The sequence below is a fragment of the Podarcis pityusensis genome (assembly GCF_964106645.2).
Source record: "Podarcis pityusensis genome assembly, chromosome: 4".
Lineage (NCBI taxonomy): Eukaryota > Metazoa > Chordata > Lepidosauria > Squamata > Lacertidae > Podarcis > Podarcis pityusensis.
Window position 1 is genome coordinate 69,700,066 of NC_138027.1, and position 72,089 is coordinate 69,772,154.

General features: G+C 42.4%; 1 protein-coding gene across 1 annotated transcript; it reads left to right on the forward strand.

The window, feature by feature from the left end:
- Nucleotides 1–6,978: 6,978 nt before the first annotated feature.
- Nucleotides 6,979–24,998, forward strand: PNPLA4 (patatin like domain 4, phospholipase and triacylglycerol lipase; the record flags this gene model as incomplete). Its single annotated transcript, XM_081003916.1, is given in 10 exon segments — nucleotides 6,979–6,983; nucleotides 8,572–8,626; nucleotides 8,630–8,758; nucleotides 18,983–19,059; nucleotides 19,061–19,069; nucleotides 19,267–19,351; nucleotides 19,353–19,464; nucleotides 20,373–20,453; nucleotides 24,875–24,966; nucleotides 24,969–24,998. Coding segments are annotated over 10 exon segments (675 nt in total).
- Nucleotides 24,999–72,089: the final 47,091 nt, after the last annotated feature.

A 72,089-nucleotide genomic window follows, 5' to 3' on the forward strand; every position in this document is an offset into this window, starting at 1 on the left:
AGGCTCTTATCAATGCTTGCCAACTTTTTCTTTTTGCTGTTTCCTAGATGTTCCTTGAAATTGATCACTACGGTATTTGGAAATCCGGGAATGTTGTCCCGATGCTGTTTACTGAACATTTTTCTTCTCAATAGACAATAGCTAGCTTTTTGTGTGTGCTCAAGGTGTTTCAAATACATAATCATCTTGCAATCATAGAATTGTGGAATTGGAAGGTACCTCAAGGGTTATCTAATCCAGCTCCCTGCAATGCAGGAATCTTAACTAAAGCATCCATGACAGATGACCAGTCAACCTCTACTTAAAAACCTTCAAGGACGGAGAGTCCACAAACTTCTGAGGGAGACCGTTCCACTGTCGAACAACTCTGACTGTCAGAAAGTTCTTCCTAATGTTTAGTCCAAATCTCCTGACTAAACATCAGAACAATCCTAAGTAAAGAACAATCTGCCACTTCCAAAACCTTCCTAGTATGGGAGGCCAGGTTCCTCCACCCACACCGCTTACCTTTTAAAGAAAGGTTACATTGGCTTCAGGCTGGCACTCTCAAGGAACCCAGTACAGTTGAGGAGCAAAGGTTTGGTGGATCCAGCAAACTCTAGAACGTTCCAGATTTGGCTGTGCCATGGAAGCACTGGTGGAACTATATTTTTGCCCACAGAGTTTTCATGAGAGTATTTAGGGCCTTCAGAATGACTGCTCCCTGCTGGTGGAGATGTCCCTTTGTTTCTTCATAGCTCCCCTCAGCCGACATTTGGCATGGATAGGATTGCTCTGAAAGAAAATTGTCTTGTTTAGAAATGGTGTTTTGCCAGGCAATATTGCGCTTTTCGCTGCCCTGAGTCACAGTTCAAGAGAAGTTTGCCGTTGTGGTCAAGTGATCTTTGACCTTTCTTACTCAAAAATATTTTGTTTGACTAACTGCTCTGACTGAATACATTGGCAGAAGCTGCACTCTAGACAAGTAAATAAATATCTTTTTGAAGATGGGAATTCTCTCTTTGATGGGTATTGCAAGGAAACAAAATTAGTCCTGATCTTTGTGGTTCTGTTTTTTGTTTCATTTCGTTCATCACCTTTCATTTTGCCATGATTTACTAAGTAAATGTTGCAGTAAATCCATCCTCGTGCATTCCAAGGACAGATGGTGGACATAGTTTCTGGATTTATGATGATTTGTATGATCAAAGTATTTAGCTTCCATTTTCTAAACAAGAGCTTGAGATGCTTACTAGGAAGCAAAGGGTATTCAGATGCTGGACTTGCTGGATTAGATGAAAAACCTTCAGATTCAAATGTTTCAGTTTCTCTTTCAAGTCCAATGTTCTATTTTATGTTGAAGCTGTTCTTTAATTTTATTTAATTTTATTCAATAAATGTGAGCGTACTGCAGTACCGCAGAGTTGTTGTCAGATGTCTACATTAGTTTTCAGTTTTCCTTATTAAAATATTCTGACAGTTTGAATTCCGCCCCCACTGCACCCCCTGTATCAATGAGCTTAAAATTTATATTTCGGTACCTTGTCAAAATATTGAAGATATCCGCCAGGGTACTTCTGGAGTGAATACAGACTGACAGAATGAAATTTTTTTCTTGATTAATCTTTTTAAAAAATTGTTCTTTGCTACATTTTTGCAACAAACTGTGGCCTAGTTCACACATCACACTAAACTGTGATTTAACATTATGAGGACAAGATGGCGGCACTTGGAAACTTTCACTTCCAATTTAGGCTAATAGAGGCTTATTATAACATCTCAAGTGGGGGGTTATATTAGCAAGGGCTGGTGAAAACTAGTCAGCTTCATAAATTATGGTTTGATGCTGGGTTGCTTCCACCAGCAGTAGTTAAGACTAACTGCAGTTTTTCTGGATCTACATATCACAACAAGCTGCAGTTAGTCTAAAACGTAAACAAAAGCTTCCAAGCTCTGCTAGAGTAGAAGACAGTATGGCTGCCTTTGGTTTGCTGTGGCTTGGTCCTGTAATGCTAAACCATGGAATGAATAAGCACACATGTATTGTATTTTGTATACTGTAAATTTGCTGTTACAGTGGTACCTCGGGTTAAGAGCTTAATTCATTCTGGAGGTCCATTCTTAACCTGAAACTGTTCTTAACCTGAGGTACCACTTTAGCTAATGGGGCCTCCCGCTGCAGCAGCACCGCCGCCAGGGCACAATTTCTGTTCTCATCCTGAAGCAAAGTTCTTAACCCGAGGTCCTATTTCTGGGTTAGCGGAGTCTGTAACCTGAAGTGTCTGTAACCCGAGGTGCCACTGTATTTTTATTGATTATAATTTAGTAAGGATTTATTGTAATGCTTGAGAGTGAATTTCTGTTAAATTATTATTTGCTGTTATTTTGGGAGTTAATTTAATTGTGTACTATTATATTCTAATGGACTATCGAATATTATTTTATTTGATATAAGTAGTTTATTTAAGTTTATTATTATTAAATTTATTATTAATTTATTATTATCACTTATCTGTACTGGATTGGATTGTTATAAGATGATCTACCTTCCTTGTATATTCTGTTGCTTCTTCACCTATACACAAATTGTCTTCTGTATAGCATTTTCAATTCTACAGTTCTACGATTCTTTTATTATAGAAAGGTGGTATACAAATTAAAAGTGAAATGAAAATGAAATGAAACTCTGAAACCACTACAATCCTGATTAAGGTTGCTGCTATTGGTTCCTCTTTTCCAGGACACCACAAAGTATTCTCAATATTTCACTTTGCAGCGGAGAGAAAGACTATTGTAGGGAAACGCTTGTATCCAGCAAAGCTACCTTGTTGTTATAGGGACTTTTGCCTGCAGAACTGGGCTTCCTCTCTTTGCATGTCCTTCCCCAATCTCCCCCTGAATTGCTCCAGAGGGTTGAGGGAACCCCAGAACAGATTCTTTTGAGGGGAACAGGGAGGTGCATGAGGAGAGGGAGAGGAGAGGTCAAGGGAGCCTCCTACAGGCAAAAATTATTACGCTAACGGGATGACTCTGTTGGACACAGCTCTATGTCCCCACCATGGTATTTCCCTCAGCTGTAACGTGAGAGAGCCAGAATAGGTTTGTGTTGTCCTGTAAAAGCAGGCAGAAGAATCTGCACTCTCATTCAGGACAGCAGTGGCTTCAGATGTGTGTTTATCCACCCTGAGGCAGGACTGTACAGCTAAAAATATAATGTACAAACTGAACCTTATTGACAGGTTAGCCTTTGGATATTTTTCTTGGTCTTTTTCTAACTATGGTCCGATTTACTCAGTTTGTCCGTTGACAATTCCTTTTATCTTCATAGCTTAATAGGCTGCAGTTTGCATGCAGAGCACATGAAGTTTTAATTTGTTCCCTGTGATATTTCTGCAGTCTTTGTTTTTTTGTTTTAAAATAGGCATTTCCAATTCCTTTTTTTTGGGTCTTCTTTCGTTCCCCCCTTCTGTCCACATAAAATATTCATATTATTCCATTACCTCTCTCTTACATATTGCTTTACTTGCTTGTTACATGGTTAATTTAGTCTGCAGTCTGTCTCAAGAATCATGCCTATTAACTTATAAATTATAATTTCGTAAGTGTTGCTTTTCGCCCTGACTGGATATACTGCTGTTTAACGTGAAGGGGGGTGGGCAGGAGGTGATGGACTCTCTATCATTTCAAACTGCAGGTGGAGGAAATGAATGTTTGCATCTTCCAATTCACCACATTTTCTAAAGAAGTGGTACAGCCCAGCAACAGACACTTTTTTGCATGGGGACTGACTACTTGGCTGGGTTTAATTCTAGATTTCCATAGTGCATTATTGTACAACTCTGTTTAGAAAAGAGCATGCTTCCAAGTAATTGTAACTAATTAATGTCATATAAATATTTCATCTTAATTAAGCTAGGAAAATGGTGGAAACAAGCAGTGGTATTTTCTGCTCCCTGATCTCAACTGTGTTTACATGGAAGAGAGTAATGGTTCATTTCCTTTTGGAAGCTGATCTTTCTTGGGTTTTTATACAAAAAATGATGAGCGATATCAGCATTACTTTTTTCTAAAAAAAATCAACATCTGTGCTTATTTACAATATTTCAAAATTTTTGGAAGGGAATGCTTGCTCATTACTTCAAGATGAAGTGCTTCCTGTGAATTTGGGGCACATTTTATTTTTTGATTGCTTGATTAACATTTATACGCTGCCTTCTTTCTGTAATGGAACCCGAGGCAGAGTACCTGAAGGTGCTTTTGATGGTTGTCAGCCATGCAGACAATGACCAGACCCAGACCCTTAGCTTCAGCTGGGTGTTAGCTTTGTTAGTTTTTGTTTGCCACTGAGCAGCTGCTTAGAGTCACAGGACTCTGTTTACATTCCAGAGGCAGTCCAGGCTGTTGGAAGTCTCATGGGAGAAGGCAGACGGATGTGACGTTAGTGGGTTTCCTGTTCCTTTGTTCCTTTGTTGCTCAGTTGCTCTCGGCTTTCATAGAGAGAGGATGTATATTTCTTTGCTGTCTGCATAGTAAGAAATAAAGCATAGCGATGTAGCCATGAATCTCATCACTTCTGCTGCTTTGAAACTCTGTTGAATGGGGGAACATGCCTGAGGCCTTATCAGAGGCTCAGGTAGTTAATTATTCGTCGGAGGGCGATTCCGAAGGACTCGGCCGGAAGATGAGCTTTATCAGCTTGGCCAAGTGGAGATTCCGACAACCTTCACATACCCTCAGATCCTGATATCATATAGAATGTAATGGATCATGTCAGGATAAAGTCTGTAGGTTGGGACTCTTTGGGCTCCCCCCCTTTAAATGCCTTAGCCCCATCTGTACCCTTTTAACAGAGATGCTGGCAAAGCTTGCCTCTCTTGGGCCTGGACATCAGCTTTGGGGTCTTAGGCCCAAGCATTGCTGAAGTTAAACAGGTCTAGTCTGGTCAATGCCTGGATGAAAGACTGCCTGGGAACCACATAGGCAACACCCACAGGATTCCAGGTTGGAAGAAAGGTAGGCTACAAGATGTACTAAATAAATACATAAATGTACATGCAGAATGGTGTTGAGATTCCCCAACCTGGAGTACTGTGTCTAGTTCTGCACATCACAGCTTAAGAAGGATGTTGACAAGCTTGAACGTATGCCGAGGATGGCGACCAAGATGATAAACAGTCTGGAAACCAAGCCTTATGGGGAATGGTTGAGGGAGTTAGGGATGTTTATGCTGGAGAAGACAAGACTGAAAGCCATCTTCAAATATCTGAAGGGCGGCCACACGGAACAGAGAGCAAGCTTGTTTTCTGCTGCTCCAGAGGGTAGGACCCGAACCAATGTATTCAAATTACAAGAAAGGAGATTCCAACTAAACATTAGGATGGTAAGATGGTAAGAGCTGGATTACCTCGGAAGGTGGTGGAGTCTCCCTCATTGGAGGTTTTTAAACAGAAGTTGGACGGCCATTTCCCAGGGATTCCTACATTCATCACCATTGCCTTTGACTTTATTTATGCTGGTGAGACTTGGAAAGTCATGATGTGGTTGAGCACCCATGCTTGCCTAATGTTGTTAGTGTAATTCCAGACAATTAATCTTGAAAACACAATGCAGCCCAAAATGATTAATTTCTGCATTTGTTTTGTATTACTTTTGGATTGAAAAAAAAATGTGCAGAAGACAGAGCGGTAAGTGGATTACATCGGGAAAATTATATATTTTTAAAAGCTTATTATTCTAGTGGATTTTGGTAATACAAGCAGCAGCTTTCGCTACAGGAAATATAAAGATATACTTAATTAGATTTACATATCTTTTGTAGACTACTATATTCTCTGAGCTAATGGTATCTGGAGACTTAGAGAGAAGCATAAACCAAACGCTGCCTCCCTCTCCCCCTTCCTCCCCTCTCTCATCACAGTTTATATTTTTTGCCTTAATCCAAGTTTCTTTGCTGGTAATTTGAACTCACATGAATTAGAATAGGGAATGCCAACCTTTTCATCCATCTTTTTAATCTAATGAAAAAGTACACCTGCACCAATTTTTTTATATTGTAAGTTTATGTTGAGAAATATCTATGGGAATAGGGCAGTATACAAATTTAATTAATAATTAATTAATAGCAATAGTAATAGTAATAGAAATACAGTGGTACCTCGGGTTACATACACTTCAGGTTACATACGCTTCAGGTTACAGACTCCGTTAACCCAGAAATATTGCTTCAGGTTAAGAACTTTGCTTCAGGATGAGAACAGAAATTGTGCTCCGGCAGCGCGGCAGCAGCAGGAGGCCCCATTAGCTAAAGTGGTGCTTCAGGTTAAGAACAGTTTAAGGTTAAGTACGGAACTCCGGAACGAATTAAGTACTTAACCCGAGGTACCACTGTAGTAAAAGGTAAAGTAAAGGTTCCCCTGCCCGTACGGGCCAGTCGTGACCGACTCTGGGGTTGCGTGCCCATCTCGCTTAAGAGGCCGGGGGCCAGCGCTGTCCGGAGACACTTCCGGGTCACGTGGCCAGCGTGACGAAGCTGCTCTGGCGAGCCTGCACCAGCACAGCACACAGAAATGCCTGTAGTACTGCAAGCAAATATAGATGCTCCAACAACCTAATACTGCATATTCCTAATTCTGGAATATGCAATGACTTTATGGAGACCTACAATACTTTTGCTCAGACATTTCAGGAAATTTTCACATTTTTTTGATGAATGTGTTGTTTTTGAACTTTCTGTTATTTTGAGTTTATCTGACCCTGCCCCCACAAAATACTCCATTTCTAGCTCTTTCTGGCCAGCCATTCAATTTTTGTTCTAAGCTAAGGTAGCAGATCTTGTGCCTTAATGTAGGCCATTCTGTGACTCCTCCTCTTATCCTAATATTTTCTGATGTGAAATGCATGATGCTTTGTCATCGCACAAATGAGTTTTCCCACTGCCACTCCACATAATTTACGGTCCCATCTTGCTGGGTGGGAATTGAAATATGACAGTGTAACATCATGCGGTTTGTATTGGTAATCACTATCAGTAGGAAGAGAGAGGTACTTCTGGTGGCTGCCCAAAGTCTACTTCCAGCCTGTGACTTCATTTTATTTGCTGTGATCCAACTAATGTTGACTATATGTTGGCTGCTTTTCATTCTTATGAATGAACAGCCAGTACCTGCACACAAGGGCATTTCACTATTGACACAGCTGAAAAGATTAGATGTTCCATGCTGCAATGAAAATGTGAATCAAGCCTCAAATCTAGATCAGCCTTCTCAATCTGGAACCATAAAGATAAAATTCTCATCAACCCCAGAGCTAATGGCCACTGCATATGTTGTTGTTGTTTAGTCGTTTAATCGTGTCCGACTCTTCATGACCCCATGGACCAGAGCACGCCAGGCACTCCTGTCTTCTACTGCCTCCCGCAGTTTGGTCAGGCTCATATTTGTAGCTTCGAGAACACTGTCCAACCATCTCGTCCACTGCATATGGAGGGCACCATATTGGGGAAGGCTGATGTAGGTGGTATCTAAAATGCAGAAACCCTAAGCTGCCTTGCAAAGATCAATACATAAAGATAGAAGTGAACCTCATTGTCTTCAGATAAGTCTCACTAAGCTCACTAGGACTTGCTTCTGAGTAAACATGCTTAGTGTCTCACTGCACTGCCAGTTATGCAATATTTAGTAGCAAGTGGGATCAGTTTTAATTGATTCTTCCAACCAACTCAGCATGTTTGATTTCTTTATTAGATGAAGATTCCTGTCTTTCTAGATGGAAGTTGTTAGAAACCCTTATGTTACCATATTATCATTTTGTTGTCATACTGACAGAGACGAGAACTTTTGTGTCTTCCAGTTAATCTAAATAAGAAAACGTTCATTATAATTTTGTACAAGATGCTGATTGTAGCATTTTTTAATTCAAAGAAACATCATGAAAATGGGGCCATGGGTGAAAAGCTACATCTCTCTATAGATGTGACATTCAGCCCCCTAATATGTATCTTTACTTGGTAGTTAAGTCCCATTGCATTCAGTGGGGCTTACTCCCAGAAAATTGTATATGCGATTGCAACTTTAGTTGTTCAATATAAATGCTTAAAAGGAATTGAATGACCAGCTGAATTACTGGAGTAGCTAGGGATTGTAAGCATTTTAGCCAGCACCAATCGTTCCGAAATATTTTGGGTAATGACTGCAAGTATTTACAAATTTTTTTGGTTGAAGACACCTGCTTGAATAAGCAGCTAAGTGGTTGGAGGTATGAGTAAGAACTGGTTTAGTCTTACAGTAGAATATGAAAGTAAATTGTCAGAGTGAATTTTAAAGATAGAAAATAAAGTTACAGTTAGAGAAGTAGAAAAAAAGTAACACTTTGTTAAATTGTATTTCAAAGCACCTCTGACAAGAGCCTCAAAGGTATTAATGCAAGTTTCCAATTATTTTTGGAAGCTGAACTTAATTGTATCTTTTAAAGATGAAAAATGTCCTGATGAGTATAAGCCTTATGTCACACATCAGAGTGGAAAATTCTTTTTTTTTTTGGGGGGGGGGGGTGTTGAAAAATCTTTCACAATTCCTTTCTAAACTTTCTTTCCAGAGCAAAAATGAATCACCTCAGCTTGTTCTTTGCAGCTTGTGGGTTTCTAGAGATATAACACTTGGGGGCAGCATTTGCTCTTTCCAAACATGGCAAGAAATTACTGGAGGTTGTGAAGGCCTTTGCAGGAGCTTCTTCAGGATCTGTGACTGCCACTGTTCTTTTAACGGTGCCCGAAAATATAGAGGTAATTGAAAAAGAACCTGCAAATCTTTAAAAGATAGCTTAAATCTACTCATTTGGGATGCTATCAACTGAAATCATAATAATATGACCAGTATCTTGCGCGCCTACAGTGCAGCTACATGCTTTTGCTAGCATATTCCAAATTAAACATTTTGGAGCAGTAATAGATTTATGAAACATACTCTTATCTTTTACTGTCACCCTTTTGCCTATATTGTGTGTTGCAAGATTATATGTGGGGAAATGGGCAGTGATGGTGAATATATTTTTTTTACCTATACAATTACTTTTCTAATTCTTATTGGGTTACTTTGTAGTATGTATACAGAAGTAAGTATTTGTGACGATCGGTCATGTAGTTACAAACGACAGTCTCCCCCTCCCCCCCGCCGCCTTTTAAAAAATTATTATAGCCTGTTTAATTTTGTGTCAAAGGCAAAATAGGCTGACATAGATAGTGGAATTGGCACTGGCCAATGTAGGCACAATCTGTTTGTAAAAATAATGAAAACATTATTAGTAATTAGTAATTGTAATTGCTTATTCTGGTAATTATTGATTTGTCGTTTTCAGTTTCCCTAATTGGTAGCTAGAGATAACTAAGAAAGCAAAGCTATCTATGACACGTATCTTCTGATGATGATTATATATATTATATGGGACGCGGGTGGTGCTGTGGGTAAAACCTCAGCGCCTAGGACTTGCCGATCGCATGTTCGGCGGTTCGAATCCGGAAGTGTCTGCGGTTCGAATCCGGAAGTGTCTGCGGACAGCGCCTATAGAGTGAGATGAGCGCACAACCCTAGAGTCTGGCAAGACTGGCCCGAACGGGCAGGGGTACCTTTACCTTTATATACATATATATATATGTATATATATGTGTGTATATATATATACATATATATATATGTATATATATGTGTGTATATATATATATATATATATATATATATATATATATAGTATGTATATATATATATACACACATACACATATATACACATAATCATCAAAAGATCTCAAGGTGGATCATAGATCTTCACAGTGGTGTGAAGGTACTCAAAGAAGCCAGGAAGATTAGAAGCAGATTCTTCGTTTCTGCAGATTCTTCTCATTTTCTGCCCCACAACCTTGCATATACAGTGGTACCTCGGGTTAAGAACTTAATTCATTCTGAAGGTCCGTTGTTAACCTGAAACTGTTCTTAACCTGAAGCACCACTTTAGCTAATGGGGCCTCCCGCCACCACTGCTCTGCTGCCGCACGATTTCTGTTCTCATCCTGAAGCAAAGTTCTTAACCCGAGGTACTATTTCTGGGTTAGCAGAGTCTGTTACCTGAAGCGTCTGTAACCTGAAGCGCCTGTAAAGCGTGTTCTCCTTAAAATGAGAGCACGTGTTGCGGTTGGGGAAATACAAGCCACCCTGCTGTTACTGGGCGGTTTTGGAAAGGGGCAGAACCCTTAAAGGGTTAAATGGGTTACTGGGGAGTTTTGCATGTTGCCAATCCTGGAGGAGGAGCAGAGGCTATATATACAGGTCGCTATTGTCGGGGCGTCCTCTTGGCCTCTGCATCGGATCACGGAGCAGATCGTCTGGAGCCGGTTGTATATTGAGCGTAAAGGAATTTTCGCTGCTTAACTGCCGCTGATTTTCTTTGAGCCCTTATTGCCTCCGTTCATTCCTCTTTTGTTTTATTTCCCTCCCTCATTCCCTCCCTCCTCCTCCGTTAATTTGCTGTCCTTTTCGGGTTAATTTAATTTCAACTAGCAGCGGCTTTACTGGGAGTGGGGTTCCCCCATCTCCCCCCCCAGCCCGGGGGAGGCTTTCCTCCCGGCGACGGGGAAGCGCCCGCGCTTTTGCCGGGCCGCGGCCCGCCCCCCCTCCCCCCTCCATAGCTCCGTAGCGCGGAGCGCCTCCGGGGAACCCCCCCACCCCCCCGCCCCTCCTCACAACTCCACGTGGTCGGGCCTACCTGGAATCTGCAGCGGGCGGTTGGATTCAGGCCCTAATTTTTCTGGGGGTCGTTGCCACGTTCGGCGGCCTCCCGTCCTCCGGGGCTGGGTCCGCGCGGCTGCGCTGCGGCGGCGAGGGGCGCGTACCGCCGGGGTTCAGCAGGCCACATTCCTGAGCTCTAAAAGGCCCACCTGCCTCGCGCTAACGCGCGGGGGCCCATACAGGCCCGGTTTTTTGTCGGCGCTGCGGCCTGGGCGCGCTCGAGGCCTGGTAACGATTTTGCTGTGTCATTCCTGATAGCTCCGCCATTTTAGGTAGTGTCTTGCCGACGGAGGCTCCCCCTGGTGGCTCTGAATGGTACTGCGCCTCAGTTGCCTTTGTTGAGGAGCTAGGCCGCACCCCCCTACCCCTCACCCCCTGCTGGCCGCTGGGGTATTGCACTGTCGTTAATTTATTTCATTTGGACCGGTCAAGTATAACTGATTACTGTTTTTTGGTATTATTTCTTCTTTGCCTCTGGGCCGGTTCTGAGGCCTCCTAGGTTGGCTCCAGTGCTCAGGAGCGCTGTGTTTGTTTGATAGATAGATAGATAGATAGATAGATACTTAGATAGTTAGTTACACCTGGCTATCGCCTTGGCCAAGAGTCAGTCTTTATTCCGAGCTTCGGCCTAGACTGCACTTGAAGAGTGCTACCTAGCAGCAGCTGGTGGAAGGCCCAACAGTGCTTATTTGGTTGGAGGTTGCTAGCTTTATTCAGCTGTTGTGATTGGAAATTTAACTGGTTTTGATTTTATTTCCTGCTAGCAGGTATGGCTCCAAAGAAAGCTGCTGCTCGCTCCAGCTCTGCCATCGCTTCAAAGCGGCCTATTAGAGGTCCATCCCAGGCGCTTCGCTCACCCTCTTCCAAGCAACCAGTGGGGCGAGTGCAATCGTTGGTGGCAGGCATGGCTGGTGACCCTGCGGCTCTATCTCGCTTCGCAGCTGACTTGGACCTTTTCCTGCAACATCGTTCCTCTCAACCGTCCACGTCTGGAGGGCCGCCCTCTTCAGCAGTGGTGGCGCCTCCGGCTTCATCGTCATCTAGCGAGGATGAGGGAGAGGGATCGTCATCACAGGGTTTAATTAGGAACCCACAGTTATCCCAGTCTCTTGACTTACCTGTAATACGGAACCAGCCTCGGAGGTCACGCCGCCTCTCCAGGCGGGCCTCTGGTAAAAGTGCCCCATTGGCTGTGTCCACTCGCCGGCGCACGCCTGCTCGGTCTTCACCGGTTGTGGCATCCGGTTCTGGTATCTCACATGTTGTCTCTATGCAGTCTGTTTCAGTTCCGTCCCAGCAGCACCCCGATTCGGAGTCCTCTGTCGAAGACAGTCTCCCGGTCCCTGCCAAGAAGTCCTTGGGAGGAAAGCGTCGCCACAAGAGGGCGTCCCGAAAACGTGCAAAGCGCAGGAAGGATGACTCCTCTTCCTCTCTTTCGGGTACGTCTTCCTCTAGCTCCGATGATGAAGGTACTCATATGGAACTTTATTGGGGTTTTGGCGAATCGGTTTCGGGGCTCCCTAGGTGGGCTTGGGAACGCAGGTCCAACGCTCATCGGGCAAAATATGGAGCTGTTCAGGAATGCAGGGATGGCGTGTTAGTTCCCGACGTTAAAGTCTCAACCAACTCGGCCAGGGACATCATTCCAGGCTCACACTTGTCATCGAAATTGCGGTCCAGGATTTTAAACGGACGTTATGTAGACATTTTCAAATTAGCCCCGCCTTCTGAAGAGCAAGAAAAAGGAAGTGCTTCAACCAAAAAACGCTCAGGGGTCTCTGCGGTGGGCAGGACTTTCGAACATTGGCTTGACTGTTTTCAGGTCTTCGCTGGCATAGTTATGGCAGCTTACCCGCGTAGGTCCCTTCATTTGTTGGTTTATCTATCTATCGTGCGCTCTGCCTTTACCAAGGCTGGAGATAAAGCCGCGATCAAATACGATGAGAATTTTAGGCGCCGCGCAGCCAAGATCCCTTCTGCACGCTGGGATCGCAAAGATCTCGATGTGTGGACTACTTACGTCGCTCCGCTTATCGACAAAAAGGTACCAGAGCAGCAGAAATTGGGTACCTCTGCTTTTAGACCTGGCCGTCGATTGCCATGTTGGGATTTTAACAGGGCCTCATGTCAGCGTTCAACTTGTAGATTTGCGCACACTTGTGAGAAATGCAATGGATTGCATCCGGCTTCTTCTTGTTTTGGTGGGCGGCGGCCCTTTCGTGGAGGAAGGGGGGGCTCTCAGCAACCCCCCAAGTCAGTCCCCCCCACACCCTCAACCTCCGGAACAACGAAGTAAGGTGTTGACTTCCTTGGCCCGGACTCCCGTACGTTTGCCAGCCCTTCAAAAGTGGCTCCGGTATTACCCAGATAGGGAGGCGGCACGTTACTTGAGCGATGGTTTTTCTGTTGGTTTTCGGATTCCAGTAGCCATGCCTCCCGTGGCTCGGAATTCGTCTAATCAGAAATCGGTTCGTGAATTGCCCGAAATTGCCCGGAAAAAGATTACAAAGGAGGTTGCTATGCAACGGATGGCTGGCCCCTTTGGTGCCCCTCCATTTCCTAATTTGCATGTTTCCCCACTGGGCATCGTGCCAAAGAAAGCCCCTGGGGAATTCCGCCTGATTCATAATTTATCACATCCCAGGGGTACTTCAGTTAACGATGTGATTCCTCCGGAGCTTTGCTCAGTTAAGTATGCCTCCCTTGATCATGCCATCAAGATGATTCGGAAATTTGGTCGGGCTGCCTTATTGGCAAAATGCGATATAGAATCAGCATTTCGTTTGCTACCGATTCATCCGGAGGACTTTTGGCTGCTCGGTTTCCAGTTTGAGGGGAAATATTATTTTGACAAGGCCATGCCCATGGGCTGTTCGATAGCGTGTGCTGCTTTCGAGTCTTTCAGCACCTTTTTGGAATGGGCCCTCAAGATGAAAACCGGGCTGGATGGGGTTACTCATTATTTGGATGATTTTTTATTGACTTCTGATTGTAATTCTGACAATTGCTCGGTGTTGTTGCGTGCATTAGCTGACCTTACTGACGAGCTGGGGGTCCCATTAGCGGCAGAAAAGACTGAGGGTCCCTCGACTCAGCTCACGTATTTGGGTATTCTTTTGGATACGGTGTCCCAAACCTCCAGCTTGCCAAAGGTTAAGCTGGTGGCGTTGAAGAAGGTCATAGAGGAATTGCTTCCCTTAAAGAAGGTGTCCCTACTCCAACTCCAATCGCTGTTAGGTCACCTGAATTTTGCCTGTAGAGTGGTGGCCCCAGGTCGCCCCTTTTGCTCCCGTCTGGCTCGCCTCACGGTGGGCTTGAAAGCCCCGCATCATCGTGTTCGTCTATCTAGGGAGGTGAGGGCCGATCTCAGTATTTGGCTTGAATTCTTGGAGGAATTCAATGGGGTATCGTTATGGCAAGACACTTTGAACTTGCATAACGATTTTCAGGTGCATTCGGATGCTGCAGGGTCCCAAGGTTTTGGCCTATATTGGATGGGCAGGTGGTGTGCTAAGCGCTGGCCTCCTGATTGGCAGGGAGCAGCCATTACGCGGGACCTAACTTTTCTTGAGTTCTTTCCCATTGCATTGGCAGTGCATTTGTGGGTCGAAGAGTTCAGGGACCGACGTGTCTGCTTCTGGACTGATAACCAGGCGGTGGTGAACGTGCTGGCCAAGCTGTCGTCCCGCTCTCCTAGGGTGTCGGCCCTTTTGCGGGCCTTTGTTTTACATTGTTTACGTTATAACATAGTGTTTTCCGCTCGTTTCGTTCCTGGGGTGTCTAACGAAATTGCCGATGCTCTGTCCCGTTTTCAGATGGAGCGGTTCAGACTTCTGGTTCCAGAGGCTCGGAAACGTCCGGAATATTTCCCGGATCATCTCTGGAGCCTTGGCAGGAGCTAGTTTTTCAGGGAGTAATGGCTTCTATTTCTCCTTCTACTCTCAGGTCGTACACTAAAGCTTGGACTGATTTTTTGTCCTTTACATGTCAGTCAGATGGGGAGCAAAGGTGGGCTTCCCCCTCTACTTCTCAGGTGCTAAGATACTTGGCGCACCTGTTTCAGTTGGGACGGGCAGCTAAGACACTAAGAATTCAGGCAGCTGCCATTGCCTTTTTCTGCAAAGCTTGTTTTGATAAAGATCCTTGCGCGAAGTTTGCCGTGCGTAAGGCCCTAGAGGGATGGGGTAGGCTTTGTCCTTCCCACCCAGCTACTAGGCACCCTATCTCATATGAATTGCTGTGCAAGATGCGCAAAGAGTTGCGGAAGGTTTGCTGGTCCAGGTATGAGGCTCGCCTTTTTTCCGCGGCCTTTTCTATTGCCTTCTTCGGAGCACTAAGGGTTGGTGAGCTCGTATGGGAGGAGCACAAATATGGCCGTTCTAGGGGATTATTGCTTCGGGATGCACAGTTATCCCCGAATGAGCTGGGACTACTCATTAGGAATTCAAAAACAGATCAGAATGGAAGGGGAGCCCTCATTCGTCTTCCCGCCACTGGGGAGGCGGGACCGTGTCCGGTCAAAGATGTCAGGAGGTACTTGGCCATCCGGGCCCCAGGGGAAGGTCCACTGTTGAAGCATGAAGATGGGTCGCCTCTGTCTAGGCGACAGTTTGCAAGGGTGATGCGGAAGGCCATCGTGGCTAGTGGTGATTCCGCTAGTGGTTTTGCCCCGCACTCTTTCAGGATTGGGGCTGCCACGACGGCAACGCATTGGGGCTTGTCTGCCGGCAGAATAAAGAATTTGGGTCGCTGGAAGTCGGACGCGTTTCGAGGCTATGTTCGCTAACATGATGTTTATGTTTGTTTGTTATACCAGGTTTAGCAGCCGTACGCATATGGATGGTGGGGCACAGTATCGTACACTGGGCCGGCGTTGGAGCCAGGCAGCTCAGATTGGGACCAGGTCTCGGCCTTCCTCCTCACGTGCACGTATCTTGGCTGGCCAGAAGGGGAATGTCATGGACAGAATTTCTGCCACTGATTCGTAGGCAGTTGGCTGAGGAAGGGCCGCCCACAGCCATCGTGGTGCAGTTGGGCGAGAACGACCTGGTTTCTATGGACTGTGCCTCGTTACGTGCAGCTATCCTGGGTGACCTTGAAGTGTTGCGAGCAATGGTGCCGGCAACAAAAATATTCTGGTCGAAGTTTTTGCAAAGGCGCAGTTGGAGGGGCAGTCGTTGCCCAACTGCCACCGAAAGGGCTAGGAAGCGGATCAATTCGGCGGTCTCAAAAAAGGTTTTTGAGTTGGGAGGTGACGTGATCTCACATCCTGAGATTCTGGCCAGGGATGAATCCCTTTTTAGGGATGATGGGGTGCACCTTTCGGCCTTAGGGAATAAGGCGTGGCTGGGTGCTGTGTTGGCTAAGCTAAGGTCTTGGCTGGGTTCGTGAGTGGTCTGGCGGTGAGCGTAAGGCTCCATTGGCGGTTAGGCATTGGTTAAAATCGGTTGGTGGAGGGGTAAGTGCCTACCCCTCCAATGGTGGTGTGGAAAGGGAATTCCGTTAAAGGAATCCAGGGGCTTGCCATTCTTTCGTCCTTGTCCCCGGAGTCGGACTTGGGCCGTGCAAGCCCCACAGGAGCATGAGGGTGAGAGGTGTGGGACTGTTACCCAGCTTCACTTTCTCACCCAATACTTGTTTCCCACGCTGGCTTCCGCTGGAATCCGGAAGGCCAGCTCTGTCCCTGGGCAAGGACAGATAGTCATAACCAATGCCTAAGCAACCACTCACGTATTTGTATTTTAATAAAGTTGTGGCCAAAATCATGCCAAAAACCTTAAACAAAATTGTCGTGTGAAGTGTGAATTATTTGGTGAGGGTGGCTTTGTGGGACTCAACACGCAAAGCGTGTTCTCCTTAAAATGAGAGCACGTGTTGCGGTTGGGGAAATACAAGCCACCCTGCTGTTACTGGGCGGTTTTGGAAAGGGGCAGAACCCTTAAAGGGTTAAATGGGTTACTGGGGAGTTTTGCATGTTGCCAATCCTGGAGGAGGAGCAGAGGCTATATATACAGGTCGCTATTGTCGGGGCGTCCTCTTGGCCTCTGCATCGGATCACCCGCCCACCCTCCCTTTAAAGGAGGGGTTTCTGGTTATTTGACCTTGCTATGCCTGTCATGGGGTCGTCCGCCTTGGTGCGGGGGCCTGGTAGGAATTTACCATTTGGCTAATTGGCTGGTGCCATTTGGGTTTCGCCTACTGCGTAGCAAATAAGTCACAACTTGTAAGGTTGGCGGTTAGGCATTGGTTAAAATCGGTTGGTGGAGGGGTAAGTGCCTACCCCTCCAATGGTGGTGTGGAAAGGGAATTCCGTTAAAGGAATCCAGGGGCTTGCCATTCTTTCGTCCTTGTCCCCGGAGTCGGACTTGGGCCGTGCAAGCCCCACAGGAGCATGAGGGTGAGAGGTGTGGGACTGTTACCCAGCTTCACTTTCTCACCCAATACTTGTTTCCCACGCTGGCTTCCGCTGGAATCCGGAAGGCCAGCTCTGTCCCTGGGCAAGGACAGATAGTTAAAACCAATGCCTAAGCAACCACTCACGTATTTGTATTTTAATAAAGTTGTGGCCAAAATCATGCCAAAAACCTTAAACAAAATTGTCGTGTGAAGTGTGAATTATTTGGTGAGGGTGGCTTTGTGGGACTCAACACGCAACCCGAGGTACCACTGTACTTGGAAGCCAGTAGGGATGGAGAGCCTGTGGCCCATCCAATATTGTTGGATTGTGGCTCCTTTTGGGTCTGATGGGAGATGTGGTCCAACCACATCTTTAGAACCTAAGGTGCCCCACTCCTGCTCTAGTGTGAGCCACCAGCTGGTCCTGCAAACTGATGGAGATGATGGAGAGCAATCAACCTGCAACTGTATGGATGATGCCAGTGATCGTAGCTAGTGAACTGCTTGCTTGCACACTGTGGTGTTCCATTGACCACCACACAATGCTTGTAGTAAGGGCAGACATTTTCCTCCTTGCTCAAATGCTCCGTAGCAAAGCTGCTTAAGAAGCTGCCCCTTGTGTATATCTTTCCCTTAAAGAAATGCGGGAAATTGCGTTTCGGCATGCTAACATGGACTCTGCCTGATAAGCTCAATGGGAACGCACATCTAAAGGAACATTTCAATTCACATCCTGATAATGCGACTTCTCAGTGTAAATCTACCCTAACAATCCACCAACCCCTGCAACAGAATATAAATCTGAATGAATCTGACACGAAGTGGGTTCATGATAATTATCTGCACTAGTGGAACTTCAGTAGCTGCTTCAGAAATCAGAACTGCTAAATACAGCATCTATAATTAGAAATGTATTTTTTAACAACACAGCAATTCAGTGACTCTATGGAACGTGCTGCTTGTAGTACGTGCTAACAATGTTTGTGACTCGGCAGTTCAAGGCAAATGCCATTTTCTTTAAATCACAGTACAACGAAGTTTCTGTTCTTCCCCTTTCAGTTATCTCAATGCTACTGCTGCTGGTTCTCGCTGAAGCCCAACAGCAGTTTATATCTGATCAGGAGTCATCTGTTGAACCTGCCATTTGATCTAAAAAACACACTACCACCCTTGGTTCTCTGTATCATATTTTCCCCAGGCCATTGCCACTACCCTTGGTCACACCCTTTCAAAGGCTTCTGCAAGTGGTGGGAAATCACTGCTGTTTAACTAATTTTCTCTTAAATTTCCACTGCCGTGGGTATTGCCCATATGCTACCTGCAGCTGTTTAAGCTTTTTTGCATTTTAATGAGCATTCATCTTAGTAAATTACAACTCCTAGTCTATGGCATTAAAAATAACTGAAAATTGTCACCCACAGCTTTCTGTGATTTAAATCTGCATGATTCTTTCAGTCTATTCAACGATGTTCGTTGCTTGTGAAGGATCCGATAAGAGTTTCTCATTCAGTACATGGTCTTTTGGCTGACTAGAATTTCAAACAATTTTATTTTAAAATTTTAAAACAAAGGTAGTGATTTGTAGGTAAGCATAAATGAAATTGTGTCTGTTTGCAGATTAATTTGATCATGAGAGTCCTAAGAAATGTGGATTCAATGGTAATAAAAACAAATACAAAAACTGCCTAATCTTCCCCACTCAACTAGCTTATGATGGTACAAATGTTTTTATTTCAGAAATATGTTTTGCTTTGTAGGGTTTGTAAGAAATGAATAGAAAAATAGCATTGTACATAACTATATTTTTTTTTTGGGGGGGGGGGACTTTTTCAGGAGTGTACCAAAAATACCTATGAATTTGCAGAAGATCCTAGAAAACTACACTTTGGACCACTAACACCAAGCTATGACAAAACTTAGGTGGGTATTTCTTTTTACAAATATCCTCTTAAATTTGGTTTCATGTAAAGCCCCAGAGAAATGCTACTGAGAGGATTCTGTGTGGATGGCGTCTTGTAATAACTGTGGAGAAACAGCGCTTTCCATCCTTCTTAAATTATTTAGATGGTGTTTAATTATTAAGGCTGACTAATGTTTATCATTCTATTTTTCTGTAGGGGCTGCATTGATTCAATTCTTCCTCCTAATGCTCATGAGATAGCAGAAAATCGGCTCTTTGTATCAGTCACTAGTGCTAAAAATGGGAAAAAATAATTTGCTTTCAAATTTTGCCTCCAGGGAGGATCTTGTTAAGGTAGGAGAGCTGCAGATCACGTCTATAAATGGAAATGAACGACTGTCTCCAGGGTCTGTGTGTTTGGTTTTTTATTAACTGTGTCCTGAGAACTCGTCATTCAGTTCAGTTGAGTAACTATGTTGCTTCAAGAAGGACTGCTGACCTGTTTAAAGTAAGAACTGCATGATCTAATGCTTCTGCAATGCCCACAATTGGCCCTATTTTATTCCTTTAAAAATAATGATTCCCCCTGTGATAAGAACTGGTTCTTATGTCAGAACAAAATGCTAACAAAAGGCCAAGACAGGGCTTGATAATCATTCCAAGAAAGCAAGAGACATCTACCGTATTTTTCGCTCTATAAGATGCACCAGACCATAAGACGCACCTAGTTTTTGGAGGAGGAAAACAAACAAAAAAAATTTCTGAATCTCAGAAGCCAGAACAAGAGGGATCGCTGCGCAGCGAAAGTAGCGATCCCTCTTGCTGTTCTGGCTTCTGGGATAGCTGCGCAGCCTGCATTCGCTCCATAAGACGCACACACATTTCCCCTTACTTTTTAGGAGGGAAATGTGAGTCTTATAGAGCAAAAAATACGGTATATGTATCACAATGCTCATCCAGCTTGTAGGACATCCCTATTTTCATCAAAGAAATGTTGGAAGGCATGGAATAGGATTTCCTCACTGCTATTTTTCTAGAAAAAGAGATACCATGAACTCACCATGAATGCTTCCCTCTTTCTCTTCGAATGGCAATGGCACCTACCTGAGAGGTGCCAGAACTGAGTTCTGGTGATTTCCCACTGAAAAAAAGCCCTGGATGTCCCTATTTTTGCCTGAGAAATGCTGAAGGGAATAGAATAGCATGTTCCTATCATCACTGGACAAATGTTGGAGGGTATTAAAAAAATTGTCCAGTAGCATCTTAGAGACCAACTAAATTTGTTCTGGGTATAAACTTTCGTGTGCATGCACACTTCTTCAGATACATTGAAACAGAGGTCACCAGATCCTTATATGCGTCAGACCAACATAGCTACCTACCTGAATCTAGAATCGTTGGAGGGTATGTTCTTCTTTAGTTAGGAAAAATATATAGACTACTTAAACAGAAGAGATGCCCCTTTAGCCACAGCATAACTCTTGACACCCCTCTAGCTAACCCGGCCTGCTAATCTTCAGATACGAATGGTATTTTTAAAGTGGGATTTTGTCGCAATGGTCCTCTGCAAGGCTGGAGTGCTCTGCTGAATGATGGTTTAGAGGATGAGAAAGACAGACCTTTATTCATTTACCCATCCGCTTATACTTTGTGTGGTTGATGAAGCAACACCGGGCCCTCTAAAATGAATGAGCGCAGCATAGTTACATAGATTTAGATACCTGAATTTACTTGCAGGTGTATATTCCATTAAGCTTAGTCTTCATGCTTCATGTGCCTCTTTTAAGTGGATTTTAACTACACCCTATTTCACAATATCGCTCCTGCTTGTAATATATGTGTGTGGATTACGAGAAATAATGTCTCAAAATCCAATAGCCTATGAATTATTAAGGAGTGCATTTGAGGGTCTGGTGCAGCAAGAGAAAACAGAGTAAATGTTATTTCTGGGGGGATGAGAGAGCATCTTAAATGGAGAGTTAAGCTATCCCTGCTACTGTTGCAGCCACAGGTAGGGAGTTTTGAAACACCCAAGGCTGCTTTTCCCTTCTTGGGGGGGTCACCCTGTCTAGCTTCAGCCGGATCTCTGCTGGCCCATTAATGCTCACCATCCCTTCCTGAAGACTTTTGAAACTTCTCTTCCTGCAGCTTTGGATCTTTAAACCTGCAGGAGGACTCTTTTCTCATTCCGCTCTGGAAGTTTTGTCCTTGATCATATGGACGTCAAGAAGCCACAGATTGTAAACAAAGAGAAGAGGCATTGGGGAGTTGTTAAGCAATCCTGATGTAGGAGATTCTGCCATTCAGCTTAGCTTACGGTGATGTGTGTGGGATAGACTGTTGCCTCTCTTGCTTATATACTGCTCCACTTAAGGCTATCTATCGAATTTTAAAGTCAAAATAACAATAAAATAAATATAAATACGACCACCATCTCTGGGCTCCGACCTCTGATTTGGACCTGTCTGTCAGTTCTAATTTTTGGCCGCCTAGGAAGTCAGTTATCTTGCTAAACTCATTATGCTTTATTGGCACTGTTGGCAACCAAATCATAAAAGCTCTTGTTACGCTCTGATGGCTTCCAGTGAATCATTCACACAGCTTGCAGCACTCAATCGGTAATAAACACTTTCAGGGGCACCTTAAGAATGGCGTTGAGAGGATGGAGAAGGGAAAGTGGGGTAAAGAAGCAAGGTGTTCTTCACACACAACAAAGGTTCATTTGGAAGTGCAGCAAAATCTTGTATCTGATTAGCATCTCCAAAGGGAAATTTTGAAGTTTAGTAACAGCAGATCCTAGATTCATGTAATTTCAAATAAACAGTTGACTGCATGGCATGCACTTGGATGATAGATCAACAGAAGACAAGCACAAGTAGAATAATGAGACAGAGGTTGATAGAATGTATCTGGATGGTTTTTGTTTCCCACTTCAATCAATCTGGCCCTGCCCCTCTGCTTTTTTGTTTTGTTCTTGGCAGGTGTGCAAGTATTCCTCTGCCTGGAGATGCACATTTCTTTAGAAGATCCTGGAAATGTGCAATAAGGAATGTTATCATTCTCAGTTATCATGCCATGCTTTTTCAGGTGGGGGAGATGGGTAGCATGGAATATCCATTTCAATTATTCCCATTTTTTTCTTTCACATTTTTTTAAAATACTGAGATATTGTGCAAGAGTGATATCTATCTATCTGATTAAGGCTTGCACAAGAGGGATGGAGAGGTCTTCACAAGACCTCTGTATCAAAATACCTTTTGAGCCCCATGCATGTATTTTGATTGGGGTCTTAGGTAATCCTTCACTTCTACTATGTGAAGGTCTTAAGAGCACAGCTCTGCCTAACTGGATTGCTGAAATTAGAACGTGCCTTAGCAAGTTGCCATTGGTGGAAATAGACGTTTGTATTGTTTGGGCTGCAAGAAACAAAATGGCTGCAGGGAGTTTGGGTGGAAGTAGAAGTGTAGTATGAAACACCACCCACTGGAAACATCACTATACAAAGACAATGTGCTAATGGGCTTCCACCCCAACACTGACCTCAGATTTTATAACAGGTTATTTTTACTTACTGAATTTCTGCAATAAGGCAAACCTGGATTTTTTTAATGTTTATGCTGGCATTTTGATGTTGTTGTGGTGTTGTCACTGCAAAAAAACAAGAGGCAGTACCAGTTCTACCTTATTAGTATTGTTTTATTTATTAGATTTGTATACAAAAAAACTTGCATACGTGAGGTAGTACTGATTCTACCGTGAACTTCCATCTGGAAGCCCCTTCAGTCACTCAAATGCTGGCACAAGGAAGATGCAAGGCTTTAGCAAATTGGAGGAAACTTTGTCATGTCTTGGTGTGTGGTGTTCTGAACTGTCTATATACACAGAACTGAAGTGAAATAAATCCAAAGGGTACCTAAGCCATGAGCTGGATCCAAAAAGATCAAGAGTTTGGGCAGAAAACAATGTCTTCATCTTTGAAATATTGTTGCTATATTTGCATTCTGTATGTTCATGGCATTACAAATTTGATGTTAATTTGAAGCCAAGACGTTGCACTCACTCAAAACAACACTAGTAATTAAGGGCTGACTTTGTCTTATTAGGAACAGACTGTTCTGATTAGAAATAACAGTGACAATTAAAAAACCTAAGAGTCTAGTTATATTATAATGAAGGTTTGCCAGTATGGTACCTATGATGCTGCTAATCTTCTGAGTCCCTGCCCACCTCACTGCTCCTTTTGTTATTAGGTGGCAAGGATGGTTAGGATTTTTTTATTCCCCATTTGAAAAGTACATAGAGCTGAAAGAGACACTCAGAAGACTGGTTATGTTTCCTACTTCCTCTTTCAACTCAGTGTGCTTTTCAAGGCTCAGACTGGGACCTGAGCTGTTAAATTGACAGCAGAGAGTGGGGGAGGTGCAATCTGAGATGCTGTAGGAAGGGAAATGGTGTGACTGTGGGGAGGAAGGAAGAGGAAAGAATGACCCCACCAGTCAGGAGAACGAATGGAATACCGGATAGAAAGATAGATGATAGATAGATAGATAGATAGATAGATAGATGATTGATAGATAGATGATAGATGAGAGAGAGAGAGAGAGAGAGAGAGAGAGAGAGAGAGAGAGAGATTAAATCCATTAAAATGTATGGGTTGGCTTTTTTGTTTTTGTTTTTGTTATTGCATCTTTTTGCACAGATTTCACCTGCTCATCCATCATCAAATCACAGATCACATCTGCCCCCATTGACATTACTCTAAAAAGTGTAGAACTGGTGCTTTCTACCTGTGCCATAGTGTAAAGACATGGATGTGAGACATGGATAAATCAGAATTTTTACGTAGGAACTCCTGAAAACAGTCATCAGATTATAGTTCACTTCTGTGTCCACATTTGTATTCTTGGTGGTTTTGTTGTCCTCCTATGTAAAAATCATGATATATGAAGATCAGTGTCATGACACTGGCGGATACTGATCAATTCATTCATGAGCAGGCAAATGAGGCTGTTCTGCTTTGGTGATCACTCATTGTCAGGGATCAGGCTAGGGAGTACTACTCTGATGAGGAGTGGTGGGAACCCCTCTCTCTCCCTGCTCAGAACAAGGATTCTGGGGCTCCACTTGAGCAGGAGAGTAGTACTGACCTGGTCACAGTTCGGAAGACGGGAGTTGGACAGACTCAGGAGGCGAACAACAAGAAGAGACAGAACAGGAGGAGAGTTAGCTGAATCTCCCTCACTGGAAAGTATACAGCCTCTTAGTCCCAGGGCTAGAAGATTGGATAAGGTAACTTCTCAGAAGGCTAATTGTTTGAGAGATCAGGTAAATAGGAGACGGGAAGACGGAAGTGACTAGAGGGAAGTGGGAGGCAGCAGTGGACCATATGCCCTTCCATGAACATGGTCATAATGGTGTGTCCATAAGTGCTTCCAAGCATCTATGGTTGGATGAGGGCAGTTGTAAATTCACAGCCCTTGGTCTTCTAATTTTAGGGTTGCTGGATTTTTTTTTTAATGATAACCAACATCCATAGTATACAATCCTTAAAATTGAAACCACCCTGATCTTTCTGGATGGCCTGATTTTACTGCCATGCTGTTACTATGGTCACCCACTTTACTTTTAGAGGGAAATATGTGATAAAGCCCATTTGCCATGACTTGAGCTACTTGGAAGAAGGACCAGATAAATGATAATAAAACAGTAACTGTTGGATACCGCCCTTCAAGAAAACTTGCTATAGTTAAGGATATGTTACCTCAAAGGAAAACTAGCCCAGACAAAAGAAATGGTCCCAATCCTTCATTTGTCTTTTTCCTTAGAGAACTTCGCAAGACTCCACCAGGCTCTTTTCCCACTGAGCCAGGAGAAGATGGTATCGCTATACCAGGAAGGATATGATGATGCCATACATTTTTTTTACTAAAGGAAAATTGGTTTGAATAGATTATGTGTGTCGGAAATTAACAAAGTCTGATGGCTGTCAGAGCAAAGCTACAAACACTCCAACAGAGCCCAAGGGATTGCTGTCACAATTTCTGTTTATCTAAAATGAATGCCATAGGAATTGCATCTGTCGCTGTCAAACAAGTGTTTATATATAGGTGTATTGGATGGAATTTGTAAACAGGTTTGGATGCAATGGAATTGTGCTTGCATAGTAAGAGAATCTGTTTAATAGGGCAGTAAGAAAGAAAGAAAATCAAAGGGTTTTTATTTTTCTTGCCATGGAAATGCTCAAAAATGATTTGCTGACATTAATTAGATTTTAAATATATGTTCAGTTTGTGGCTGGAAAATATACACTTTCTACACAGAGTTGCAAACTCACGTTCTTTGCAAGTAATCCTGTTTGTGTGCCCATTAATTGACTTAATCATTTTCGTTTTTATTGTTTTTTTCCCTGTGTACTCTGAAGCATGAACTCTAATTATAAAGAGGCAGTGGGATACAAAACAGCTTAATTGCATATCTTTTAATCGTTATGCATATGGATTTTGCTATTAGTACATCTTGTTCTTCAAGTAAACTGCATAACTTTCTACATTTGGATTTGCGTAGCGCAGTGCTTCAAATGACTAATTCTTGCTTTCTGTCACGTATAATTCTTTGCAGAAAAAAGGTGGCAGTTAAATTTATTTATATTTGCTGACAAAGTTCCCCCAAAGGAGGGAATTTGCCCAAATTGAAGTAGGAGTCATGCAGGGCTTAAGTTTCCAGTGGCAGTTGTTCTCCCAGTATAATGTCAGAAGACCCGGCTTCCTGTGGTTAGCAGGGAGGGAGCCAATCAGCCTTCTTGGTTGAGTGAGGCTGCCATTTTGTGACCCAGGTAGTCCTCAGGACCTGTCTCAGTGTGTTCATTGCTTCTGACCATCACATCTTTGGGGCACAACAGGAATGATTTTGCTCAGATTATATAATTTATTGGATTATGAATAAGTTTACGAGCACAATTCAAAGTGCTGGTGCTGACCTTTAAAGCCCTAAACGACCTCGGTCCAGTATACCTGAAGGAGCATCTCAACCCCCATCGTTCAGCCCTGACACTGAGGTCCAGCTCTGAGGGCCTTCTGGTGGTTCCCTTAAAAGGGAAGCTTTTAATGTTTGATGCACTGCTGTATTTTAATATTTTGTTGGCAGCTGCCCAGAGTGGCTGGGGAAACCTAGCCAGATTGTGCTCTGTCAGTCATTCAGTTGTTTCCAATAGCTGGTTTGAACTTAAAGAACTCAATACAAAGATGCTCTGTTTACACACATAGGAGAATAATGTGTACATCCAATGAGTACATCTCTCTCTCTCTCTCTCTCTCTCTCTCTCTCTCTCTCTCTCTCACACACACACACACACACACACACGAGAGAGAGAGAGAGAGAGAGAGAGAGAGAGAGAGAGAGAGAGATTTCTTTTATAAATACGTATGTTAATTTTCCCCACAATCTGGCATTTTGGGACTTTGGGAATATTTCATTCCTTTCATCTCCCTGTTGTTTGCTCTGCTTCTCTTGAATGCTGGTTTAACCAGGAGAATTTCTAAAATTAATTCTAGAATTGATGCATGCATTTTTATTTTTTATTTTTGCTTAAGCTTCACCTCTTTCTTCCTGATCAAAATTCTTTGGGGTAGTGTTTTACTCAAGTGGTCATGTACCGATAAAACACCACACAAAATCTTATCATCAGATTTGGTGCAGTGTTTTAACCATGCATGCAAGGGCACATGCACAAAAAAAATTACTGACGCAATAACCCATAGAAGGATTGATGAAACATTGTAAAACAGCAGTGTGCATTGATGATTAAGAGAAAAGGAGATAGACTAAGCTAGAGCAATTTCTATAGTAAGAGCATTCAGCCCCTTCCCCCTAAAAAAAACACAAGGCAAGTTTTTTGGGGGAGGGATATTTAAAGTTATTGTTGGAAGTGGTGAATAGCCATACGTCTGGAGTTAAGGATTGCATCATTGGAGACTGTCATCTGGAAGCGAGTCTTTGGTTACTGGCTGTCCAGCTGGCATAGGCTTCCCGACCATTACCTTTTTCAGTGCCTCTGGCGGGACGACTTTGTCAATCCGTGGGTAGGAAAAATCCACGCCAAACTTCTGAGCATTGGAATTTCCCCAGCGGACTCCTTAAAGATGAACTTACGCTCAGCCAAAAGACTTATTGAGCAAAGATTAGCAGACATTGAAAATCAACACAACCTCGCCGGGGGTGGGGGTTTCTGCTCCCCCAGGTATCACGGAATAACCCCACCACTTGGCCTTCCATCATACATGTCATCTATTTCATCTGTACCACACCGACTTGCATTTATTCGTGCAAGGTTCAATGTCCTTCCATCGAACCTGCTGAGCCACAGATTTTCCAAGGGTTTGGTGTCTCCGCTATGCGTGTGTGACGGGAAAACTGTTGATTCTCTCCCACATATAATGTTCAACTGTCCCCTACATAGCATAGCCAGGACTAAATTCCTGGGTCCTGCTTTACTGCGCTTGGTTGGCAGGCCTGCTGAGTCACATGCCGCACTACTTTTGCAGGATACAGATCCTTCTGTAACTCTGCAGGTGGCGAGATTCCTGAATGCGGTTATCTCACACACAAAAACCACCAAAAACAACAACATCAAAAACTAATCGGACAGTTTTGAAGAGAGTGCATGTCGGATCTCGTCTTCAGTTTTCCTTTTTCTGGGATCCGTCCCTTGGAGCTCTCCGGGCCCCAAGCTGTTATCTGGCTCTGCTCAATGACCCACCCCTGCATCATGGTGTTCACCTTCTGGTGCCGAATATATCGGTCTTTATGCCTCTGTGCTTTTATGTTTGTACATATTTTATGGGCTAATAGCCGTAAATAAATAAATAAATAAATAAATAAAAGTGGTGAATTGTTTCCATGGTAGCTTTTCCCACTCCCCACACACCATTTTTTTTGTAGTAACTGCAAAACTGACTGCAGGTTTCCCCTGAATGCCACCTTGACCTGGAGTGACACTACATTAAGAAATTGCATCGTTCTTGGGGCAGGAATGCCCCAAACTCTTATCGCTTTGGTTGCCACTTTTTCCTCTGCCTTTTCCAGATCCGTGCTATATATGTTTGAAATGAAACGACCCGTGCTGTATCTTGCATTGTTAAAATGGCTGAAATGAAAATTGGAACGAAGAGAATTTGATTTGATGTAAAGGGCAAATTTACGAAATGGACTTTCTGAGGTGTGGCAGCGGTGATGTATAAAACTATGACAACTTGTGTTGAATAAGCAGTCAATAATGCCTCATGCTGCTTTGTTCTTTCAGATTTCTGTTATGTAGTTGACAGTGCCATAGTTTCTAAAGAATAGTCCTAATGTGGTAGGTCATGACTTCAGTGCAAGACATTCCTTTTAAGCAGCTTGGCTTCCTTTTTAAAAAGGCTGTAAAGACCTTGATTTTGACCTGATCTTCAATAGGCAGATAGCAGTGTAGGAAGATCATTGAGGTCATGCATCCTCAGTGACCCCTATTACTGAAAAGGTGACTACTGCAGTCCAAAAACAATGCTCTTCCAAGACTAGGGCATTCGTTTCAAGATGGACTGCATGGAAACGCTCACACCTGATTATTCACTGTCAAACTGCTGCAGTCTCTCATTGCTGAGAACTGATCTCATCAGGCTTTTTGAGTTTATTACCAAATTCACTTGAAAGAGTAAATAACAGATGGCTATTAACTGATTATTATTTTTTTAAAAAAATAATCCACCAGTGATTTTATACATTTGGTACAATACCTGCTCAGAACAAAGCTTCCTGAATCCCTTCTTCTCTAGGCTGAAAAATTCCAGTTCTTTCAGCCACCTCTTTGAATTGCAGCTGCATTTTAAGTAATCACAAGAAAAGTCCTGCTGGATCAGACCAAATGCCTGTTTTGTCCAGTTTCACACAATAACCAACCAGATGCCCCTTTTCAGGAGCTCACAAGCAGGGTGCTAATTAACTTTGTGCATGCAATTTGTCCATGTTTACCTGAAAGTAACATACCCTCCAACATAAAAATAGGGATGTCCTATTCTATCATCCTCATCCTCATCCTCATCACCATCACCACCATCATATTTATACCCTGCCCAGCTGATTGGGATGCCCCAGCCAATTTGGGTGGCTTCCAGCACATATGAAAACATAATAAAACATTAAACATTTAAAAACTTCCCTATACAGGGCTGGCTTCAGTTGTCTTCCAAAGGTTGTATATTCTCTTATCTCCTTGGCTCCATACGCTTACTGCCTCTTTAGCTGGTAAGGGAGAAGGCATTCACAACTTGTCTATAAATGGAATTGCCCATGACATGCAAAAACCTTTTCATGTAATGAAACCTCTTAGTGTAATGAACCCCATTTTTGGTTCAGTAACTGAACAGAATTTCAGTCCGTTTTACAAAGAAACCATGTTTCTCCACTTAATAACAGTCTTAGAAATGAAAACAAGAGGACGGATTTTCCTGACTACTTCATGAAAAGAATATTGTTTCTCAGCTTGCTGTGGTTCCTAAGAGCTAAGAGGTGGATGGGGGTATTTCTCCACTTCTGAAATAGATGACTTGTTTATTTCATAATCAGAACAATGCAGCCACCTTTTTATATAATAGATTTATTGCATTAGCCGAGTGGCCATAGCATGATATACATTGAAATAACAACATAAAATGGGGGTGGGGAGGTAGAGGTAGATATCGTCCTGGGCGAATACTTAAAGAAAGAAAAAAGAAAACAAAAACTGCTGAGGCTGGAGGAGGACCGTTGAAGGGTCCTTCAGCTCCTCAGATTAGTCCTAACTCGATTGTCCTTGTACAATAAGGCTACTTGGAACTTCGTTCGGTTGTGCGGCGTATCGACTGCAGCTGTGGTGTTAAGGAAGAAGTTAGTGCCGCTTTCCTCTTCATCACACTAAGCAGGAAGTTAGCTGTCATCTCGGTAATCCAACAATCAGAATCCTGCAAAAAGAGGGACACTATCCAAGGCTGGATTGGGAGATGGAACTTATTCACGAGGGGAGTTAATAACCGAGATCTTTCATCTGTCCAGTTGGGACAGAAGAGCATTACATGTTCCATAGTCTCCAGGGCCGTGTCATTACAGGAGCATGTTCTGTTTGCGATGGGAACTCTGGAATAACGACCCGACAGAACTGCTGTAGGAAAACAGTTGAGACGGGCACAGGTAAAGGCCCTTCGCTTAGCCTCTGAAGAAATTGTGAAGCAGTATAGAGGGATCCCTTCAGGGGGTGGAATAGCTAGGGCTAGGCCTGAACACGGTCCTCTTGCACAAGAAGCTGTGTTAGAGAAGTCAAGTTGCTGTAGTTTCTTTTTAATTGGGGGTAGGGCCACCGGGCTGATACACTCTAAGTTAAGAACAGTTTTACAATTCAAATTGAGAAGAGAGCGGAATTTGAGGTTAATTGTAGTTTTCCAAGGGGAATTATGAATATCTCTTAGGATCAGATTGGAAAAGCCACCTCTAATTCGAGCATCCGATGCTAATAGGTGGAAGGTGTAGGAAATGGCTCGACTCCATGCTCGTCTAACAATTGAAGGCTGGGCGAACTCGAGTCGTAGGGCTGCACCTGAGACACATCTCGGGACGCCGGAAAGGGATCTCAGAAACATATGAAGTGGGCGATCCAAGTTACCTGATATTGCTGTAGTCCATACTTCGCATCCATATAATAATTTAGGGACAACTTTGGCATTAAATATTTGAATTGCTGCTGGAAGGTGTTTGCCGCCCTTCTGGTGGTAAAATCGGACAATGGCGTTAGAGGTCGTGGTTGCAGCGAGAAAGGCAGATTGTAGATGGGTGGTCCAGGAGAGATTATAAGTGAATATTAAGCCTAGATATTTAAAGGCTTTTACCTTTTCTAAGTAGCCACCTGTGATCTTAAGCGGCTCCAACTTGAGTTTGCGGGAACGAGTGAAGTGGAGGACTTTCGATTTTTTATAATTAATATTAAGAGCTTCCGCCTTACAATAGGCGATAAATGCATTAACTGCATTTGCTAGGTCCGCAGCTGTTCTGGATAAGATGACGGCATCATCAGCATAGAAAAGGGAAGCAACGGGGTGGCCTGCTAAGTGAGGAGGATACTTAGATGCTAGCTTCAAAGTGGAAATTGCATCATGAAGATAGAGATTAAACAGTAAAGGGGCCAAGAGACAACCTTGTCGGACGCCCTTGGCCGTTGGAAATGGAGTAGTGAGGGAGCCGTTAGGACCAGTTCGGACGCGAGCTGTGGTGTTTGAATAAAGGGAGATAATTAGGGAGAGGAGGTGCGGATCAATTCCCAGATGGGCAAGTTTGGACCATAATCTCTGCCTAGGAATGGAATCAAAGGCGGCCTCCAGGTCCATGAAAGCGGCAAATAGGTGGCCTTGCCTTGGAGCAGTGTATTTACTGGCAAGGTGATAGAGAGTTAGACAGTGGTCCATGGTTGACGCTGACTTTCGGAAACCAATCTGTTCTAGCGGTAGAATGTTCCTCTCCTGGATCCATGAGAGAAGTTCCTCCAGTAAAACAGCGGCAAATATTTTCCCCGGGATGGATAATAAGCTGATGGGGCGATAGTTCCTAGGGATGTTTGGCTGGCCGCCTTTGAAGATCGGAACTATTATAGCTTCTCTCCAGGAGTCGGGGATGTCTAGGGCGGAGGAGATAGCGGTGAATACAGGAGTCAGGTGTTCGCTCCACCAAAGAGGATCAGTCAGGAAAAGGTCCAACGGGACCATGTCTGGGCCGGGGGCCTTATTCCTTCGCATTGACATTATGATGTTGAAAATGCGAGTTGAGGTAAAGTTTATTGAAGAAGTGGGACTAAGAGAGCAGGAACTGAGGTCCGACGGGGATTGAAGGAGATCTGTAAGATGGTTTGGAGAAGCGAAACTGGTTGAATAATAGGCAATCCATTCATCAGCGGAAATCTGGGTAGCTGGATTGAATGGTGCCGAAGGTCTAACTAGGCGCCAGAAGGAGCGGGAGTCATGCCTCTCTACAGCCGAACGAAGAGTGGACCAAGCCTCAAGGATGTGCTGCTGTTTCTTGCAATGAATCATGTTTCTATATGTCCTTTTAATATCTATGAGCTTTGCACGGGTTTGGGGGTCGTTGGAAAATTTGATGATTCTGACCATTTTCCCAATTCGCCTTCTTAGGGCTTTACATTCCTTGTCAAACCAGGGCGATTCAGAGAAGAGGCGTTGGTAAGTAGGCGAGGTGGTGGTTATGTAAATTGTTGAGAAAGCATCAAGTAATTTCCGGTATTGGTCAGCGGGCAGGATTGGATCAGAGGGAACTGCAGACATATCAAATGATTTTTGTACGTCCAGGGCAAGAGAGGAGCTGAGGCTTGTCCATTTCTTTGTTTTGTATACAGGGTGGCTTTGTACCATGGTTCTATAGTTTGAGGGGACTGGAAGTGGCTCTATTAGGTTTAACATTAGAGTCAATGGAAGGTGGTCACCACCAAAATATTCAGCCACTTCCATTTTTGTAGAAATTGAGAATAGCTCCGGCGTCAATAAAATGTAGTCGACAACACTGGTTCCCCGGGAAGTGATGCACGTTAATTGCTGCGAGGACAAGGGAGTAATGTTACCATTTGCGATGCAGAGATCGTTTTCCATGGCCAGTTGGGCCATCAGCCTCCCCGACGCATTTGTTATAGGATCAAGAGAGCATCTGTTTCCCCAGGGGGGCTGCAGGGGATTGTCCAGGAGTGCTGCGGGAGATATTATATCATCGTCGTTGGGACCTATTCTTGCATTAAAGTCGCCTAAGAGGATTTGAGGGAGTCCTGGGTTAGTTGTTTGAAGATCATGGAGCCAAGACGAAAGTTCAGACCACCTTTCATTGCGGTCGAAATCATTAATTGCTGGGGGCAGATATACTGTAGTTATCAACCATGGGCTTTTGGTCTTTGGGAGATGGATCTTTATGGTGAGAAAGTAAGGGGAAGATTTAATTTCCTCGCAAATAGTGAGGGATAAGCTGGTTGAAATAAGACAGGCGAGGCCAACTTGGGGGCGACCCCTGTTGGTTAGTTTATGAGCACTTGGCTAGTTTGCCATGTATGGAGAGCAATGGGCCGGCTCATAAAAAAGTAATCCCTAAAAGCACCTTGGGAAATAATTGACAAAGATCAGACCAGAGACAAACACCAGCCGGCTCCCTATCTCCGCGGAAATCTGACATCATTAGATATGAACAGACTCAACCCTCACTCACAAATCAAGCAAAAGCAGTTGTTTCCTTGAAAGACGCACCCAACCCATCCCAGAGCCTTAAAATTGTCTCCTGGAATGTTAACGGCTGGGCGACAAAGCAAATGGATCCTGAAGCAATGAATTTCATCTCTTCTTTCGACATTGTGTGCCTCCAAGAGACCTGGTCCCAACAAAGTATCGTTCTCCCAAATTATTGCTCCTTCAGCCACCTTTTTCTCATTGAAGCATTTTGAGATATCAGGAAGAACACTTGAAATTCCAGTTTGTTTTGTGACAATAATGAGGAGCAAACAAAATTTCTAAAAATGCATGCAACATATAGAGAAGATGGAGAATTGCAGATGCATTTTCAGAAGAATATCTATGCCCTGTTCCCGGTGACAAATCAGTTGAAATGTGATTGTAAAACATCTGTGAATCAGTTTAAATAACTGATGGAAGCACATTTAAAACCAATGTCTTTCACACATGCACACCAGCCATGAGATTGTGGCTCCACATCTTTCCCCCTTTTCTTCCTAATGTAACACTAATGTCTCAACAAATGAAACTGATCTGTAGAAAATGTAACTTGAAAAAAGAGAGATTGCACATACTTTTGTAAACCAAGAAATCTTTAATAAAAAATATTTAAACAACAACAACAATGCTGTAAGTGGCATGTGTGAGATCAGTCTTGCTCTATTTGATGAGACAGGTCAAAATCCAAAGAGACGACAAGCAAATCTAGTGGCAGCTTGGATGAAACGTTTTGAAATCGTTTAAGATTGGCAGTCAATTGGAGCATCAAATTTAGTTTTTGTACAAAGCAAAATGTTGCATTTATGCATTATTTTGGCAATAAATTAGATTGTTAAACTAAAATACGGCAAGTAATCTCTTCCTCTCGAATTGCAGGCCCTCTAATGTCTATTGTTTGCCAGAGTAGGGAGAATATAGTTATGGAGGTGGAAAAATAGAAAACAAAACATGTTCTTAATTTGTTTCCTCTAGCTGGTTTTGCTGAAATCCTGAAACTTTTACTGGGGAATTAAATTGCATAGATATTTCCCCCCTCAATGTGTAAATAGGCCTGGATCAAATGTATAGAAAGGCCTACTCCCAGAATAAGCAGCCAAATCACAGTCTATTTTTGTAAGACATTCAAATTCCTATAAATGAACAAAGCAGTTGGAGAGATTGATCCATAGGTGCTACTGTTTTAGACAATTAAGTGCCATGTTTGAAAGGATCTGGGTCTGCTGTCCTCCAGCGATTGCCTGCCTACCCTGGTGTGCCCTACAAAGCTTACCAGGAGGTAGACACCAATGAGTGGCAGCAGGAAGCAGTGGAGATTGCCAATAAATTGGCTTACACAATTGCAGCCAATACAACTAAATATCTAAAGGACTGTTACATGGAGGACGGAACAAGTTGCTTTCTCCTGCTCCGGAGGCTACGGCCCAAACCATTGGATTCAAGTTAAACGAAAGGAGATTTTGACTAAACATCAGGAATAACTTTCTGATAGTAAGAGCTGTTTGACAGTGGAATGGACTTCCTCAGTAGGTGGTAGATTCTCCTTTATTGGAGACTTTTCAGCAGAGGTTTGATGGCCATCTCTCATGTATGATCTCCTAATGCATTTCCTGGCTAGTGACCTTCCACTTGCTACTTCAACAGGGACCAGAACAATCTTGGGAACCATGTGCAGTTTCTGAGTCACAGGAAGCTCATAGGTTTTTAAGGAAGATCTGCTTTAAAAATAATAATTAAGCAGGATGAATAAATATTTGATTTTCCATCCCTTTCTTTGATGAGCATTTAAACCCTGTGTGTCACCTTTCATCTTCCAGTCATTAATCAAGGAAGAATGTTACTTGTTGCCAGCATGATTTCTTGGCCTGGAGGAAGATGTATGCTAGCATTTTGCATAAACATATCTGAGTCTGACTCAGCAAGATGTTGGCCTCACATGCAAACAAAATCTTTAAAAAGAAAAGCAAAAACAGTAACGAGGTAAATGACATATACCGGTTATGAGGAGAAGTGTCAGGCAAATTGAAAGCTTTCTGGCCAAGTTTCAGGCCTTGTCACTATCTCCTGTCAGGTTGAACCTTCCTGCTTTGAAGTGCAAAATATATTTTCTGTCACCATTTTCTGTTGTCAGAAGCTTCAGAACTCACAGTAAGGTTCCCTCCCCAAGCTTCCAGAAGGCCTCTTTCATGTAGCATAGTAGGTGACCAGCCATGTTTGTCTTGTCAAATTTGTAGATGAGACACTTGGAATATTAATGAGTGTCTTGCAGAAGAAAATTAACCTCCCTCAGTTTGTAAGTATATAGCTATAAAGCAAAACTGGCAAATAATTTTCCTTCATGCCAGATGTACTTAAGCTATTGTCAGTCAACTGAAGCCAAGCACAAATGATTCACAACCTAGGAACCAACTAGAGAGTTGAGGTCCATTTAAAGTTCAAGGATGGATTTGAATGAAATGCTGCTGAAATTGCTCCAGGCTCAATCTCAATATTTGCTTTGACATGAAACACAACCTTCAGATGGAGTTATTCCTGTGCAAAAGGATAACAGTGTTGTTACTTGTTGCTTTGTATGAAAATTATGTCAGTGCTGCAGATATACACTGTAGCATGAATCTTTAGGGCCTAATGGCTAACCTGCACCTGCAGTAGAAAAATAGGATTTTCCTGGACTGTGTTGTTCAGTCTACAGATGGGGTGGAGGTATAATGTGTCTGAATACTCCTTCACACACACACACACACACACAGAGAGAGAGAGAGAGAGAGAGAGAGAGAGAGAGAGAGAGAGAGAGAGAGAGAGAGATTTACTGCATATACTAGCCTGCTTTGACAGAAAACTCAGAAAGACCAGAGTCTGGTGATGCGGTGCAATGGGATTCCACCAGAGTAGAAGAGGTTGCAAAGTGCTGAGCTGGAAAGCTCGCTCTGATTAGATAGAGCGGGTGGAGACAGCACTTTGGGAGTGAAAAGAAAAGCAGTTGAGAGTCTAGGTTAGGGTTGCCATATTTCCAAAATTGTTGAGCTTTTTAAAGATAAAGTTGTTGAACCATGATTTTTCGATTGACCTGCCTAAGATCCAGGACAAAGCACCGCCTTTCTGAAACCCCCCCCCCCCCGGTCATCAATTCCACCTTTGAAATTCTGGTAATATCCAGGAAAATCTGGACATATGGCAGGTTCTTTGTGTTCAGCTGAATAGGGATATAGCTCCTGAGTGCTGTGTGTAAGATCCACTTTGAGGAAAATATCTGTAGCCAGAGAAGGAAGTCTCTAAGCTTAGTTTGAAAGACAGTGATTAGTGTCTTTTGAGAGTCAGCGCCGTTGCTAGCAGTTCGGGTGCCCTGGGTGGTGCAAATGCCCTGAACCCGGGAGTGGGGCAAGCCACCCACGAGGCAGGGCAAGAGGGGAAGAGCACGCTGTGTGGAACCCCCATGGAGTCTGCAAGCTGTTTTGGGCAGCGCGGAGCCTGCAGGTGCCCAAGCCACCACATCACTCCCCAGGAAAGATGTGTGGCTCGGGCGCACTGCAGGCCAGGCCCTGTGGTCACGCCCCCTCAGTGATGACACCCTGGGTGACCCACACCCAGCGCACCCCCCATTTGTATGCCACCATGGGGAGTACAGTGCTACCTTGGTTTAAGAACAGCTTAGTTTATGAACAACTTGGATTAAGAACTCTGCAAACCCGGAAGTAGGTGTTTTGGTTTGTGAACTTTGCCTTGGAAGCAGAACATGTTCCGCTTCCTGTTGAGTGTGTTCCATTCGTACATTGAGTCCCCTGCTGCTATGGGAAAGCACACCTTGGTTTAAGAACACTTTGGTTTAAGAACGGACTTCCAGAACGGATTAAGTTCATAAACCAAGCTACCACTGTATACAGACAAGAGAAAAACTGCAGAGCTAAACTGGGGACAGGAGAAGTAGAGTTCTTTGGTAACACTCTACTTGGGTCTCAGTTCAACAAGGAGGGGATAGAACAAAAAGAAGAATCCCAAACTAGTTGGAGGGGTGTGGTGATCCCCTGGTCTGATATCTGTAACATCCACTAAATTGTGTGTGTATACATATTATTTACACACACACACACACACACACACACACACACAAACAAACACACAGTTTATTGCAAGTTTTCAATCTCCTGACACATCTTTTGTTTTACCAACTTAGTTCTGTAAATTAAAACCTTTTTTTCCTGTTTAACTTCCTTAAGTCTCCAAGTAACAGAGCTTTCTTTAGAAAAAGAAAAAAGAAAAACAAAAGTCAGTAGTTATGAGGAGGCACTGTCTCACCTCCATATAGTAGCCAGAGAGCTATATAGCCTAGAATCCTTCTCCCCAAGATGCTAGTATGACTGCTTTGTTTAAGTGTGTCTTGAAAGTGAAAGATTTGTGCAAAGGTGAGGAGTAGGGCTAGTAAATAGCCACCTCAACTGAAGCAACAAGATCAGTTTTAAAGCAGCAGTAACATTTAAAATGACAGTAGCAGATGTAAAGTAATAGCAATCTAATTAGTAGGGTGATGCAGAGGATCTCCGATCTCATCTCAGGTCCAATTCATCTCTCCCTGCATTAAAGTCCTTAGGAAAACCTCATTGTTTGCATCCTTCATAAATTGTTCTGTATTTGTGGAAGCATAAGATTAATTAATATACAGCAAGAAATGAAAAAAATCAAGTGTTTGATTTCTCTGTGCCTCTCTCTCTCTCTCTCTCTCTCTCTCTCTCTCTCTCTCTCTGTGTGTGTGTGTGTGTGTGTGTGTTTGTCCATCACTCTGCACAGAGTTAGAGAAAATTGGAAAAATATTTCTAAATATGCAGCTGTAACTTATCTTGAATAACTTAACACAGGCTTATCAAGCTGGATAATTTATCATATGAATTTTGAATTGCCCAATAAAGGAGACAGAATAACAGTCAACATCATTTTCCCCTCATCTTGGAGATTTCTCTTTCCTATCCCTTATGAAAATAACCATATTTCTCTGTTAGCCTAAGGCTTCTTCTCGTATACACAGACCATTTCTCTTTTTACCACCGGCAAGCTGATGAAGAACATCTTCATTCTTTCTATTAAAAGAGGAACAGATGAAACATTTAAAAAAATAAATAAATACAAATTAAATTGCATCTTAAAAACCCTTATGTGTGTCTCCAAGGCTCTATATTTCTTTCAATCAACATAACATTTCAAGTACTGGCCCAGTTTCTAAAAATTGTTACAATAACTTGTGACTGATTCATAAACAGAAATAGTGATTCACTTCATGAAAAGTGGGGGAAAGGGATGAGACTTAGAAGGAGGACTCTTGGTGTTTTAAATAGGGTTCTTTCCCTGCTCCTGCCATGCCTGGGGGAAATGGAGGGGGCATAGCTTTAGTGGTGTTAACCTATCACCTTTCTTCTGCACTAAATTCAGTTTAAAATAAATGAAGCCTTGAAAACTAGTATCATCCTTTCATGCATTCAACTCTATAAATATGTCCTCAGCTACAAAATCACAGATGTTCAGGAGTACCAATTGAATATCTAGTTTCTCTCTGTGTAAGGAAGCCAAGAGGAAGCTAAGAAACAGATGGTCCAGAAGCGAATGTAATTCAGATTCTTTAACATGTGTGTCAGAGTTAAGTAAATTGCAAATAGCTTGGCTCTCTCTTTTTCCTTGAGTGTATATAAGCCCATGTAAACAGCAAACTTGTTGCAATTGTTTAGTCACAGGAGTAATGCATTGGTTCTCTCGCCGTCACTAAATTAATTCTGTTTCAAGCGCACCAGACTCATGTGAATTTGTTACCAGAGTCCTTCAGCGATGCAAAAGCTGAGCTGGATTGCATGAGAGTGTGGTTTTAAATGTTTAAATGCAAATGAAACCTACACCACTAACAAAGGAGTATTTATTGCAGCAATTCAAGGTTTAAAATTATCTCCAACGACTGCTTCAGAACTGCAGTGACCCAGAACTGGATTCAAATAATCGCCTGAGCAGAATTCAAAGATGCAGTGGAGGAAGGTGTAATCCTACGGTGGGTAATGTGTGATTCATCCTGTTATTTTGTGCAGGTACGATATATTGTCAGCTGAATCCATGATGCCGCCCAGGTGCAGCCATGGAAATCTGGACCTCTTATGGGTACGCCTGCTCTTAAGGAGCTGTTCATGACCAAGCAAATGAATATCAACCTATACTCTTACTTTGCTTCAAACTTTCACTTCCCTGATATCACAATTCCTTTTGTTTATCTTTTACGGATACTGTTACTTTATCTACTATCTCCTCTTCACACATATTTTATATTGTAGTGCTGTGTGGCAGAGACACTTTTGTGTTGTCATTCCTCAAAGGATTCCCATTGCAGCATCAAAAGATGGACATGTCAGAGTAATACGTTGGCCAAGTGACTACAGTGGTACCTCGGGTTAAGAACTTAATTCGTTCTGGAGGTCTGTTCTTAACCTGAAACTGTTCTTAACCTGAAGCACCACTTTAGCTAATGGGGCCTCCCACTGCTGCTGCTGCGCCACCGCTGCACAATTTCTGTTCTCATCCTGAAGCAAAGTTCTTAACCCGAGGTAATATTTCTGGGTTAGCGGAGTCTGTAACCTGAAGCGTATGTAACCTGAAGTGTATGTAACCCGAGGTACCACTGTATTTGGTACTTTATTTAACCCCAAGGGAATTATTTTCATTGACAAACCAGTGGTCTTTGTTTTGCATCATAGGATAAGTTGTTTTCTGAGAAAACAGAGGTTTTTAATGTATATTTTATAATAAAATACCTCTTTAATAATCTAATCCAAAGGACCACCTTAGACTTCTACACAGGTGTAGCTTTTTTGTTTTCTCAGTTCTGGTTTCTGTAAGTATCTTCAGACTACATGTCTTAATGTGGCAACAGATGACTTGAACATACATTAAGCAGTATAGAGATTTATTCCTCCCCCCCCCCCTTCTACCTTTAGAAAAGTCTTCGATTTCTTGAGTTAATGAGGAGTAGCCTGGTGAAATGCAAGGTCTTTGCAATAGTGAATGAAAAGGAGATTTCCATTCATTGCACCCAAAATGATGCACCTGACCAGTGATGACACCTGGCATAATGATGCATCAGCAGTTTAATACTCCCAAGTGGATATCCCAAACGGGTGGCAGATGGTGCCTAAACTAGCTGTCAGATTCCAGTAAATAGAGGTCAGAACAACATCTGCCTTGGCTACTATGCTCTCGTTGACACACAATGAAGATCATTTAAGTTTTCTGTTCATTCTGTAAGATGCTGTCTTATGATGCAGATCAAAATCATTCATTGCGAGTGACTACTTCCTCGCCCAAATTGTGATTGTCATTGAGCATATGGCTTTTAAATGATAGGGTTGTAAATGCTGTTGGGATGTGCCGTGTCAGATAATCCAGTGCTTTCCTGTTGGTTTTCCTTAGCATCACTAGGGCTTTTGTTCCAGGGGTATCTCATAGGAACTCAGTTCTGGCACCTCTCAGGTGGGCACCATTATAAGACAACAAGGGTGACATCCATGGTGAGTTCCGGCACTCCTTCTTCTAGAAAACTAGCACTGAGCATCGCAAAGGAAATTCCAAAAGGGTGTTAATAACCAATGGAATTTTTTCTTATGTATAGAAGAGCCAAGATATCCAGTAGATGTGTCAGCCAATGAAAACTTTTACAAATCATTATATAATTACTATTATAATCCAGCACAGATACAAAGAGTGTAGGGACATAGAAAGCTATATTATATTGCGTCAGAATGGAGATCCATCTTGCTTCCCTAATTAACAGCAGCTTTCCAGGATTTCTCTCAGGAGTCTTTTCCGGCCCTGCCTGGAGATACTGGGGCTTAACATGGGACCTTTAGCATTTAAATCATGTGCAGTAGCACTAAATATATGTAACTGGACAAATCTGTGGTCCTTGTTGGAATTAAGACTGGGCTAAGACATTTTGCTCACTGGAAGGACAGATCCTGAAGCTGAGGCTCCAATACTTTGGTCACCTTATGAGAAGAGAAGCCTCTCTGGAAAAAACCTCTGGTGTTTGGTAAGATTGAGGGCATAAGGAGAAGGGGGTGATAGAGGACAAGATGGTTGGACTGTGTTATAGAAGTGATCAGCATGAATTTGATGAAACTCCGGGAGGCAGTGGAAGACAGGAGTGCCTGGCGTGCTCTGGTCCATGGGGTCACGAAGAGTCGGACATGACTAATCAACTAAACAACAACAAGAAGACATTTTGGGCCAGAGGCAGACAAAATGCCCTCTTTGCAATTCCACAGACAGAAGAAAACCAGTAGAATTTTACTTTATGACTGTTAATAGCATGACAGTATCCTTCACTGCACCTGAAAGCAACACACTAGCACAGAGAGAGAGTAAGGGAGGCCATTGGGCTCACAGAGCTCTGCCCTTCAACATCTCACCAGTGCTCCCTGCTCTCCAGTATCTGTCATTGAGGCAGCCACCTCACTTTGCAGAATGATATGGTCAGCCTGCTAGGGAGCAGCTTCACACAAATGCAGTGCTCATAGAGTTCATTTTTCTGGCAGCTACCATGCCACTCAAGCTATGAACTGGGCTTTAAAGTGGTGTTGTCTAAGCTGGCGGACACCTCAATATAATTTCCAGTAGATGGGCACTTGGCACCCATTTTATGTGAACACATGGCAACTGGTGTCTTTCCTCTATAGCAGCAATTAATCAACCTCCAAAGTATTAAATGAGCAGCCATTTTATTCACTAATTGAATGTTTTGAACAATTTCCCCTGCCCAGAAGTGACACAATATCATTATATTTTTCTTCATTGTAAAATGCTTTTCAGCCATGGAAAGCACCGAGCATCTGTTTCTGTGGGAAAGTTCCATACTAATCTCCAGTTAATTGCACATCAAATATTTATTTCTCATCCAATAAATTAATGAAGCAGGCTTGCAGTGAGGAGGGAAAGTCATTGGCAAACACCTATAAATATATTTTGGCGTGTATAACATTTTTTTGGCAGGAATCCTTTAAGGCAGAATTGTAGCGTTTCGCTGGGGATAGCATAATTCTTTAATTGCAACTTTATTTTGGGTTTCTTGATTATAATAAAGAAAACAATCACTTTTCTCTAATTATTTTCATGACATGCCATGGGTGAAATATAACTTTCAAGGATTAAAGAGATTTTGGAATGCAGTCAGTGGGCCAGTGGGGTTAGGAATGATCTGTGGTGCAAATAGTATATTGGATGGATTTGATTTTTGCTTTAAACCTAACAAAAAATTATCTTGGGAAGGCTTAAGAACAGTCTGCTTCTTTCTTCATACTAAGCTGCCCAACTGATTGCTATGGCAGGAATGTGCTTGTGTGGTCCTATCAGTCATTTGCCTTCTTTTGTTTCACAATTATGTGTATCTTCGGAAAATATATTTGGGCCAAACTAGATATTATCCTCTCATCTCTTACTTATATGTCAATAGGCCAGACACATAAACAAGTATGGCTGGTCCCAACTTGTCTTGAATGCCTCTTGGTAGAACAAAAGGCTATGGACATAGGACCCATTTGCTCTATAAAACAGTAATGTGCCATTTTGAACAGTCAAAACCCAAAACAGTCAAAACCCCAAACCCAAAATTCTGGGAACAGTAGTCTGCTAAGGGTGCTGAGTTCTTGTTCACCTGAGAGCTAAAATTTCCAGAGTGGTTTAACAGATGATCCCTCTTCCTCTGCCTGCCTTGCATCTAGTATGGAAATGCTGCTCATGTCAATATCTTCCCTGAGACTCTGTGTATTCTTCAGCCAATAAAACCTTTCTTTTTTTTTTAAAAAAGCTGCACTGATTTAATATCTGAACAGTAGCCATGAGGCTAGAAATATGAATTTCCCTGCAAAGGGACAGATGATTTTCAGTTTCCCATTGTAACATATGACACGTGTCCTGACTTCTAAGAGGGAGAAAACGCTTAAGTTTATCAGGCTTTTAGAGGTTTGGAACTTTTATGTTGAAAGGGTACCCCCAGGTCATCTTTGGCAGTCTATTAGTTTTCATTTTTCTTTTCCTGTACAGGAGAGATAATGGTAAGTAAAGCATTTGGCATTACTCACCAAAGTAGGCCTAATATAATGGTCTCAATAAAAACCTGAGGCATGTAGCTGTGGCTTCCCTAACTGAATATTATAACTGTCCTAAAGCTACCTCAGTGAAGCCTGCAGAATACAGAAAAAGCCTACAGGAAGAAAAATGCATGTGGAATGGAGAGCACAAGTATATCGCGGGCTGTTAGTATCTGTATACGGAATGCACAGAGCAACTCTGTTTCTCCTTAGCTGAAGAGAGGTTAATATGTGAATCCTTTTCAGAGATGCTTTCCCTGAACCTTGCTTCCTTTGTAGTCCGTTGTCATGGTGATGTACTTATGAGATCTGTGCCTAATCTTACTCAGATACATGAAAACTCACTCGCGTAAAGCAGGCATTCAAGGGAACATAAAGGATATAAAGAGCAAATCAAGGCAGGCAAATAATTATATCATTACCTTTAGAAACAAAAGTGGTAGAAATCCGTGAAGTACGGAAATGTTTTCATTTTAAGAGAGTTTCTGTTTTTAATCCGAAAGCGGTTTGGCGCATTTCTCTAGGATTTATTTGCCTTTTGTTTTAAAAACCATTCTGTTTGGTACAACACCTATCTTTTTAAGGACAGCCTTGTTTGTTTATTTGAATGGAAAAATGAAAGGTCTAATTGTAGAATGTATTTTCAGAAGCTTTTGAAAATATTTTAAAATTTATATTTAATTTTATATTATATTATATTTAATATTTAATAAATATTTAAAATATTCTGGACAGAAGCAAGAGCAATATAAGACAGTACAGGAAACTTTCTGTCCTTAACCATACAAATCCTTGTCAGTGGCAGATTTAGGGCAGTGCGAGTAGTGTAGCAGCAGTGGGTGAGCAGCTATGGAGGCACCTTCCCAAAGCCCAGTATGTGTTTGCCTGGCTTCGGGAAGGAGACATGAGGGCTCTGACAGGGTCCTAAAGTCCTCCTCCTGCTTCTCAAAGCTGGGCAAGAGCTTACCAGGCTTTGAGAAGGAGTAGGGAGGGCTCTAGGACCCTGTCAAAGCCTTGCACCTCCTTCCCAAAGCCCAACAACTTTTTACCAGGCTTAAGCTGGCACTGAGAGGGCTGGGGGGAGGGTGTCAAAGTTGGCCTTGCCCAACATTTCTCCCTATTCCTTGTGTCTGGCCTCCTCTAAGACAGTGGAAACCGAACCATTAAGATGAATACAACACCAACCTCAGCCCCCCTCCCACTTCTCCTCCTTCTTACTTTCATCCAGTCCCGGGGGTGGAATTGGCTGTCACCTTCTGTCATTAGCTCTGGCATCCCGCACTGTTGACCTCTCTCTCTTCTGCCCTACAATTCCCAGTGTGTACTGGGCAGCACTGTGTTGTGGGCCAAACTACAACGTATATTAAATGTGTGATGTGAGATAAAAATGGGATGGGGTTCTTCTCACCATGCAATAGTCTTGATAAAAATCCCCCCATTGGCTCCAGATTCTTGCTATCAACCTATGATTTTTAAATCCCACAAAAAGGGGGTTCAGATTAACCCCTTCATACATGCGTATGGAGGCTTTTGGGCTATGTGAGCAAGCCTCCATCCCCTGCTGGTGACATGTGCCTGTCACCCACCCATTGTAAATTTGACTAGTGGTGCATGCTCTAGTTATCTCTTGCTTGGACTACTGCAATGCACTCTATGTGGGGCTACCTTTGAAGGTGACCCGGAAACTACAACTAATCCAGAATGTGGCAGCTAGACTGGTGACTGGGAGTGGCTGCCGAGACCATATAACACCGGTCTTGAAAGACCTACACTGGTTCCCAGTACGTTTCCGAGCACAATTCAAAGTGTTGGTGCTGACCTTTAAAGCCCTAAATTGCCTCAGTCCTGTATACCTGAAGGAGCGTCTCCACCCCCATCGTTCAGCCTGGACACTGAGGTCCAGCGCCGAGGGCCTTCTGGCGGTTCCCTTGCTGTGAGAAGCCAAGTTACAGGGAACCAGGTAGAGGGTCTTCTCCGTAGTGGCACCCGCCCTGTGGAACGCCCTCCCACGAGATGTCAAAGAGAAAAATAAGTACCAAACTTTTAGAAGACATCTGAAGGCAGCCCAGTTTAGGGAAACTTTTAATGTTTAATAGGTTATTGTATTTTAGTGTTTTGTTGGAAGCCGCCCAGAGTGCGGAAGCACAGCCAGATGGGCGGGGTATAAATAATAAATTATTATTATTATTATTATTATTATTATTATTATTATTATTATGCTGTGACTAGTGTGATAAGGGACCCCATGTACATACTGCATGCATGCTGATGTACACATGTAGAGCTCTTTCACATGAGGAGAATCCTGGATCCCGTTCATGAGGAAGAGGTCTCTCTCTATATATGTTGGTATGAGCATAGGGACTCTTCTCATGCTTGCTGAACACAAACCTGGTTGTAGTAGGGGCACAGCTAATGTACAGTAATAGAGGTTGGGGCTGATGTGCTTCCCCTTGCAATGCACATGGGTTTTTTCTTTGAGCAGCCATAAATAAGGCAAGGAGTTAAATAAAGCCACCAGACATGTAGCTTGAGTGAATCCTGCTATTAGAGCAATAATAAATGCTGTAAGAAGAAAATGGGATACTTGAATATCATTTTATATGGAAATGTGGTACAAAGAAGAAAGGTTGAATTTTAAAGCCCAGTTTAAAATGGAAGCAATCTGGATTAGCAAGAACAATGTAAACTTTCCCCTTATTTATTCTATGGTGTTGCATGCCTGGAAGAATCCATGCACTGAAATTTTTCAGCTCACGCTTAGACTATTCTCCCCACTTGTTGATAGTGAGGAATGAAAGAAAATGGAAGTTTTCAGGTTTCACAGGGCTCTTCAGGCAGTAGACAAATTTAGGAATAAAAAACAGCAGAAGATTCAGCCCCCTAACTAAAAAGCACCCAGCCCACACACAACCAATGAAATAACCTCAAGCATGCTTCTGTTTCCCTACTCGTAGCATGCATAACAATAGCAACAGTGCAGACAACAGAGAACAAGAATCTGAGCTAGCAGTGATGTGTATTACATGGAGATTAGATGCACCAAAACAGCAGATATGATCCTTGTCAGAAAGTTTGCACTTGAAACCAAAACAATAGCCCTCTTCAGGCATTCCCTGTCACATAGTTACCACTGCATGCTGGGGACATATTCCCTAACCCCACCACTCAGTGGCATTGCAGTTCCTCCCCCCATTGTATTCTGCATGTTGAGGACTGGACTTATTTTCTGCATGTGTAGGCTGTTTCTAAATCATGCAGTGAAGCCTACATGGGTGCAGCAACATCTCCAGGGCAAGCATTCACTCCCAATGGGTGGAGAGCTGTGGGGCCACAGAGTTCACCCCTCCATGTGATGGTACTCATTTTGGGGTAACAAAAGGTTCTTCCTTTTGGGGTAACAAAATGTTCTTCCTTTTGGGAGGGGGTGTTCTGCAAAACTAGGAACCTGCAGTTCACTATGCCAAACTAATTTATATTTAATGTGCACGCCCAGGTACGCCCAGGATGATAAACTGTAAAAGAAGACAGGCCATTACTTCATTGATTGGTCCTTTTCTTCTTTGATGGCTGAATTCCCCTGCTTTGTTGTACCAATCTGTGGATGCCCGACTCTTCCACCACCTTCTTTTGTTACATGAGTTGGCGTTCTGTTTACAGTTACATAACTAGAAAGGGGATGGAGGTGAATGCACCACTCCTGATAATGCGGAATCTCAAAGTTCGGGAACATTACATTGTGTTTTGAAACAAACGCGAGAAAGCAGAGAGCTTTTCACTACAAAGGAGAATCACAGGTGGCTAATACTGGGCTTTTTCCAGGCAATATCAATCACTTTGAAGTCCCATTGATTTTAATTGAAGAGCTTTAAGCACATGCTTAACTCTCTCTACTAAAATCAATGGGACTTGAAATTGCTTAACTTTGCCGAAGATCATATGCACTCAAGATTGCTTCCATAGCTGTGCAGGAGTCTCCAGCCCTATCCATGTCTATTCAGAAGAAAGTTCAATTAAGATAAGTGGGACTTACTTCTGAGCATACATGATCAATCTGGAGGTGGGAAAACAGTGCCACAGAAATGGGAACAAATAGGATTCGAAAATGGAAATGGTTTTTGGTTGCTAGTAGCTGAGAACAACTCCAATCTCCATTTCATTGTTTCTTTAATATTGATGTTTTAAATCAGGGCTGGGGAACCTCAGTCCCAGAACCAATTGTAGTCCTCTGGACTCTCTATCTGCCCCTTTGGACTCCCCCCAAGACACTCACCACGTTGGTGGTGCTTCAAACTCTCCTCAAATGTTTTTGCCTGGCTGCAATGTGTCCTCAGACTCTCAGAATGCCTGGAGGGAGGATAAAGCAGGGTGTGTTTGTAGAAACTAGCCTATTGTACAAAAGTGAAATTTAGCTTCATTGCTCCATCCACTTTTGTCTTTGGCCCCACCCGACAGTGACATGTGTCCCCACCCCCCGCTCTCAAATATTGTCCAGAAAGGAATGGGATTGTTGGACTGAAAAAAGGCAAGCTCAAGATTGTGGATATTGGGGACAAAGCTTATAATGAATATCCTGGAGCTTGCTCATACATGCTGATTCACTTGGAACAAATTGCACGAGAACACACTGCGTTGATCTATAATCACTCTAGGCAGCATGAATCATCATAAAGGAACTATGGCATGGAATATTAGCTGATACCCCCTTCTGCTAACATGCAATGACACCTGACTTTATTGCAGGCTGTCTTTTATCCTTGCTTCTGTTGTGGCACTCACTGAATTTTGCTATGGGAAAAGCCCCGGCCGAAAAGGGAACACTAAGTAGACCTACAGGAGTTTAGATTTCTGAAACCAGCGCTGGGCAAAATTTCCACATGTAGTGACTCTGCTAAAGATAGGCATAGGCAGTGCTTTTCCCCCTTAAAAACTGTTTAGGATGCTCTCATTTTGACTCAAGAAAATCACCATTTTATAGTACACATTGGGAAAAATAAATACAGTAAATTGACAAAAATACAAAGATTCATAATATGTTTAGGGTATGCATCCCCCTGTATCCCCCCAGGAAAAAACAACACTGGGCATAGGGCAGTGCATTGCAACCAGAACTCATTCTAATTCAGATATCACCGACACAAAAGCAAACAAACCATTTGAGAACATAAGAGTTGACCTTAAATTAGACTGGGAGTTGTCATTTTTACACCACCCCCCCTTTAAAAAGTCATGCTAATTTTATGTATGAAAACAGAGCAGAAGAAATCATGCATAATATACCATTGCATTAAAATCTTTATTTAAAATTCACACAGATATATTTCTGCTCCCTGAATCATCTACCATGTAAGGACCCATCTTGTTCTAGAGGACAATGTGGATTACAGAGGGAATTAATAAAAGAGCCTCTGTTAATAATAGTTTTACACTAATATAATAAATTCACTGGGCCAAATCATGCTCTCAGTTGCACAGTATAGTATAAAGCCATGAAAATGAAATGTGCAGTTAAAACAGCAGCAAAGGGGAGACATGGTCTTACTATATAATATATCAAAGAGAAATTCTTTTTATACTATATAATGAATTCTGAATACTAGAGATACTGGTAAGTAGAAGTACCAGCAAAAGTGAGCACACTGCTCAGGGATCACAAGCAGGCAAACTTAAGTCTGGAGAGCAATCTTGGCCTCTCCCTTTCCCTGCTCCAAAGGCCAGGAACTTAGCCAGAAAGGAAGGGGAAGTGTGGGCATGCTGCGGTTTCCAGTGGTGTTCCATTTTTTTGCATTGCCCTTGGACTATGTGTCATTTCTACCAGGAAGGCCTTTGGAGGGCCTCCTCCTTGGGAGAAATGATGTGCATAGTTGCCAGCTTTCTGCTGAGGATCTTCATCCCAGTGGCAGTAAAGATCAAAGACTTGGATGCACCTCTTGCCTTCCTTTACCCTGCCCAAGGTGTGTTTCTCAGCCTTGGGGAAATGGGAAGGCACCAGCAATGGCCCGCTTTACAAGTGCTCAGCGTGATCTTGCTAAGCCTTCATTTGGAATGCCCACAAAGGCTCCACAGACCATTGGGGGTCAAACAGTAGGATGCTTATGCATTCTTATTAGGAGCTTAGAGCTACGCATAACCACTGGTGTGTTGCTGTAAAACAAAATCTGTTTGTTGATGTTTTTAGCATCTCCTCCTTTCCTCCACAAGTCCCCAGGCCACTGGCAATTACCATAGTATGCATTCATCATGGCAACTTTCTTTATAGTGAGGGGAGGGGAGACTGAGGGCTGTATTCAGTTGTATTCACCAAGGTTACAATCCTATACACACTTATCTTGGAGTAAGTTCTATTTAATTCAATAACACTTACTTCTGTGTAGATATATGCCTTCTTTCTTCTTCTTCTTTGGCTATTACTCGTAGCCGAGTAAGATTGTCTTCCATAAACACGGTTTTAACAATGAGTTCATAAGTGACTGTGGAGGCCAATTCTAGATCCACACATCCTTCCACAGTGGGGACATTGGTTTCCAGGCGGGAGTTGATCACGGTGTGGATTTGCCAAGCGTGCCTTCCTCTTAGCACATTTCTCCCTTGCGTCCTGAGTTTGAGTGTCTTCAAAGCCCATGACACCTTTGGTAAAGGTTGTTCTCCAACTGGAGCACCCACTGACCAGTGATTCCCAGTTGTCAGTGTTTATACTGACCCAAGGTTACCCAGTGATATATGCACACACATCACATTTCCAGTAGCTTAAAAAATCAATGGGAAATTGCCTATTTAGTCATAAGCAAGAGAAGCATCTACACCTTGTTTACAAGAACCATGTTTGTGTGTATTTGGGATGTTGAAATATAAGAACTGTAGATGCTTAATAAGCACATGCGTAGTGTAGACACAGCCAGTGTGGTGTAGTGGTTCAAATGTTGGAGTAGAACATGGAAGCCCAGAGTTCAAATCCCCACTCAGTCAGGAAACACACTGGGTAACCTTGGGTCAGTCACCCTCAGCCTAGCTTTTGCACTACAGAGTTGGTGTGAGGATAAAATGGAGAGGAGGAGAAGCATGTATACCACCTTGAGTTCCCTTGGAGGAGAGGTGGGATATAAATTTAATTAAGAATTGTTTTTTATGTTTTACTACCTTAAGCTTTAGGGACGCGGGTGGCGCTGTGGGTTAAACCACAGAGCCTAGGACTTGCTGATCAGAAGGTCAGCGGTTCGAATCCCCGCAACGGGGTGAGCTCCCGTGGCTCGGTCCCTGCTCCTGCCAACCTAGCAGTTTGAAAGCACATCAAAGTGCAAGTAGATAAATAGATACTGCTCCGGCGGGAAGCTAAACGGTGTTTCCGTGCGCTGCTCTGGTTTGCCAGAAGTGGCTTAGTCATGCTGGCCACATGACCCGGAAGCTGTACGCTGGCTCCCTCGGCCAGTAAAGCGAGATGAGAGACGCAACCCCAGAGTCAGCCACAACTGGACCTAATGGTCAGGGGTCCCTTTTTCTTTACCTTACCTTAAGCATTATAGGGATGGTAGTGCTCTTAAATCCACCCAGAGTCAGGAAAAGTATTACATAGGCCGAGCTGGACCCACCAAGTGAGTGGATGTTGGAAGGTGGTGGTGAGTTACCAGCTGCCACTAATGATTTAAACAAGAACATTCCCTGTTCTAAAACCAACAAACAAAAACCCCTCTCATTCTTGAAATGGAAACTGCCTTGTGAGAAATGAAAAAGCATGGTTTTTACAAAAAGCTAGAACAAATTTTGTAAAATCAGTGCTCCGGCTTGGGTCTTGGCACTCATGGCCCAACCCTGACACAGCCTTAGGGAATATGGAAGAGAGATAACTGCATTCAGCCTCCAGTTTTTCCAACTAGACCTCAGCCAAACCAACCCATTTCACACACACCCTGTATAATAATGGTTATGTTTGAACTACAAATTGTACTTCAATCTCTTATGCTTTTGTGCAGGATTTATTTGCAGAATAAAATATAATAGAAAATATATCTAATTCCTTGAGGAATCAGATCTATGTGCCCATTTTTAGCTCGTGAAAGATAAGGGAGATAATTTATTCCACACTGCTGCTTTTAACAATATTAATGGCTTTAATAATTCTGTCAAGCAGAAGAATTTGAAACTATATCTTGAAAATACAGAAAGTCACAAAGTTCTTTTTTCAAAGGAAAAGTAAAGACGTGTACTAGTAAAAACAGAAAACAGGCATCTGCTGATAATATATCTGTGTGAGAGTATTTGGGTGCTTTGAATTATCAGTGATCCTCACAGCAGAAGTTTTCTTAATTAGGGAGGTACCAGATTCTGGGAGTTTAAAATGAAGCACTTTCCAGTGAAAAAGGAGAAATAGCGGATAGTTCAGATTAATAAAGATGCCCTAAATATTTAAGTTGTTCTTTACTGCCAGAGTGAAAAATGTTCTGTTGGATCTGACTTCACCATCTCGCTGGCCTCAGTGGAAATGGGTTGTGACCTCCAACCTGTTCTTTTGATTTCCTGTTCTAGCTGCAGAGTGTTCAGGATGAAGTGTAAATAAATTGGTGCACCAGAGCAAAGTTATACCAGCATTGAAGGACATTATGATGGTATTGCAGATACCTTTGCTAGTTGAAATGATTAAAATACAGGATTATATGCATGTAGGATTATATGCAAATTTAATTAAATCAATACCCGGTATACAAAAAACCCCAACCCTTTAAATTCTTTTACTAGGAGTAAAAGAATAAAATAAATTACTGCAAGTAGATTTTTATATTGCACCAATTTTGTGCTTAACTTCAAACCTGTGAATAACTGAACTGAACTATTCTTTAAATATAAGAAGAGGCCTTCATTAGAGCCAGTGGGGAATTATGTTCACAAGTACTGAATGATAACTGTAGCAGCAGGCTTGCATGCTGAAAACACTGTTTTATAGAAGGGAGTCATGGGCAACTTACAATCGCTGGAGTGATGCCTCAACACATTCCATGTGCTCTGCATCAGGGAGACTTTGGGCATCTCATAGCACGGCATAGTTTCAAACAAAGCTGTGTTCTCCCAAGCCCACATTCCCAGCATGTTCACACTCCTGTCTCAGCAACATCTACACTGGCTTGGTCATGTCCACAAATGGCAAGTTCCTCAAGGACATGGTCTCCAGTGAGCTGGCTTCAGGCACCATGCCTGTTGGCAGACCAACTCTGAGTTACAGAGATGTCTGACATCTGTTATGTATCCATAGCAGTGACCAGAGGAGGAATGACTGTGAGAGGAGCACAGAGAGAAGAAATGCTATGGTGCATCTGCAGCAACACAACCTTCATCTGCCCCAGCTGTAACAAAACATGTCTATCCCATATCCGTCTCTACAGCCACAGCAGATGCTGCAATTTTCTAACAGTTTGACCTCACCTCCAAAAGCACACTCTTCCATCGTCTCCTGAGACAGGTGGATGCCAAAAACAGTAACCCTTTTTCTCCATGGTTGTGTTTCCTGAGTCTTCTTTTGGTGTGTTTTTGTGAGAACATTTAAAAAATGCAAGATGAGAACTCTCAATATTGCTTATATGATATTTGTTGGGAAGAGATCTCATTCAGCTTGAAGTTGTGGAAATAAAAACTAGTTTGAGAGTTAACCTTCTCATGCATTATAAATATAACCATGGAAATGTGGTATTTTAATGTGTTGAGATGAGTTTTAGTTGCTGAAGTATTATGATCATCTTTTATGGTCTCTGAATGATGCCTTCATGATGGCTGAATCAATTTTTATGTACAGTATCTTTAACTGCCTTCATATACAAAAATGAATTACAATGTGTCAAAGAGATCGTTTCAAACAGAAAAGCAAATAGAAAAGCACTCCTCTCAACTCCCTCAAGTAAGCAGTTCTATGCCCACCCATCAATCAAGATACCACATTTTATTTGTGTGGAGCTGGTTTCATGACATCAGGGATGGGGTGTGGGCAGCAGTCTGAGGAAGGCCAAGAAATGGGAACCAGGAACAAGCCAGAATGTGGAAGAACAAGATAGGCTGAGTGGGAAAGCAAGCTGGAAATCAGGATCCAGATCGATGCCTGGTTGACAATCATGCCAGAAGTCAGGATGGAAGGCTTAAACCAGGAGTCAGAATTTTGTTACTGTTGTTGTGGATGGAATGGGAGGATATGTAAACTGCTTCAAGATTTCTGTTGAAATTTGAAGTGGCATACAAGTGTTGTTGCTGTTGCTGTTGTTTTATTTATTTTAAGCAGCCCATGAGTCAGAATCAAGGAGTAAGTCAAAAGTCAGAAACAAAGCACATTCAAGGACATGCCTGAGCTCTGAGAGACCTCCGGGTATAGGGCAGTATATAAATTCAATAAATAAATAATAGTAATAATAATAATAATAATAATAATAATAGTTGGTTAAGCATAGTTCAGTTGGAAAAGGAAGCCCCTTATATTCTTTTCTGCACCAGTTTTTTTTAGAAGAGGAAATGTCCCTGTTTAGAAACATTAGTGGGAAGTGCTAATTCATTCTCCATGGTAGCATTCCAAATTCCACAATTTTGACTAGTCCAGCTCCACTGAGACAAGACTTTAGGCAGATTCTTTTAAATTTTTGAGAGGTTTTCTAAATTGCCAACAACACAACGGTATCTAATAACGTTTCCAAATGCCCCACATGCCTTCATCAATACAATAGAATCCCACCCCCCAATCAGCAGGGAAGTATTCAAATAATTCAGACAATCAGACATTTATATAAATGTGCAGGTTAATCCTATAGGGTTCCATTGACGTGAAGCCCCATGGGACTCTGTATGAAAAGTCAAGCAAGGATTTGGCTAACTGAGCTTTCTGACAATGAAGGCATATATATGTGGGCTTCTTACAGCTAGATTTAGAACTCGTGTCTTTCAGGAATATAAATAGCACTTGAGCTGGCATTTCCAGTTCTTCTGTGGAACTTGAAAAAAGGAATTAAAACGATTCTACATGTTTCAGTGAATCTCTTGATGCCTACAGGTCACAGCAGTAATCCTCCTGTCAGATTATGATGCACTAATTATTCTGCTTTCTAGGCTCTATTTATCATTGGGAAATAGCGCTCCAGGCACAGAAGACCATAAAATAGTCTTTTCAGCATGGCTTATAGATTAAATGTATCGCAAATGTTATTTCTAATGGCAGCTGCTGAACAACTCCATAGGGGAGGAGAAGTGCTGGGTTAAATTTATGCCAGAGGGTTAGCATGTAAATCCTAATGCTTCTGAGGACTGTGGCTTGAGCTTCTGTGTTGCTAATTGAACTGTGCAGCTCTGCCAGCAGATGAGTTTGCAAATATTTTCCCTTCTGGGCAGCAAGGCAAATTTTGCAGGTTGGGAGGGACAATGGCAGAGTTGCGATCTTGTAGTGTGGAGCCATCATCTCATTTAAAAAGACACATCGGAGCAGAAAGCATTTAGACACCAACCATTTTAATCACTTGGTTGATTATTCCTTTTTGGAGTGAACTAGAGGCCATTTCACAATGAGGCCTTTTGCATATGCTAAGATGTTGGTGAAGTGCAGCGCACATTGCAGCAAATGCCTAGGAAAGGGTAATCTGATTGCTTTTTCATGTTCTCATTTATGTCATAGGTCTGGTAGTCCAAGTACAGCATATAGTCCAGTGATCATATATGCATCTAATCACATCACCAGTTGTAGTGTGATTTTTTTTAGGTGGGATATGTTAGGTAGGTAAAAGGTAAAGGACCCCTGGATGGTTAAGTCCAGTCATAGGCAACTATGGGGTCTGGCACTCATCTCACTTTTCAGGCCGAGGGAGCTGGCATTTGTCCACAGACAGCTTTCTGGGTCATGGCCAGCATGACTAAACCACTTCTCGTGCAACAGGACACTGTGACGGAAGTCAGAGCGCACAGAAATGCCGTTTATCTTCCTGCAACAGTGGTACCTATTTATCTACTTGCACTGGTCTGCTTTCGAACTGTTAGGCTGGCAGAAGCTGAGACAGAGCAATAGGACTCACCTCGTTGCATGGATCCAAACTGCCGACCTTCCGATCGGCAAGCCCAAGAAGCTCAGTGGTTTAGACCACAGAGCCACCAATTCTCAGGCTGCCAGAAAAGCCCTTCCATCTTTTGGTTCAATATGGTAAGCAGAAACAGGCATGACTTAACAGTAATTCACTGTATTGCCCAGTAACCAAGGAGACAGCTCACGACACATCCATCACCTAAGCAAGTCAGTTGCAGAAGCTAAACTTCCATCCTCTCATGCTCCTTATTTATATCTCCCTCCATGCATTTTTTTTTTTGACTGTGACCCAGCTTTTCTTAACTGCTCTAGCCTTTTCTCAACTCTTCTTTCCTGTGCAGAGAGTGGTGGAGGGGAAGGAGTTGTATCAGGATTGTATTGCAGGGCAGGAGACATATCCCCTGCTCCTTGTCTGTCAGCATCTGTGGTGAACTCAAGTGTCTCCCCTCCATTAAGGTTGTCCCAGTAAGTAGTGAAAAAAGACAAGTTAACATAATTTTAAAAGATTTTAAAGTTTCAACTATAGCAGATTAAGGAATAAGAAAAAACACGAAAGAATAAACAACACTTTCTGACTGTCTCTTTCTGACTGGCTCCCTAAATTTCTGTCTTCCCCTCAGTGATACCTTTTTCCCAATTCTTTGCCTTCTCTGTTCTAGAAAAGATAAGCAACTTCATTTTCTCAGCACAGAACATGTAAACCCCTGTTTGGTTCCTCATTTTCTATCTTATTATTGTTGTTGCTATGAATTAATTTATTAAATTTCTATAGTGTCTTTCATCTGAGGGTCACAGGGCAGTTGTGATAAAAGCACAAATATACAAATCAAATTTTATTAAACGGTCACAGACCAGATTAACTCGTACAGCTAGTCAGCGAAGCATAACACCGGAAAAAACAAAGGACAATTTCGATACATAACTGCAATTTAAAATTAGACAGCATAAATAAAATTAAGTATTTGCCTTCGCCTGCATATTGACATTGGAAAGCTCTTGTTTCCTGCGCCTAATAGCGGCTACACAAAATTTGGCCACATTGATCGTAATTTCAGGAACCTTATCTTCTACCAAGGCTCTCATACGTTGGAGTTCTGGTTCATTTTTAAGCTTTTGTAGAACTGGGGCAATAAAGGTCAAACGTAGATCCTCGTAGTAACTACAGCGCAGCAATACATGCAGACTTGTTTCCACTTCCGATGAGCCACACGGGCAAACACGTGACTCATATGGTTTGCCCTCATATCTGCCTAGCAGCAGGGCAGAGGGCAGAACGTTAAATCTGGCCAGGGTAAAGGAGTGTCTGTACTTAGGTATTTGTAAATCAGCCAAATAATTTGCGGGTGAGAACCCTCTCCCAAAGTCTCTAATTATGGCATGTTTATCCATTTTGCCCATATGACATTGCAGCTCTATGTCCCTAATGCGTTGGAGCACTTGACTTCTGGCTCTCTCATATCCTGCCGCTATCAAGATCTGCGGGGAGAATCCCAAGCTTCTTATCTTTTCAAACAGGGAAGCTTTCCAGGTGGAATGAAAGGTGTCTAAGAGTGTTAAAGGAGCCAAACCGGCCGGGGAAAAAATAAGTTTTAACCAGTAGTGTATCTTTAGAATCCACAGCCGCGCATTAACGGGTGGTTGTCCAACTTCTAAGCGGACAGCTATATTAGATACACAGGGGGGGATCCCCAATAAACACCGATAGAATTTTGTTTGAAATGCCTCCATAGGCGCAAAATTTTTAAAACTGCAAACCTGGGATCCATAAGTGAGTTGTGGGAGTATTTTTGCAGCAAAAACCTGGGAGGCCGCCGGAACGTATTTACCCCCTTTCCCGTGAAAAAATCTTGTAAGGGCTTTATTAGCCCTTCCTGCGTTGGCAATGGCGTTTTTCATCTGTTGGTGCCACGAGACCCTTTCCTGAAAAGTTATTCCCAGGTATTTGAAAGTTGCTACCTGGTCAATAGGTTGACCATTAATTCTCCATTTGTGTTTCCTTCTTTTTTTTGAAAACACCATAATTTTAGATTTGCTGTAATTTATTGATAGTTGTTCCGCTTGACAATAGTCAGCAAGTGATCTCAAAAGCTTCCTCAGGCCAACGCAGGAAAAGGAGAGTAGGACTGCGTCGTCCGCATACAGAAGCACCGGGATGGGAATACCTGCCAGTTTGGGAGGGTGGGCATTTTCTTTCGCCATATTTACTGCTAGAGAGTTGATATAAAAATTAAATAGCGTTGGCGCGAGGACACATCCTTGTTTAACCCCATAGTGCGTTTGAATTTCTTTAGTTAGATGGCCTGACCGATCGCATCTTACCCTCACCCTGGTGTTTTCGTATAGACCACGGATAAGGCGTAATAAGCGTTTATCTATGTTTGTAGCGCCAAGCTTTTCCCAGAGTCTATCCCTTGGTATTAGATCAAACGCCGATTTAAAATCCACGAATGCTGCATATAAAGACCCCCCTTTTCTAGAGTATTTGTCTGCCAGGTGTTGAAGGGTAAGGGCCTGGTCTATAGTTGAACGCTTTGCTCTAAAACCAGCTTGAGCTTCTGATAGAATATGCTCTCTTTCCATCCACTCCACTAATTTATCACATAAATGAGCAGCATACAGTTTGCTAATAATACTTAATAGACTGATTGGTCTATAGTTAGCTGGCTCAGTTCTGTTTCCTTTCTTAAATATTGGAATGATGATGGCTAAACCCCAGTCCTCGGGGATAATAGCCGCTTGATTTATACTAGTGAACAAGGCGGCTAGCACTGGGGCCCACCATTCGACATTTGCCTTAAGAATTTCTGGTGGGATATTGTCAGCACCCGGGGCTTTCCCTGATTTAAGAGCTTGAATAAGGCCAGTAATTTCTTCTGTAGTTACAGGGGGCCATTCCTTACCAAATTCACTTGAAGCAGGAAGCAGAGCTGGGGCCAGTTGATTTGATGAATATAATGAGAGGAAATAGGCCTCCCATGCTCCAGCGGGTATAGAGTATTCGATTTCAATCGGGGAGTCTCTCCAGCTTTTTGCAATTATTTTCCAAAACGTGGCAGAATCTTTCCTTTGGGAGGCCTCCACTAGGCACTGCCATTCCTCCCTTTGTGCCTGGAGCTTTTTCTTGCTAATCAAAGCTTTATAACTGCGTTTTGACTCAAACCAGTCTAATGGAAGCGAAGGTAAGTTCGCTGTTCTATAGTTCCTGTACTTATCCAGCAGGAGGCGTTTCATAGCCATGCATTCTTGGTCAAACCAAGGTTTGGATTTATTAAAGTGTAGAGATTGCCGTGGCGTTTTTTTGTTGGTCAGATAAGGTTGTAGCGACGAAATCAGTTCCCGGAACATGTCTAATCTAGCCTCAGGAGTTGGGGAATTAACGAGGTTCTCCTTTCTAGCAAGAAAAATATCTGAGTGAAGTCTTTCCGATATTTCATCACTCAATTTGCTGGACCATTTAATACGTGAGTATCTTAGCTCCATGTTTTCGAAGCATGGGGCTACAAGTTTATCAGAGCAAAATAAATCTTTTCTTACATCCAGTATTAAACAGAGCGGTAGATGGTCGCTGTCAACCCTCTCCACCACTTTACATTCCCGTGCTCTGCTCAAAAGGTTAGATGACACCAGGACGTAATCGATAGTGGAGGCTCCCATGTTGGATATAAATGTAAATTCCCCACTGGGTTCTCTGTCAACACGACCATTTAATACAGTCAAATCCAGATTGTTGGAAAAACGTAGAAGGCATAGGCCTGCGTAATTGCAGCCCTTGTCTTTTGAGAGCCTTGGGGGAATAGAATGGGCTTCTTCGGAAATGGGAGGTACGTCGTGAAAATGAGCATATAACGCTTCGTCTGATTGGCCAATTCTGGCATTTAAATCCCCAGCCAGCAGCACTGCCGCAGCAGGAGTTTGATTCATTAGCTCATCGACATAAGATTCTATCCTATGCCAGAGATTTTTGATAAGCTGCTTGCCTCTTTGGGGAGGGGCATATATATTAATCAATAGAAGTGTGCAATATCTGCATTTCATTAATAATGCCATGGCCACACTGCTCAGAGGCTCCAGCTCGACGAAAGATGCTCTCAGCCTTGTGGATATTAGAATGCCTAGCCCACCCTTAACTCGTCCCCCTTTGTTGCTTGGTGAACCTGCGAGCGAAAATGAGGCAAAACCATTTACATCTAGATCCCCTGTTAGCCATGTCTCTTGCAAGAAGACTATATCATGATCTTGAATAAAATTGACAAATGATTGGTCAGTCGCCTTGTTGAGCCAACCAGCAATGTTCCATGATAAAAATTTAAGATTGGCTTTATCACAATCGAATCTTTGTCAATTATTAGCTAACGTACTTTTAGGGTTTGTCGCTTTATGTATCGGACGCCTATCGTCTTTGAATGGCGGGCTATCCAGCCGCTCTATGATTTCAATAGGTGGATGCAAAGTGCTCACGTTTGTGAACACCAGATCTTTATTATGCATAAATTCCTTCTGTGGATAGTCTGTTTTGGCCTGATTTTGGCCCAATTCTGTTTCATCTAGGTATCTCATTTTGTCCCATACGTCTTGTGGGGTCACCTTGGGGATATTTCTCCTTCGGGGGGGTGATGGAGTACTCTCCTTGAAGGGTGGCACATTCTCTCTTGGTGGAAAGTTAATCTCCGCTTTGATCTGAAGGTTACGTGTTGTGGTCTTTTTTTGGTCCCCCTTGATAACCTCGTTGCCTGAAGCTCTCTCGGCCAGCTTATCTCTTAGCTTATCTAGTCTTCCCAAGATGTCAGTTTGTATTAATGGTGGGAACATCCAGAATTGGTCAATTAGGATATTTTCTTCCATAGTAAAGAAATCCTCACCTTTGCTTGCAAGGCATTGCGGGTTCTGTTTGTCAGGCCAAAATTTTGAGAGTTGTTTCCCCTTTCTAAGATTTGCCTGCTTAGTTTTCAAAAGGGGGCTCAAAGGAGCCTTATTTTCAAAGAGCCTAAGTATTGTTGTCCGTGCTTTTAAAAAGGCAGGTCTTGACCTAAAAATATACTTGGCCAGGTTCTGATCCCTAAAAGTGGTCAGTGCTCTCACTGAGTGACCATCATAATGTAAATATTCCACCGAGGTGATATCATTAGCATTAACCATTCCTGGCAGTATGTCATTTAGACTAGATACAAAGTTCATTATTCGCTGTTTCCCTGTAAGGAAGCCCTTAGGCTTCGGGAAGTTCGTGAATACCAGTTTTTGGGGATTTAGGATCAAATTCCAATCTCTTTCCTGACTGGAGGCTTGCCAGGTCTGAAGGGGGGTATCATCTCTACTAAACGCTTCCTCTTCCCCGCTGTTCGATTTGCTAAGTGTTTTATTGCCTTCATAGGAAGAGGCCTCTACTTCCGCAGCATCAGGTTTATTAAAAAGTTGGTTATCCAAGGACTGAGTTGTTACTTCTGCCTTCTCACTTGCTACTGGAGTCAGCCTTGGCGAGTCCTCCTTAGCCGGTTGCTGTGTAACTACCTTTGTTTCTCTCTTTTTACCCTTCTTTTTGCTGCCCCGTGTGGTCGATTTATTTGGGGCTGGGGGAAGAAGTTTAAACAATTTCTGCCAATGTATGTTTCGATTACTGCGGGTATACTTGGCTTTCCTTGTTGTTTTAATATTTTTACTTTTCTTCACTTTTACCCTTGAGTTATGTCTTTGCAGATTCTTATTTATTACTGGTTTGTTCGTCGACGCTAGCTCAACTGTTTTATGTTCTTGTGGCATATCATTTAATTTTAACTCTTTTAATTGAGATGTGAAATTTTCTACTAACGTCAGCAGTAGCCCGTTTGTTATTGATAGATAATTTTTTATGTTGGCTAAATCAGAACTTATTGCTAGGGAATAATCCAAAGGGCGACCGTCACTCAATTCTGTTTGAGAGTATTTTGGAGTAGGTATCTGGTTTTGATGGGTTGATGTAATTTCTTCCGTGGGCAGCTGTTCCTTAGTAATAGAGGTATTTCCCTCCTGAAGTTCCTCGGCTAAAGCTAGTTCTTGCGCTAGGCTGCATGGGGAGTTAATATTTCCAGTATCTTGGTATATCTCTTTAAAATTAGACGTCCAATCAAGAACAGTAAGAGAGGGGGGTATTACTTCATCAAGAATTAACTCTTTTTGTGGACTCTTACCCTCCTCCATCTTAGGAAAGTAATTTGTGATTTTGCTTTGTCTTTTACCAGGGCCCGAGGGGCTGATTGCCGAGTCAGGCAGTATACCCAACTCCTTGTATTTTCTTCTAGTAAAAACCATGGTAAAAGTGGTCTTGATATAGAGAGAGGGCAGTTTACCCCAGGTGCGACTGCCTTAGATTGGGGGGCAAGTGGGGGTATCAATCTATATTCCCACCTGCTCTCTGCAACAGCTTCCTGATGTGCTCATCAACAGCCTCAATATATTTCTCTATTTTGAGTTCTCTGCTTTTAGATCTTGGCAATTGTCCTAAGCCTGTAGTTTTCACCTCAATCATGCGACCAGCGCTGTTTCACAAATGCTGCAACCTAGTCAGAATATAATAATAAAACAATGCTGCCAAAGAGACAGCAGTAATAAAACGGCTAAAAACTACATTAAAATTAAAATTGCCTTATTTAGGCAATTTATGTGCAACAGGCAAAGGATAATAGTGGAGTTTGGCTATAGCGCATGTACAGCTATGATAACCTTGTATTTCGGGTCCTAGCTTAGTCTTTAGAGGCCTAGCTTAGTCTTTAGAGGCCATCTTCCACCGCCCTATACTGAACGAAGGATATCCAAGAGCCCCAGAAGGGAGACTTTCTGTGGGCTGGTTCGCTGATTCCTTCTAGGTAGTCTTTCAAAGGCCTACCACATAAGGCAGGGCACAGAACGATATCTTGCTGAAGCCGGTTTTCCAAACCTCCAGAGGGTCCTATCCGATACACTGTTGTGGAGTTATTGTGTAGATTAAAAACTTCCTGTAAAAAACTCAGGGTGCCTTCACCAGGAGTCTCTGAGAATATAAAAGCTGGTCTCCTCGAAAGAATTTATTAAAATGAAGAGTCTTTCCAGCTACAGCACTTCCTCTTCAACTAAGCAGGAATGTTGTCCCCAGCTAGTTCACACAGCCCCCCAGCTGGGCGGGGGTCAATCAGTTCAGTTAACCCCCGAATCTCCAAGCTTTATCTTTCTCTGTGTTCAGCAGAGCTGGGTGTCTATGGGCCAATCTCAAAGCAAAGCTCACAGTCGTATCTCTCCTTACCCTCCTTCTCCAGGCACCGTTGGTCGGGTAAGCAGTTCACAGTTCTGTCTTTAGACCTCTTCTGTCTCTCTGCTCTCAGTTCAGGCAGCAGCGTTCTCTCCTCTCTGGCAACCTTGACCGGGCAGCTGATAAGGAGGGAGGGAGCAGGCTGGGACAAGCTGAAGCTCGCAGAGCCGACAGGAGTTATAAAAATGTTCAGAGTCTTTAAAATGTTTTCCGTTTGTTAAAAATTGGCATCCGGAGGGCAATTAAGATAAGGTTTTTAAAAATAAAAGTGAGCGCCGGAGAGCGTGACTTGCCTCGGCGCCATCTTGGTCAACTCCTTTCTCCACAAATATACAAAACATAGTAGCAAATAAAAACAGTACCGCCCCAACAAAGTTTAAAAGACCATAATTGTTAAATTTGTCAAAATGTCTGGGAGAAGAGGAATGTCTTTGTCTGGTGCCTAAAGATAATGTAATGAATGTTCAAGTGAGCAACCTGGCTGCTGAATTTTGTACCTGCTGAAGTTTACAAACCATCTTCGTAGGCAGCCTCACACATAAAGTATTGCAGTAATCTAACCTAGAGCATAGATGACAGAAGTTAGGTTATTTCTGTCCAGATAGGAGCACAGATGGGCCACCATCTGAAGCTGATGGAAGGAACTCTCCGCCACTGAGGCCACCTGAGCCTCAAGCGACAGCCATAGGTCCAGAAGTACCCCCAAGTTAAATACCTGCTTCTTCAGAGGGAGTTTAACGCCATCAAGAGTAGGCAGCCTCACATCCATCTGTTCTAGGGAACCACCCACTAACAGTGCCTCAGTCCTATCTGGATTGAGCTTCAGTTTGTTGGCTCTCATCCAGTCCATCATCGAAGCATGACAATGGTCCAGCATTTCCACTGTTATACCTGCAGATGTAAGGAGGAGTAGAACTGTGTGTCACCAGCATATTGCTGACAACAATGTGCTCCAAAACCTATATGGGTATGTGAATATGTCCATATTGTTCAAGTCCTACACACCACAACTAAGGCTCACTTGCCATTATGAAAGAAATATATTTGGAACAGGGCTCCTACAGATGGAAAACAATATATTCTTAGGTGTGTTGATATGGAGAAAGATGTGAAAGAAAGTGAGATTTGCATTATTAATCTTTACATTTATATTAATGTTCTAAATCAAGTTTGTTAATGGACTATACTTGTGTGTTAGTATTCCTAAGGCAACCCACTTGTCCATGATTGTACTGATCAACTTCGTGTATCTCATGTTTGTCAAACATTGTTGCCATTAAAGACTTCAACAGCTATGAACAAAATAATTAAACATTTTACCCTTCAGTTGGTTTTCAGTAACAAAATTGCGATACCCATAAATACGATAATAATCCAGAAATCCCTTGCTACAAATTAAGCTCAGCTGCTAATGAAAATCATTAGAGCAGTGCATTATTTGTGTTATGAGATGCTGAAAAATTAAGCCTACATTTCAGAGATATTTAAAAGCAATATGCTAATTTCTTAACTTAGTTTTAAAACTTGTTGCTAAAGAAACACACTTTCTGCATATAAAAGGATCAGATTCCACCAACCACTGCTACAAGTTGACATTAGATGCTCATGCACACTCCTTTGGTTTCATTCACATTTGTTTTTTACCCTAAGGGAGCACCATCTGTTACTCATGCCATACTGAAAAATAGCTAAATTAGTACTGCAATATAGGAATTTTACTGTGTATTCTATTGTACAATATCTCTCCATCTATTGTCACAATTACTCCTTGAAACTCACCTTTGTTATCAGGGTTGTATTCCATGACTTTGTATGAGTATGCAGTGTTGTCTTTGTTAAGAATTATCTACCCCCAAGATTGACTGATTTTAAAATTTGAAGTTACCAGTCTCTATGGCAAAAGAATGTGCCATGGAAGTGTTGGGGAAACATCAATTGTTCAGAATGTCAAAAAATCAGTGCTCTACGTGATTCTCTAGGTTGGTCCAGTCAATGCCCATCTTAGCTGATTTCAGAATACTCTTAAACATTATACAAATTTCCCTTTCCCCCAATACATGCATTTTTGTACACAGTTTTTGAGGGGGAGGGAGCAACTCCTATTGTTCTAGGCGCGTTTTGCGACAAGGAATTTCATTAGCATGAGCAGTTTCTGAGCTCTGGATGTAGTACCTCACCTAAGATTTCAGATTAAAACTGCAGAGTGGAAGGAAAGGGGGACTTTTTTTCTGCCTCCCCACTTCCAGCCACTCTCTGAAGACTGGAGAAGAGACCCTATTAAGAATATTAGCGAGGTGGTCAGGGGGAGCATGACTTTGTTTTTCTGCAGTCTTTAGATGAGGACGAGACCATGTGAAAAATGAATATAATATTTTAGCTGCAGTTCATTCATTTTCAGCTTTGTATTCTTGTTATTAAAAAAGTGTGCCTAGACATTCCATTGTTGCAGAACATAACCCAGGTTTAAGGTGCCATTTAGCTCCTAGCTTTCATATCTCAGTTTCTAACACTGAGCTGGAGAACTGGATTGCAAAATTCAGAGAAGGGCAAATTGTGACAGGGAGGTGCATTTTGGTTCACATATTGTTCCAGTACATGCAAACAAGGTAGGCTTACATTAAAATTCAAACTGAATTTCTCCTCCACCCCTATGCTATAAGACATTAGAATAATAGAACTGTCAGGGTCATCTAATCCAACCCCCTGCAATGCACAATTGTTTTGCCCAGTGTGGGGCTCAAACAGATGACTCTGAGCTTAAGAGTCTCATACTCTGCTATCAGACAGGTTCTTCATAGTTGAAAATGAAGCGTTGTCAACTCGCTCATGAGTTTCCAGCTTTCAAGATCATTGGTTTCAAGTTTTGTTAAGGACACGATGAAATCTGCTGAGTAAAAGATTTCTATATGCAAAAAGCTGAACAATACCCCCTCCACACACACACAAACATAGACAGACACACACACATGCATATGTTTTAGTCTAAGTATTTATTAGAACTTATTTTCCACCTTGTATATAACCTTAGAATGCAACACAACTCACTCAATATTAAATCATAAATTGAATGGCTCTGAAACCCAAAGGATATATGCTGGGCGTTTACACTGATATATGCATTAGTGATATAACGGGAAAACTAGTGTTGAACTGATTCTGACCCTCATCAGGGGAAATGACATTCAGTTAAAATACAGTCCCAAAGTTGGGAGAGACATGTAAAATGTATGAAAGGTTCTGTGAATCAGCGAAAGAGCTGCTTACCCATAATTTTGCTCCTTCATCAATATTTATGAAGTGAGATTATAGTTATTCTCTAGTAACATAATTGTCATTTAAGACTAATCTCCTCTTTAAAGATGTAAAATATGTGTAACAGTCGAGATCTGCGGCATTTAATTGCACATAATGTGCTTAACGCAAGGTGAGTTGGGACAACTAGCCATTCACCTGCCTTCAAATTGGATTGTTTTTCAAAAACCACCTGCTGCTACTGGACCTGGGTAGAGATGGTTTGAAGTGCCTTGTTCACAAATGTTCTATTGACAGGGGAAAGTGCATTTCACAGGAACCCCAGAATCTCAGCTGTTGGCAATCGTTTGAAGCAGTACTTCATGTTCCATACATGCTTAGACCAACTCTTCAGGTGTGGGTAACCTTTGGTCCTCCAGATATTTGCTGAACTTCAACTCCCATCAGCCTCAGCAAGCATGGCCATTCATTGTACTTCAGCACCATTTGCAGGGTGCAAGGTCTCCCACACCTGAACTCTTCATGTGCCAGTTCATTCGTTCTTTTTCAAAAGGTTTGTTGCTTATGTGTTTCAGAAGTGTTGTTTGGTAGTTTATTCAAACAGAGGTTAGTGTTAATGGGACAGGAAGCAAACTCCTAGAAGTACATGAGTTGTCAGGTGATTGAGTGATAATTTATTTTCTAGGAATGATTTGTAATCACTGGCCAGTACAGACAGCTTGTTTGCTATGCCCTCACTTTCCAAACTCAAGGTCCTTAGCCACCTGGTCAATAGTTAGTTAACCTCTCTGTTGAGAGATCTTTGCTGCCATCACGTTGAACAGAGAGCCAGGTTTTTCTTTTGATTTAGCAGTAAGTATTTGATTTTTAAATATTTTACTCTTAATAATCTTCTATAAGAGTTATAAAAGCTTTGCAGAGTTTCTGATGCCCTTACGACAAGGATGGTTTTATTTAATACTGAGTTTCATTAGTAATATACATATAGTCAATTCAGGGCAAAGGTACAGTTTAAATACAGAAACAGAGAAAAATGCTGAAAGTAGTTCTACTCTTGTGGCTTCATAACCTCCTATAAATCTGCCATTAGGTTGTGTGGGGATATCGTGGAGTGGGGAGTGGCGTCTGGAGAGAGCACCCCGCGTGACCCTGGGGTGCAGGGAACCCCCCCCCCAGACAAGCCACAGCTGTCTGGTACATCGTTCCACCTAGGTCTGACCTTTTGCGGTCTCAGAAGTCAGCAGTGTCCTGTCTGTAACTTTTTCCTTAGAGACCTTTTGTCTCCATTTCGTCATACACTGTGCAAGGGGAAAATGACGCTGTGGAACAGGTGCCAAAATAACTTAGTACCACCCCACGATTTCGGGACGGAAGATGTGTAAAGGTCACAGCCCAAAAATGTATTTGGCTAGCTTGCATATTTGTCTCAATAAAAGGAGGCTCCACAGGAATGGTGGTAGCTCGCTCGCTTCAGACCACCTGTGCGCAGCTCACATGATGATCAACACCTGTCTTGGGCCTTCACTTCAGGTTGTTAAAGGAATAGGATGCACTGATGGTAAGGCACTGCTCCCAAAATAATAATAATAATAATAATAATAATAATAATAATAATAATAATAATAAAGTTGGTGGGTCTCATGCATGATTGCATCAAGATTATTTTTGTAATTGGCATATTTGCTTTTGCATATTGGTGAAATACTACAACAATATGAAAATATTGGTACAACACTACACTGCGGGTGGGAATCTTTTTCAAACCAAAAGCAATCTTCCCTTCTGGACAACCATTGGGGGATGGCAATGGTGTGTTGGGTTAAAGGCAAAAATGAGTGGAACAATGAATGTGAATGTCATCTCTGTACAGTAGACTAGTTTCTGCCCAGATTCACACATCCCTATATATCCTCCATCCAAGAAAACAAGCAGCATTATCAGAGTTCAAGGATGCACCCTAGTCCAGTACACACAAGGAGGTTACAAAGTAGGACAGTATCAGGAGCGATCCAGCAGTAAATCACAGAGTATGTGAAGTAGAAAAACAGGATCTTCTCAGGAGTGCCAGGGCTGATGAGTACAGCAACCCTTCTCAGTAGGTCTTGCTCCTATGAGACAGTTGTGGAGACCTTCCACAGTTGTCATAAGTCTTCTCTTCTCCTGGGTCCTTCCCAAGCAATCTGAGACTACGCTGGTGCAGCTATCTTTGCTCCTCCTGCTTCATCCCTCTTCTGGTTCATGGAGATCAGTGGAGAGGAGAGTTGTCACAATAGGAGGGAGAGACACTCTGGCTTCTTCACCAGCTGGACTCCCTCTTCTCCTGCTTCTGGAGGTGTGGCTGAGAAGGGACTGTGGCCTGAACCAGGCAGAGAAGGTTGCATTTGACCCGTGGCTTTTTTTCTGCTTGTGGGAGCAGGGTTTGGAGCACTGGCCAACTTGGTGAAATATTGCTTAAACTGTTGGAATCTTCCCTGGTTGTGTGTTGGGAACATCCAGCTAATGCACCGTATCCTTTCCTACCCCCAGCAACAGCAAAACTGAACAATGTTAGTTTTATCATCTTGATAAGAGGTTTTTTGAAAGCTTAGAATCTGTTCTATGATATGTGCAAAGGGACATGATTAAAGGACCATTTGAATGCTGTGTTTTTGTTAACTTCGGCAAATTTTGCCTAATGTTTGCAAAAAAAACCAACCCAACCAACAACCACAAACCTGTGGCAAGGGCTGGGGGTGGATAGGACTGTATTGCACATAAATAAATGGGGACTCCCTTCAAAGTGCCTGAAATTGTTTTGTTTTGTTGCTTTGTTTTGTCTTGCATATGAACTTATGGCTGAACCCTATCCTATAGAAATTGCTTTGAAATGCAGAAAAAAAGCATATAGCCCAGAATATGTCACTAAAACAAGAAATCGCCATTAATGTTGTTGGGGTGGGTGGGTGGATTTTTTGTTTGTTTTGTTTTACAGGTGTGCTATTTCTGTGCAAATAAAGCCATCAGATGTGAATACCTGCATTCCTGGCCTCTTTTTATTCTCTCAGTTACCTCTGTTGCCGTCATGCTATCATATCTTCATTGACATTGGTGACATTACATGCAATCTGTGCTTTGGTGTGTGAGAGAAATCAAGGACAGAATTGCAAATTAAAATCATTTCAAGGAAAACAAGTGTGGAGCGGTTTATGCTGGAAGTGGTCCATCTGCCGTACTTGCATGTTAAAAATAAACACACTGTGCTGCAGTTCAAAATAAACCAGGCTGCTAAAACATTTAATTGCAGAAAGATTCTGCATGTGAATGCTCAACCATCTGCGCTAATGTAGGTTACAACAGAAACTTGTTTAAGCAAATTCTCCCAAGGGGCCTTTTCAGGTTCTTTTGAAACCTTGTTTTCCTCCCTGCTCTGCCAAATTTTAATTGTAGGAGACTAATTCCCCCCCCACACACACCTTTACATGTGCCTGATCTGTTGAGTTGCATGTGCCTATTCTGGAGCTGATGAGCTTGCAGCCAAAAGATCCCAAAATACAGAGAATCAGGGCTGACTAAATAGCAGAGCAGAGCATTGGTGTAAGGCAGGAATTGAGAACCTGTGATTCTTCAGATGTCATTATACTCCAGCTTCCATCAACTTCAGTCAATATAGCCAATTATCAGGGATAATCGGGATTGCAGTCAAGTAAGATCTGGGGAATCACAATTTCTCATCCTTAGCACCACTAGATAGCTCAGCTGGTTAGAGTATGGTGCTGATAATGCCAAAGTTGCAGGTTTGAACCCCATACAGGACCGCTATATATTCCTGCATTGCAGGGGGTTGGACTAGATGATCTGCAGGGTCCTTTTCAACAATATGATTCTGTGGTATAAGGGAAGAGGGTTAGATTGTTGATGTTCAGCCTTTTCTTTGATTTGTCTTATGGTCTATGGGAGTCTGTCCATGCAAGGAGGGAAGGGGAAGCACTAGGAAGAAGTTTAAAAATATAGAATGCCACTTTAAAATTTAGAAAACTGCAAAGCATGGGGAAGGGGAAACTTAGTTTACTCATCACTCATGTGTCAACATGCGGGTCAGGAAGTTAATCTTTAACGGAGCTGTCTGGGTGGTATAGTACTCTGTTAAATTGCTTTGTCACTTGCACAAGTTGCTGTACAGAGCCTGAAGAAAAGATTGAAAAATAGCATATAGAAAAGTTTCAGCACTTAGAGGCAACCAAATACCTGACTGTGAAGTAATGTTGCCAGGTTACAACCCAAGTTCCAGTATCAGGAGAATATTTTAACACAACAGCATTGCCACAGAAATGTCACAATGCTGGAAAGAATGTCAGCTGTTGGTTGAGCTCCACAAATTGTAACCTAACATCATAATTTAAAGGCATGAGGAGCTAAGGGAGCATATAAAAACAGTAGATGTCTTTATCCTCTCAGAAAGCTTGGACATGGCTATGACACATGAAACTTCAAAATTTACCACAGATGCTCTGCTAGTTCCAAGTGTCAAAATTGCACATGGCTTTTCAGACATCATGACTTTTCAGACATTGTGTTATGTAATGTGCTATTTCTTTCCCACTGCCCTATTCATGTCTTTGTGATTTTAATAGGAAGCATTTTTATTATTGATTTTTAATGGATAATGTAGACAAATAGTGAAGCTAGTCTCTGAATGGATGGACTAAGGACCATTTTATTAATCACCACCTAACTGCAGTAGACCAGCAGAGTAAAAGATTACATTATCCCAATATTGTCAAATCAGGCTATGGTTATGATATGCATTTCAATGGTAGCACATTTATTTTATATATGGCTTACGAGATGGAAGCTCAAAATTAAGTTATATCTAAAAATTAACTTTAGAAGATTGTCTTGGAGGCTTGAGGCCCCACAGTCCTAATCTAGATAGCATGTCATTCCAAGTTCATGTGGGGAAACTTCTGTAAGTGGATCCTCCATTGTTTTGCTCTAACATTGCACAGGAACTAGACACTAACCTTATCTCTGAAGGGATAGAAGAGACATAGGGACACCACCCGTTCTGGTGAAAGGCCAACTCCATCATGGTCATCTGGCAGCAGCCTTTTCATCTGGCTATATAGCAGAGGGAGAAAATGGAAATTTCCAAAACAAACAAACCGCCCAGACACTTTGTTTATTTGAAATTAATGGACATGAATTGCTGGTGTCTGAGAAAGAGAAATGCAATGCAATGCATTGAAGCCAATTAATAATTTCCCCAGCCCTTGCCACAGGTTTGTGGTTGTTGGTTGGGTTGGGTTTTTTTTTGCAAACATTAGGCATAATTTCCTCCATAAAAGAAGAAAAGAAAAATGCCTCATATTTATAGTCATTAAATGCTATCACCGGGAGAACCAAACTAAGGGTTTCCAAAAGTAACCATTATGATCAAGAAATAATTGTTTCATTTTCTTTGGACAGAGTATCCTATTGTTTCAGCTTTAAAACAACAATGGTGCTTAATCTTGACTATTTGTACTTCTTTGTATTTATTTCTGAAGGTATAATCCCAGTATATAATGTATGCTTATTAAACAATTTGGATGTAGCTGGTGCTTTTCATTCACTTCCAGTGGAATGGGGATTTTGTCATATAAATGCAATCTCCCTTTCCCATACAGTCGTATCATGGTTTTTGAACAGATTAGTTCACAAACAACTTGGAACTTGAATGCCGTAAACCCAGAAGTAGGTGTTCTGGTTTGCGAACTTTGCCTCAGAAGCCGAACGTCCAGCATGGCTTCAGCAGATTCTGATTGGCTGCAGGACGCTCCTGCAGCCAATTGGAGCCCGCACCTTGGTTTCTGAATGTTTTGGAAGTCGAACAAACTTCCGGAACACATTCTGTTCAAAAACTAAGATACAACTGTATAGGTTGTGTGAAAAGAATGGCCACAATTAATCTGATTCAAGTTACTTCTCATTTTATTTAAAGACATTAAGGAGTCCTGCTCTTTATTAGATTGGCTTAAAAAAGGTGTGTGTAGTACATATGTTGGTGTATACTAGTACATGTGAGTAGGATAACAATTTGTATTTTGGAGGTAGAGTATGAGGCATGTTTTCAATTATTCTTATAGTTTTATTTCCTTAAACATT